We start from the raw sequence: 70,327 nt of genomic DNA, 5'->3' as shown, positions 1-70,327 counted from the left end.
CGTCAAGTTTTCGACGGAAGCAAACACCTCATCGGTTTCTAAATCTCCAGCTTTGCAGTCAAATTCACCGTCTGCATCAGGTGTCTCAAACACATTATCCGGCACGTCAATACGTACGTTTTCTGGGTCTACCCAAATATCCTCGAAACTATCCATCTGTATCAATTCATGTAAACAAGTAAACATCTAGTTCTGTAACTATTGATGGTATCCATACTATATACATAATTTACACATAGGTATAATATGTATATGTAAGAAATATACATGTGCGAAAGATTATTGTCCGCAGGTTTGAAAATAAAAGTGCGAAAGATATCAATATTGGTCTACATCTTTGAAAACGAAATTGCGAAAGGAATAACTTCTATGCCTTTGAAAACGAAAGAGAGAATATATATATATAGAGAAAGCCCAATTATATGATCGGGCGCAAAGGTTCAGAATTTGTCCATGTTGGATTATTAGCGGCAACGTCGCCGTTAATACTCCATACCCCGACAGGATAATGTCCCTACCTTTACGTCCGATCAAATGATTGCCATAAACAGAGCCGGCCCTGGCTATGGGCAAGCTGGGCTACAACCCTGAGCAGCAGATAATAAGGGGCAGAAATTTTCGAGTTCCAGTGTTCCACCAAAATTAGATCTGAGCATATTTCGAGATCTATAATAGTTTTTTTTGAAGGATTTAGCATAACCAAACATAGTTTAATGATGAATGAAGTGTGTTTTCCATAGGTATACACTGTGAAATTTAAAATGATAATAAAACTTCACTTTTCATTTTAATGGAGTTTGGGTTTTCATGAAGAAGAAGGAGAAGGTCAGAATGCTGGTGCTTTTTTTTAGCTTTTATTTTATTTTTATAAAACCCCGTATAATAATATAAAGTTTTATATTAGTCCCTAAATTTGTGGGTTACGATGCAACTACTTATTTTACTTTTCTTTTCTTTTGACTAGCCTAGGTAGCCCCTATTAAATCAACAAGGTTTATGTATTTTTTGATTTAAATAATTGTTTATTAAATACAACAACAACAACAAGGTACCCAATCCCGACATAAGCCGGGCTATGGGGGAGGTATGATGTAAACAGACCTTACCCCTACTCAAAAGTAGAGAGGTTGCTTCCAAATCCACCGGAGTGAAAGGGACCTCCGGCCCAAAAGTGAAAAATAGGGTTAGATCCACCAGAGTGGAAGCCTTAATCGGATAGAGATAATCTTGATCTCAAACTCTCAATCTTAATCTCAATCTCAATCCCACTCTTTGGATCACAAATTCAGATCTTAGATCTAGAAATTTGTTACCGTTAGAGAGAGGGAGAGGTTAGAGAGAGAAGAGAGAAAACCCTAAATTAAATAATTGTCTATTAAATAAATAACGATTTTGAAATCCTAAAGTGCTTGAGATTTTTGTCAAACAACTTATTAAATAAATTTTGATTATTAAATTCACATTCTTAATAATCAAAAAAGTTACACTTTTTTAAACATATATTCTCATAACAATCGTAATGAACTATTGGCTTCAAAACTTATTTATTATATTGTGGCTCAACATTAATTTATAAAGATAAGCAATGTTCTTACTTCAAAATATGCACACATATATCATTTTAGGTGATTTGTAATGTAAAATCGAGTATTTATTTAGAAGCATTGGCGTATGAATGATCCCTAACTTAACTATGATATAAGCCTTTAGGTTGTTTGTCTACAAACACTTTGATACGAGCATATTTTTGAGACTCTGCCCTGAGCAACATATAACTCTGGACCAACCCTGGCCATAAACGATCCCCGAGGTGCCACGTGGAAGTATTAGCGGTCGCCAATACTTCTGACGTGGCGACTCGAAAACGTGCTTTGTCAGTTACCGGTGCAGGCTTGTCCGGGGTCCCACTATTAGCGGTGACGTCGCCGCTAATACCCTGGTGGGGTTGACCTTTTTCCTGGTGGTGTCACCCTGTACCTTTTTTTTCATAGCCAAAAAAGTGAAAGCATAGAAATAATAATATACAGTAATTACTTTGACTTTTTATATGACTCTCACCAAGACCAATAAAAAGTTGATTTTTACCATTAAATTAAAATTACTTTAACAATGATATGTGGTAAATTTTCTAATTAAAGATGTTTACCAAAAAAAAATTTATAATCTTATCAGTGATGTTTTGTATTAGCTTGATTGTATAACATATCAAATTATTAATATTTAGGTTAAAAGTAGAAAAACGAACATATATGTTTCGACTTTCTTAAAAATGTTTAAATAATATATTTGTCGTTACTAGTCGAGCCCCTGCCAATCAAAGTTTCTGGCTCCGCCTTTGCGTTTTCAAATAGTCGAGTTCGATTAATGTAATTTGTCGAATCAAGTTTAAGCTTTAGCATATATTTTAATATGTTGTATCAGCTATCTAATACTATATTATAAAGTATTTTGCTTTTTTTTTTTAAAAAAAAAAGATAAATTGAACTATCCAAAATACTTCTATTCTTTATTTACTAATTTAAGTATCTCTACCTAAAATACCTATAATAATCTTAAATATCAACCACTTATTTTTTCCTCTCTCCTCAAAACTTATCTTCTCTCTCATCCATAAATCATTTTATTCCTCTAATTCATTCAAAATCTTTTATCTCAAAAACCGTATATCGATAAATTATAAAAATTGTATGGGTGTTCTTAAAATTCCACGCTCTTTCATTAGAGATGTCATTCGATATACTTTCGATGAATTTTTAAATATGAGGACGGAGTCCGTACGGCTAAGACATTTGGCTATCATACTCTATGACTTGACCTATCACCTCCACCATCTCAGCGCCACAACGCACGTGCACTATCTCTCGTATTTCAATATATGTATCAGCTATGTTTCAATATATGTTGTCTGCTCCGAGCTTTAGCATATATTTTTAAATGTATTATTTTTGGGGCGGGGGATATTGTATCATAGCGTTTATCGTAACAGAAATAGGAAAGAATGATTGCAGATAGGTTTTTCTTTTCTTTTTTTTTTGAAACTTCACAACATTTGATAGGTATGCCTGTATTTTTGTAGAATAATGCATAAAGTTTTGTTTAAAAGTGATAATACAAATACCACGTGTCATGATGTCATACGACTTGGCCACATAAACGATGAAAGTGTTTTTTCACCACTCGAAACAAACATAGACTTCTTTTTTAACTATACATATGCATAAACATGGTCTAATTGTGATCGAATAATTTTTTGCCATAACGCTAATTCATTTGGTCAACTATGATTAGCTTTTGCCTTATTTAATTGCGTTTTTGATTTATCACAAGTTTACTCTACTCTTATTATAAAATACGGAGTAATAAACAATTTATTTTTCAAAAGAAGTACTGTAGTTCTAATACTAGTTATTATTGCCGGCTCACATAATAAACAAATATCACTTAAGTTTGTACCTTTTCAAGTTTTGGACATTCCAAATGTCGCTAATGAAAAAAAAGACCAAGTATAAAAGAATAAAATGGAGGGATAATAAAAGTAACTTGAAAATATATATGTTTGTTTGTTTGTCAAAAAATTCTTTTTCATATGTTGGAAAGATGTCATTTTCAAACGTCTTTATGAAAACAACATTTTTATTTGTCTACAAACTTACTTCTCTTTCAATATTTTCAAAGATGGAAAAAAAATACAATCGACTAAAATAATGCATAAAAAAAACGGGAACTTTGATAGCTAAAATGTTAACCGTGTACCGATTGATTGTAATCAGTGAGTTGGAATCACGAAATTAACACCAAGAAATCACTCTACGGTGGTCGTGGAGTACCGATTGATTGGACATAACCACGTAAAATTCGTGGAGTACCGTTTGATGCAAGAGTTGTTTTTCTTATGTGTTGTTTTTCGAGAGTTAAGTTCTATTCGAGTCATGCTTGGTTCGAACTTCATATACTGGTAATTAGATGTCAGTGTAGTGTTTAAAATGTTTAATTATTAACTGATAACTCGCAGTTAAAGATTATATATATTAATGTATATATATACTATACCCAAGTTTCGTGGATTTATAAAATAAACAATGTATCAATTCATCATACAACATTGACATTGATATGATAATGGCCAAACTAATTTATGAACCACAAATCTTCTAGTTCTTGTATTGTGCATTGAACATGCGATTATATATTTATGTATTATTTTGTTATATCACGTAACATATTAAAATTTCTATTTTTTTTAACTAACAAAGTTACAATTATTTGAGGGTCAATGTCAATAACGATATGTCCCTGTTCGGTCTACTGGACAAAAATGGTAGGTCCAAATTTTGTCAATTTGGCCTTTGGGAGAATGTATTCAAAACAATATTTGTATCTTTCAATTATGAAGTCAAAATGTTTCTTGCATACCTCTTCTAACTATTTTGTCACATATATATGGATTCTTTTGTTTAAGGTTGTCACAGAAAATGACTTCAACAATTAGATTATAATTAATGCAAATACTAAATATAGCCCTAAGTAGTTAACATGAATAAATAAAATTTAACCTTTCATATCAAAAGTTCACCTAATGCTCTTAGGACTGTATTTGACAAGGACCCGGTTATAACCTAGTGTCGAAGACATCAAACCTAAGACATAAGTCTCAGGATTAGACCTGGGGCCGCCTACATCCTTTATCTTTAGTTTATACTACTACATCATCTAAGTTCGTTAGACTAGCAAATGGAAACCCGGAGCATAGGTTGTCAAGATGGTAGATTATTATGTTAGAAAATTGTGGATATGAGCCAAAATTCTACTTTTAACATTGTCATCGGCATGAGTTCTGAGGCCCTTACAGGTTCCTCAAGTCATCAGAACACACCCCCTACCTGGCTTAGTATTGACTAACTCAATGATTTATCTTTGGGTTAGCTATAATCGATAAAACTCTCTAAATCTTTCGGATCATCTTCCCAGCTAATATTATGTCTTTGTTTTATCACAGAGAAGTACACGAACTCAATCAGATATATACGTTAAAAAAATATCTTTTAGTTCCAAATCTTAAAGCAGCATGAATGTAAGTGTCGAGAGTTATTTCGGTTATAGAATAGTGTATATAGGGGGAAAAAAAACAAACAAATGGGCTAATGGAGCATAAGAAAGGAAAAGGCCAAAAGAAATGAGTCAAGAAACTAAAGTTGATGTCAAATGTAACTTTTTATAAAATAAAGCATATTCCAAACATAAAGTATTTGCTAATTTGTTAATACCAACTTGTGTTAATATGCTTGATAGTATTTGTTCTAGTGACAACAACTTACATTATCAGATGAATGGAAAATGATGTGTGTGTTAAGTCTTAGTCACACTACATCAAGGAAAAAGACTAGAGCCTTTTACTTAAGTTCTAGTGAGATTTTAATTTACATGTTGCTAACTTATGTTTTTGTGAACGAATAAATAGACTAAACTGATACGGAGGTATTCGACTAATCGTACCATCATTTCTATAGACCAGTGGTCAATTTTGGGAGGTATTCGCCTAATCGTACCATCATTTCTATAGACCAATCCTTAGTTTCAGAGAAGAAGTATGTAATAGACATCCATACATCAAAGCACAAAAAGGACAAGGAATTGGATTTGGATGAAGGTTGGTTGTGGACTGTGGTGAGTTGGAAAAGCATTACCATTATGATGTGATGAATACAACATGTTCCACACCTGAAAAAGATTGAAAACACACAAATGATATCAAATCTTGAAAGATGCCCTTAATGATTAAGCAAAAGTAGTATAGGCAAACAATGGCAAATGAATGTTCACTCTTAGTGCTCCACCATATTGATGTTCATCACTACTACTACTTTCTTCTCTCTAGCTACTTAGAATTTGTTTATTTGAACAATATATGGAATATTGTCATTATATTGGCATTCTTTCAACTTTTTCTTTTGTGACCAAGATGCCTCTCTAATTGGCACCTCCATAGACTAATGCTTTCTTCTTTTTCTTTCTTTATTCCATCATCTGATTCCAGTATTTTGATGTAGTATGAGTTCTTTTATTCTTCCTTTATTTAATTACTATAAGCTCAAGCTTACAAAAGCTCTTAAAATCTCTACGCCAAACATACCCATAGTGTCACCATTCACTTTCTTCATCTTATATGGAGGATGATTATGACTAGTCTCCACTTAATTAGCTTGTTTGTGCTCACTGTATCATTTGTTTGAGAAATTGTTCCGCAATAAAATAAAGATCAAGAACGTGTCACTAGAATGTTTGATCCCTTCTGACGTTTGTATGCCTGCATTTGGGCACGAGGGATGACTGCAATAAATCTTATCTGCTCGAATAGATTTATTGCACAAATGAAAACCAGTGATTGTTTACATTTCATAGCTCAATACCTCATGATCAGTACTCTTGTAAACTAAGATAATACTCAATCAAATGGCATAGCAAATCTACTAACCAGTTTTCACATGATGTTTGGCTAAAATAGTTTAGTATTACCTGATTGACCAAATCTGATGTGACTTGACCTCCTAATACAAGATAATTTGGTCCATGATGAGTCACTACGATATTTGTCATTGTGGGAGAAAGTGCCTAACCAATTTCCGACCAAATTTTGGTCATAGAAAGGGAAACTTGCATTGAGCATGGTGGTTACATATCAAAATAACTGCAATTCTTGAGAGGAACATACTACTGAGTACTCTTATATTATATACTTCTTCAAGCCCTGTAAAGTTGCATTGAGCAATATTGGTGCTACATATCAAGATCACAAGATGACTGCAATTCTTGAGAGGAATATACTGCAATTCTTATATTTGTTGCAGTGTTTGACTCTAACTTTAAAGAAAGTGTGCAACTACTTACCAGGAACATCTTGTGAACCAGATCAATAAAATGGGTAACTAGTGTAATTTGTCTCACATACACAAATATGCTTTACAAGGAACTACACTTCTGTGCCAGCCATGTTACAATACACACTCACATTGACCAGGACAGAAGTTATTTGAGATGTCTAGAAAAGTAGTAAACTATTCAATGTGCTGGTTACAGTGGTAACAACTAACAAGGTTAGAGAACAGCTCTGGACCAGTCAACTGATCCAAGGGGCAGCACACGAGTTCAAAGATTATAAACAAATAAATTGTTGGTTTATACACGAGTTATTTTCCTCGCTTGACATATCGAGGTTAGTGATAGTCCATACAACACTATAGGTAACTTTATGTCGTGTTAGTGGTTCCCCTATTCTTGTCATAATTTTGCACCTCCAGTCTACCAGAGACAATCGATAGCATGCATCAGCTTTCTCCTGGGCCCTACTGCATTTGCACCCATATCTTTCAGCTCTTTCATGGTCAGGTTCACCAACTGCACCTTGCCAACACGTTTGGCCCTAAATATCTTCACAAATTGGCCAAGTCCCAGAGACAGCAGCCAATTGTTCAGCCCACCTGCTTTCTTAAGCTTCCTCTCAAGATTCAAAGCCCTCATATTTGGATTCACCAGCATGTGTCCACTGAGCAAACTTCCACAATGTTTTCTTGCTTCTTGTGCCCCGCAAATCCCAACTCTTTTACAACTTTTGAATTTGTAAGTACTGTGGTTTCCTGCGGTAACCCGAGGTTTCGACCCTGGAGGGTTGGAAAATGTTCTGACAGGTTTCTTAGTGGCTAACGACATAGTTTTCTCTACAGGAAGGGGTGGGTCGGGCAGTGGAGCTGCAATAATATGATCAACTTCTTTGGTAGTTACAGGCTGTGATGGAATTCTTTTCGGGCTACGTATCGTGCATTGTTCAGTCAAAGGTAAAGGCGGGATCAAGATTGTAACTTTTTGTTTCTTGACAACAACCCAACCATCTTGTACAAACTCCTCCATATCAGGGTCACTTGTAGTACAACTGTTTGGAGGTTGCTTCAGCTTATGTTTCACCATTTTCTGCAACACCTGCTTCATAAACATACAAATAATTAAAGGAAAAAACTAGTGACCAAAAACTGATTTGGTATAAGAGTAGCAGTGGAGCAATGGGAAGAAAAAAAAAAGGAAACTGCTGACCAACCCAAATGATATATTACTTGGGGTCCGATTTGGATCCTCTCTAAATGTAAACAGGTGACGCTGAGATGTATGCAATAGGATCATCATCCAGATATTAAACAAAACTGACAGATCTTGAAGGTTTAGGAAATAAAAATAAAACCTAATATATAGAAAACAAACCTACATATGCGAGTGGATACCTAATCTACTATTACCCATTTATATTTTTGTAGGATGTGGCAGACCTCAATGTATGCGTTTCCTACATCTTGCAATTCTTCATTGTTAGGGGTTCCAACGTTTCAGTATTATATCACTAACCAAATTCAAGTATTTAACAGTATAAACCACACCTGTAGGCAATCCAACAAAAGTCACTATAGACAACACCTTAAACATGGGCGATGCCAGATTAACAGCTTTATTGCATTACACATCTGTCAGACTTTATGATGGTTTTCAGAAGTTTTATTATGGGGTTAAAAAGTAGATGGTTTCTGTAACAAATAATGATCTTATAGTGTAATGAATATATTAGAAACGATGTGAAAGCATACTGCTAGTAATTGCAACTTGCCCTAGAAAATATGTATTTCATCAGTCAAATCCTCGGGTTAACTTTGGAGATGACCAAATTTACCCTTGGAAAAGATTATCCATCACTATAAAAAAAGACCCTAACAGCCGACAAGGAAACTCGTTGTTGTCTGCTAATCAAAAACGAAAACAAGAACAACAAAGGCATGACTTGTTTATAACACATCAAATTCCTAAGATCACAAGGCCTCGAAACTGATCTGGAAAACAACGGATAAATCTACATTATTCTAAAGCATTATAACGAGACGGTGTGTCATACGACCGTGTTCTTATAACAACCAAAACCTAAGACGGCAAAGTAAAGAAACTGTAAATAGTCAAACACACATTACTGGAATCATCAAAAGGGAATAAATGAGACATGACTCACCTATCATTTACTTTTACAAGAAAAACAGAATCAAGATCATTCAAATAATCATTTACTTTAATTCAGTAAAATTATTTACATTTAAAAAAAAAACACAAAAGAAATCGAATGGGTGAAGGGGATTTGAAATTTGTATACCTTAGGCTGAAGATAAATGATAATGATTGTATACCAATCGATTTGCAGGATCTTTGTATAATGCCGCCCTAAAAAATCTTTATTATAAACCCCCCACCCTAAATTGAGTTCAGTAGTCCGCAGTTAAATACGAAATTATTTTGTTTTGCCATTTTTAGGCTTATACAAAAAGTTATTTCTATCAATGTAATACTCGTATATATACCGTATGAATATGAATGGTGACCGTAGTGATTTTTTGTGTAGTTATTAATATAAAAATATTATTGTAAAAGATATTGTTTAATTTTATTAAAGGTTTGAAAAACATATGTTGCAAAGTATATGTATATTAGGCAGAAATATTTAATTTAGTAAAAAAATAAAAACTAAGGATATTTTTGGCCCAAAAGTTTGGAGCTAGAGCTGTGGTTAGGGCTTGGAGCGGGAGCTTAGAAATGAAGCCAAAAGCTGGGGTTTTATTTCAATCTTTCTTACACAAGCTTTTATAAGACCATTTCACTTATATCAATCTCATTGGCATCTAGTGTAATTTTTATGGTAAAGTCAAGTTTTACATAGTCTCCATCTAGTGTAATTTTCGTGTTCTTTTTCTTTCTTCCAATCGCCCTTCTCCGGCCATTAGGGGTGAGTAAAACCAAACCATAAACCAGGAAAACCATAAAAACCGAATAAACCAAACCACAAAACCGGCCCGTAATAAAAAATCAATTTTATGGTTCTTGTATCTAGAAAAATTCATTTTAATGGTTTGGATCTTGTATAGAAAAATTCATTTTAATGCATATAAAAGCCCAAACAAAAAAAATTTGATCGTGTATAGATACCCACGACAATAAAAACAAGTGGATAATAGCAAGCAAAATAATATCTCGAACCATAAGAGGGTACCCTCTCAAAAGCTCGAGTTATAAAGGATGTCTTGAGATATGTAATGGCACCTGAACCTTGCTTAATCTGCCAAAATAACCTCGAGTAGTAGATATATGCTCGAGTAATAGATGATGCCTGAGTAATGACCTTATGCTTGCTCCAATAATCAATGATTCTCATCCTCATGCTTGGAGCTTAATTGAGAGACCGACTTTTTTAAAGTTAAACTTGATAATTCTTTTTATTATTATAATTTAAGCATTTGAATTTGTTATGGATCATTGAAATAGACTTTGAGTATTTTGATATTAATATTTGCATAGGTCCATATAGTTGAATATCTTGTTTTTTAGATTGGTTTGTTAAATAAATGATTGTTTTAGAAACCATGTAGTTTAAGATCTTGTTTTTTAGTTCTTGGTTGATCAAGTGTGTAACAAAAACTAAACTCCACTTATTTGAAACCAGAACCAATCAAAAAAATCAAAAACCAAACCGTTATAAACCAATCACAAATGGTTAAATTTTTGAAAACCTAACATGATGGTTTGATGTTTGTTTTAACTAAAAACCGCACCATACTAACCAGTAACCCTACCGGCCATGATGGTGTGGTTGTCTCCGGCGACGGTGTCCGCAACGTTATTTTTGTGTGTTTTAGAGCTTTTTTACAAAAACAAATGAGGCCTACACTTACGGACTTACCAACTCATAGGATATGTTTTGAAGGTTACTTTTTTAATGTCTATCAACTATTTTGCATTTTCCTTATATGAGTAATAAATTTAAAATAAAGTTATATTTGGCCGGTATCGTGATTAGATACAAAGTAGGAGACCTGTTGTGCGCTATACATATACGTATATACTTTCAATAAAAATTGCTACAAACCCTTACGAAAATTTTGAGTAACGGAGAACTCGTATTATAAAGTGGCGTGCCCGGTTTTCGGTTTCATATTCTGGTAACCCCATCTCTGTTTCTCTCGACTGTGTCTTTTTTTTATCTTCCTTTGACGAATCATCATGACTTAACACGATAGATCACTACAAATTATATTGCATTTGTTTACACTTTTAGGTGAGTGTGAACAAATTAAAAATTTTGTCACGCTTTTTAGTATGTAAAATATATTAAATTAAAAAGGTGTGGAAATTTCTCCGCACTAAAAAGTGTTTGAAATAAAAGATCACACTTTTTAGTGTGAATTTTCATAATAATTTTGTCACTAAATAATTATAAAAGTTCACACTAAAAAGTGTGAACTTTTATTCTACACACTTTTTAGTGTGTAGAAATTTTCATACACTTTTAATTCAATATATTTTTACACACTAAAAAGCGTGACAAAATTTTTAATTTGTTCACATTCACTTAAAAGTGTAAACAAATACAATATTGTTGGTAGTGGATAGAGACATGCGATTAACACAAGTATCATGGACTTGGCCGGGTTAAATATGGTTTTATTTTATTTTTTCTTAAGTTGACGATTATTTTTTTGAAACAAAAACCAAATTACCCCTATTTGATGGCTTTTGTTTGAGATTAAGTCGTGATTTAATCAAAAATATTTCACTAAAATTTTTTTTTTTCTTACTTAATAAATAAAAAACAACTTATGACCCGTCTTCCCTTTTTTATATAGATGCATGGCCTTTTATGATACTTGTATATTTTTGGGGGTACATGCAGGTGATCGACATTACATATAATTAAGTGTACGCACAGGAAATTAAACAGTAGTTGTGATGAGGAACAATATTGGTGTTTGCAATGATGATGATTCTAATTATTTTAGCCATCTACCGGATGAAATTGTTGTCATGATATTCAATAAGATAATTGACTTGAAAACCTTATGCCTTTGTAAACTCGTTTCTACACACTTCAATTCGATGGTTGATCAAGTCGACACCGTTTCTTTCGTTGCAGAGGAGCCCAGTTATGATTCAAACGACCCATCCTCTGATGATATAAAGCTTTTGCATTTTCTTCCTGATCTCTATGATCGCCTTCTTGGACATCCTGTTATGTATCGTGTTGCTGCATCATCTTTTAAATTGGAGGCTTTCGAGTCTGCAATGCAGTCTATGAGTAAGTTTACAAGGCTCAAGTCTCTATGTGTCGAGTTCCCATCTACCCGAAAACATGCTGATGGCCATGGTTCTGTTTTGTACACGTGGAAGGTTAAGGTTGGTAGGGCAATCAAATCGTTAGAATATCTGTCGCCCAATTCAGTTTGTGATATGAAAGGATTAATATCAAATTATTATGATAATGTAAATGGCCAGGAAGATGATAAAAGGAAATATCGCTTGGCTGTTGGTTGTTTCAAGGATGTGGCTGTGAGGTTTTCCATGTTGTTGGGTTTCACTATGAAGTTTCCGTTACTAGAAAAGGTTTTGATCAAGCAATTGGGTAAAAGGGGGTCAGTTTCTATTAGTGGTGAAAACATTGTTGAGACGAGGAACTGGCTGCATTCACCCTCCGAGAGTTTGGAACAGAAGCTATATGACAGCATGTATATTCCTGGTAGGACACGTCAGTTGTACGTACCCTTGTTGAAACTGCCCGTTTCAGGATACCTGATGAAAGGAGTAACACTAATTATGTTTCAGAGGAATGAGGATGAAGATGATGATGATGATGATACTACTTATATGAACTTTAATTTGAATGATTTTGAAGATAAAGCAGAGGCTGCATATGGTGAAGCCGTGATGGAGATGTTGAATATCTTTCATAGGGGCCAGGTAAAGTGGGAGTGATATATCTATACTCTAGCTTTAAATATATACCTAGTTTGCTGTTTACAACAGTTGAAAACATGTAGCTTTCTCTCTCCTCAAATCTCAACCAATCATTTTTTTCACACTCATGCATAAATCATTTATTCCTCCAATTTATTTAAAATCTTTTATCTCAAAAACCTCTAGAATTTAGAAAATGAAGATGTAAACCAATAAACAATGTTTTTTAATTTTCCATATAAAAATGAAAAACAATATTTTATTTTTTGAATTTTTTTTTAAAAAAATGATTTGATCGCATTTATAGTTTTCCATATTTTTTGGAAAAAAAAAAAATTGAAATACAAGGGTTTTTCACAGCTAGATACACCCTAACATTCCCTTCTCCCTGATGATTGAAAAAGACCTCATAATCCAAAATAATAAATCACACGAAACGGGTTATTATGAATAAGTCAAGTACAAACAAATCAATATTTTTTCGTGACTAAAACAAACCACAATGGTGATGGTGGTCGTTTTCAAGTTCAAGTATTTTCGCAGTTTGCTCAGTGTCACAATTCAAATTTGTATTTGGTTAGTTTGGACTTTGGAGGTCGGAGTGACACCTTAGTTTAATTGGATGTTCTTGTTATTGTGATCCGTTCACGGTGGATGGTCGTTATTGTACAATTAATAACCTCAATGCATGCACACACCCTAATATCCGGCCCTGGCAACAGGTCATGTATTTCGTAATTTTATATTGTATTTTTGAGACTTTGAGCAGCTTGCAACAGGATACTTGTTTATGTTTTGTATTTCGTAATTTAGCTCACATTATGTGAAGTCGTAAACTTAAATTATGTAGCAGCAGCTCAACTCGTGTATTGTGAGTCCAGCAGCAGCCCAGATCGATCAAACATAAGCCCATCAGTATAGTCTACAGGCCCATTAGTTCTGCAAATCGGGTCCAAAGTGTATAACCTGAGACCGGACCGATTTAAGCCAAGACCGACCGAACCGGACCGAGTGTGCATCGGGTTTGTTTTTTGGTCATTTCCGGTCTTCAGTCTTTACCGGTTTGGTCCGGGTTCAGGCTGATAGAATGTGTATTGTTTGATGGAATAACCAATAGCCATGAAAATGTTGAATCTTTAAACGGTAATTCAACACGGTCAATATAATTTGGTCATCAAGATTGCTACTTTTTGTACTTTGCAATAACATTGATGATTATATGCTCTAGTTTCTGTCTCTTAATTGTTTAAACAGAAGAATTATGTAAGATCTTTGTTTTGACTAATATGTAGGTGATCACAAAAGAGTCTATTGGCTGTACAGGTGTGGCATGTTCTCTATATTCTAGGACATCAACAAAGTTTTTTAGCGAATTATTTGTGTAGGCAGAAGACCTGCATAAAGTAATGGACTAAACATCAATAACATTCTGCAAGATGCTTAAGATGAAACTAGAACAACCACACACAAATTCAAATAGTTCAAAATTCTATATATGGTTTCAGACTGCAAAAAGCACCAGGTTGACATATGGTACCAAGACAAACATGACATATACGGTGTGTTCATTCTAACCACCACGGGGAAAAAGGAGACTCACGGTAGACTCTTTCCCTATTTTATAGCTGGCAAGAGTTCCCTCATTACCAAGTACTTGTCCACTGAAATACAATGTTTGTATGGTGGGGGAAATCTTTTCCTTGGCCTCAATCTTGGCTTTGACACTGTAGATCTTGTCTGAACTCTTGACTTCCAAAGTGATAGTTTTACCGGTTAAAGTTTGAATGAAGATCAGATAAGGACCTTGAGTTGGTATGTAATCCTTCTGAGTGAGGAAAGGCTTAATGTAATCCTTAAATGTCAGACTTGGGAATTGTAACATGTGCTTCAGACGGCTAATGCAAACATGGAAATTGAGGGTCGAATCCTCCTCAATTTTGTAGTATGCCAAGGTGCGGCCATCTTCAAGCTGCTTTCCTGCTAATGTGAGACTTTGCTGGTCCGCGGGGGTCCCTAACTTGTCCCGGATCTTGTTTTTGACATCGTATATCCTATCTGAACTTTCCACATCCAAAGTGATGGTCTCACCTCTAACAGTCTTGATGAAGATTTCATAACTATCACGAGATGGTGTGCCCCCCTGCGTCATGCGGATCGTTATGTCATTTAATATAAACAAGAAAAATAATGAAAACTCTACAAGTGTTTCAACGATGGCATTTGGCAGTAACTTTGAGAATTTTGAATACCAATCTAGCCTGAATACTAGAATATTTGACGGACAAGGTGGTTGACACAAGTAAGAGGATAACCAAACACCATATTTTATCTCCACAAAAAAAAAAAAAATCTTGAAATTTAATACTTACTGGACTTTTGAAGAACAACAATAGAACACATACATTATAAAAAAAAATGCAACATTACTTACCTCCCATGCCTGTGATGGCAAACTTGTAATCCCTGATTGACTTAAATCAGCACATGCATTCTTGAAATTGTCTGAAATCAGAACCATATGTGGCTTTTTGGCACATTTAATAGTATGATCAGCTGCCAAAGGGTCCTTTTTTCCCTGTCATTAATGAATTTGATCAAAAATAAAGCCTTGTTAAAGACACTAATAAGAAAAAACAAAACAAAAAAAAAGGTTATTGGGGCAAGTGACCATTACCAAATTGTAGATAGATTTGATTCCAGAAAGATAAGTGGGACATATGACTGACAGAGAAACACAAGACTGCAAAAACAGACCAAGGATCAACAGCCTGATGTCTAGCAAATTATGATTATAATACAATCAAACGACCATTCCATCACCACTACCTGAGAAAATGATTTAGCCACTGTCCTAGAATAAATAAATGGCCCTCTGTTGCAACAACAAGGATACAATGATTTAGGAGCTTATCATTTTGGCCTCCATTTGGGGAAGGAAAGGTCTGGTCATGATAAAGTTAGGCATTGTTATGTGCAAAATGAGCAAAGACTAAAACAAAGTAAAAATATGTACGACCAACAAATAAGGGTATTGTCCAACAACAAACTCAAACCGAGCTGCATACCTTCAAAGCTTAATTTACGAAGTCCTTCAGCAATTGCAACATCAGGAAATTCAACATCAGTAAACTCCAGATTATGAAGCCAAGCGAGAAAATGTTCCACGTTACATATCCAACCATGTGGAAATTTTTTGATCATGGGACGATTGAGTTCCATCAGAGTCAATTGAATATCGGGACCAGCTGCGTTCTGCATATGAAGAGGAAAAGAAGGACAATTACTAGCAAAACTTCTTTGCACTAACTAAAGAATTTACTCACAGGAGCTAAAATACGCATGCAGAGTATTACGGCACATAAATAACCAAGAATAAGCATTATCTAGTAAATCCAATACCCGACATGGACACTCTGGGTGTATTTCTTCTAGCAATAAAAAAAGGGTTCATGAGCATTTTTAATAACAAATATATCTACAATGTCAAGTCTACATCGTTACTTATGACTTTATCAAATCCACTTTTATGGCACGTAGAACCCCATATGGCCATATCAATTAGGGAACTAATCTTTGATGACTACAAATGAATCAGAAAAATCTTAGGTCAAGACTGAAGGTTAGTAGTCACAATACATAACTTCAACTATGAGGTCCAAAGCATCAAAAACGGAATTACATATCAATAGAATTGGGTCCGAAATGGGGATTAAAGTATTCAAAAGAAGATTTTACATGAGCAGTAAATGCTTACCGTAGCTTCATTACCACAGAATGACCTGCGTTATCAAATCCAAATTAAAGAGAAATATCAGTAGTCAACCGAATATGTAACACATATTTGCTTACGGTTAGTTAAAGAGAAATATCAGATTGTATTTAAGAGGAATATCAGTACTCTCTAAAAAAAGCGAATATGTAACACATCATTGAACCAAATGTGTTCAATGATGCAATTACACCAGTATAATATTTGTCGATATTTCTATACGTGCTATGTACATGAATCTTTCCCAATCCCCAAATATTATAATATATCACTACCACTCAACACAAACAGTATATAACGTTAATTTATAGTCTCTATTCGTTGTTGTTGCAAAAAATGGAAAACTCGGCTGATTAATCACTGGTTAATTGAAAATCGGTGACCAATGTGATTCATGATCGGTCTTTTGACTGAGTCAATGGCAGTCAAAACTACAAACTTCATGATTAGTCGATTAGATACAGGAAGAATATAGGGTTATATCAAAATTCAAGAAGTATATAGCAAATTCTTTAATTAGTTGAAAACCCTACATAGGCCAGAACTAAAAAAAACGGTGATATCGATTTCGTTTCTTGTGAATTTCTACGAATGTAAAATCATATACAGTTCAAATAACACCAGTTCATACGAATATACGATATTTATATATGATAGTATGAGAATAACGGAGTACCGGACGATATAATCGCTCAGAATGTTGTGCCAAGAACTGACGAGCGCCTTCGAACATTCGACCACCACCACAAGAGTCTTCAAATCTTCCATTTTTATTTTAAATTGACACACAATGATATATTAAAAATCAGAAATTAGAATGCTTTCCCTTTTTTTGTAATGAAGTTTTGATTTCTTGATTTTAAGAAAAATGGTGATTTAAAGAAGTGTTAGTTTGTTGATCATACATATATTGTAAGCGGGAAATATAAACTGTAAGTTTGTTTGAGCTGACAGCTCCCCATTCTTAAATTTACCAATTACCCCCTTATACTATCACCACTCAACTAAATTAATCCAACAATTTAAATAAATTAATTTAACAAAATAGGAGGAAAAGGGAAACGACGTCGTCGTAGAAACCGTAATACCTGGGAGTGAAAAGAATTTACTTTTTATCATGAGTAACATCCTTCGGTAACACATTCTGTATTTTGTAGCAATACTGAAACGACATCGTTTCGGATTTGCCGCAGGCACTTTTTTCATGATGGCTTGGAATAAGATATTAGACAATGAGCAATATAACTCTTAGCCGGGCGGGGGTATCCATGTTGATCGCCGCCACGTACCATTGCTGAAAGTGAAGCTTCGATGTGTGAGGGAGGTGGAAATATGTCTAAACCCTAGTGGGTGAAGAAAGAAATTTTGACTGTGGTGGGATTCAATTTGTACTCTGTTTTCCTCTTCTTGTTTAATTGTGTTGTGATTTTGTTAAAAATTTTAACTGTGAATCGCCGCAAGGAAGAAAGAAAATGACGGGTTTTTTATTCTTTTTGTTGTTCCATGGAGAAATGTGCAAAAGTGGGTGAAGGAAACAATTTAACCTTTATCTGCAAATTCTTTACTATCAATATATTAGGCTGTGTTCTCGAGTTTATATTAGGTTGTATTCTCGAGTTTATATGTAAAAGAAGGGAAAAGAAGACAAGGGGGATGAATGGATGAGAAGGAGTGGAGTTTCCTTCCTTTCAAATCATCCAAAAAGTGAGAGGAAAATATCTCTAATAAATTCTATAAAATTCTCCTTCCAAATCTTTTCCCTTCTTTTCACTTCTTCCCTTAAATAAAACTCAAGAACCCAAAAATTTTTAAAATTCTTTACAATCTTTTCCTTTCCTTTTAAAACAAAACTCAAGAACATACCCTTAGTGCTTGTTATTTGTTTTATTAAAACTTGTTTAAGAAATAATTTATATAAATATAAAACTAAATAAAACATTAAAAAGTGAATCCCAAGAATCCAAAAGCAATGAAATGATGAAAACTGATGTGTCATTGAGGTGACATTCTGAATGGTTCTGTATCTCTTAACCATATCTGATGCTCTAATTTTATTTATTTAGGGATTATATAAAGGGGAGACTATAATAATAATAATTTAGTAAAAGTTTGATTTAAGGTCCATCCATCAGTCAAAGGAAAATCGTATTACTTTATATACAATTAAATAAATTAGTTTTCCTTTTTATAAAATGTTAAAATCTTAATCTATATGTATTTGTTTTTTTTTTTAAATAAAATCTAGAAGGGTACTCGCGTGATACATCGGTGTAATCGTGGCGGTAAAGGGTCGTGGTGGCGATGCAATGGCGACGACGGAGGTGGCGGCGCTGACGGAGACGGTGGCGGTCGACAATGATGGACGGTGGTGGTGGTGTTGTGTGTGTATGTCTGAGAATGAGAGACGTGATTATTGCTTTTTTTATATTAAGGGTGATTAGAGGTATCTTGTAAATATTTAAAACGTGCTTAATTTTCTTAAAATGTTGGGTGAGTTTGTTTTGATAAAGAATATATAAATGTAAAAATGCAAAACAAAAAAAAAAGGCTAAAAACGTACTCCTCTATCTAGTTTATTTGTATCTCTATAACAACGATTATACTCAATTCCCGCATAAATGGAACATGTAAGATTTAGACAATTTTATTTATATTCAAAAATAGAGTGGTTGCTTCTATAATGCCACCCGCCAAAAGATGAAAGAAGCAATAAATATGTATGATAAATAACCAAATTTGTTAGCCGAATATCACTTTAATACGATTAGCTTATTTGTTTCTCTCTATTTTTCCCAACGGTGATAGTTGGCTTTAGTGGTTACTCATGTTAGACGGTTCATGTATGTGTCTACATTATTAATATTTTTCAATTGGTTATTATAAATTATAGTAGAAAACCAAAAAATGGAAGAACTAAGCAAAAGACTTTAACAAAACTACCACCAAATGAAAGAAACAAATGCTTAAACATATGAAGTATCTAAATCAATATAATTTTAAAAATTTGCCAATGAAATGATCAAATCTAGATTTATCTAAATTTAAAATATTGGAAAAAATAAAATCTTTAGATATTATTTAGACAAATGAAAAAAAAAAAAACAATGATACGTGATATATAAAGAGATAAGTACAATACAACAACGATATAACCCAATCCTTGCCTTAAAATTAAGATGCTTAAAAGTCACATAAAACATTGAATTGAGAACAAGTCAATAGAAAATCAATTTCAAACATATTTATATTTTAGGTTGCAAACTTATGATGAACTGTTGGAAACCCATAACCTAACTCAACTTGAGCACTCTGAAAGATATGAAGTAAAGCAAGCACTTTACTCAATCATCCTCTCTAAAACCAAAGATGTGAATTAAAGATCCAAATTCAAATGGGCACTTCAAGATGATGAAAACTCAGCATTTTCCGTAGGTTTGTCAATAGTTTAGTAGCCAAATGCGTCTCAATGTCCTAAACATAAAGGGTGAATGGTGCAGTGATCCTAATAGGATAAAAACTGAAGTATTCAATTTTTTTAGTTATTAGTTAAATTTTCATAGCTCTAGCAACAAAGACCGACCTTCATCTGCAATTGATGCAAATCTCCCCGTGAATCTATTTTCTTTAGAAGAAATCAAAAGATCTAAACGAATGGATACATCTTCACATTTTTAAACAAATTTTCGGAAAATTTAAAATTTGATATTCTCAACATGTTAGACTTCTTTGACATGTGCGTTATTAGTGAACGATGTGGTTTTTTACATAATTAATTTTTTTCGTGTGTATTACTTTATATACGATTAAATAAATTAGTTTTCGTTTTTATAGAATGTTAAAATGTTAATCTATATGTATTTGTTTTTTTTTAAATAAAATCTAGAAAAGTACCCGCGTGATACATCGGTGTAATCGTGGCGGTAACGGGTCGTGGTGGCGATGCAATGGCGACGGCGGAGGTGACGGCCCTGACAGAGACAGTGGCGGTCGACGATGATGGACGGTGGTGGTGGTGGTGGTGGTATTGTGTGTGTATGTCTAAGAATGAGAGACGTGATTATGTGGTTTTTTTTAAGTTAAGGGTGATTAGAGGTATCTTGTATATATTTAAAACGTGTTAAATTTTCTTAAAATGTTAGAGTGAGTTTGTTTTGATAAAGAGTATAGAAATATAAAAATGCAAAACCAAAAAAAAGAGGCTAAAACCATACTCCTTTATCTAGTTTATTTGTATCTTTATAACAACGGTTATACTCAACTTCCGCATAAATAGAACATGTAAGATTTAGACACTTTTGTTTATATTCAAAAGTAGAATGGTTGCTTCTATAATGTCACCCGCCAAAATATGAAAGAAGCAATAAATATGTATCATAAATAACCAAATTTGTTAGCCGAATATCACTTTAATACGATTAGCTTATTTGTTTCTCTCTATTTTTCCCAACGGTGATAGTTGGCTTTAGTGGTTACTCATGTTAGACGGTTCATGTATGTGTCTACATTATTAATATTTTTCAATTGGTTATTATAAATTATAGTAGAAAACCAAAAAATGGAAGAACTAAGCCAAAAACTTTAACAAAACTACCACCAGATCAAAAAAAACAAATGCTTAAACATATGAACTATGAAGTATCTAAATCAATATAATTTAAAATTTTGCCAATGATAATATATGATCAAATCTAGAATTATCTAAATTTAAAATATTGAAAAAAATAAAATATTTAGATATTATTTAGACAAATGAAAAAGAAACATGGTACATGATATATAAAGAGATTAAGTACAATACAGCAACGATATAACCCAGTTCTTGACTTAAAATTAGGGATTTGCTAACTAGTGTCTCTAGTGTACTAGTTAAGAAACATTTAATGAACCTGTTATTTCCTTATTAATCAAAAATTGTATTTAATGTGTATTAATTCAACTTAGTAATTTCTATTTTTAAATCAATAACTGATACATATTTTCATATTTTAAGAAATTTTGACTTCATTAAATGCTTTATAACTAGTGTACACTAGGGGTACTATTTAGCAAATAACTTTATGTTGGGATAGGTTACAAACTTATGATGAACTGTTGGAAACCCGGAACCTAGCACTCGGAAAGATATGAACTAAAGCAAGCACTTTACTCAATCATCCTCTTTATAACCAAATACGTGAATTAAAGATCCAAATTCAAATGGACACTTCAAAAACTCAACATTTTCCATAGGTTTGGCAATAGCTTAGTAGCCAAAATGCGTCTCAATGTCCTAAACATAAAGGGTGAATGGTGTAGTAATCCCAATAGGATCAAAACTGAAGTTTCCCATTTTTTAGTCATGAATTAAATTTTCAGAACTCATGCAACAAAGACCGACTTTCATCCGCAATTGATGCAAATCTCCTTGCGAATCCATTTTCTCTAGAAGAAATCAAAAAATGTGGTATTGGGAATTTGGTAATGATAAGGCGCTTGGCCCGCATGGATACGTCTTCACATTTTAAAGTAATTTTTGAATTGTTTAAAATTTGATAAATTCTCAACATCATGTTAGACTTATTTAACATATGCGTTATTAGTGAAGGTTGTGGATCATGTTTTATCACCATCATACCAAAGTCAACCAATCCAAAAGGTCTAAACGATATTACATTAATCGGATGCATCCGTAAACTGTAAATTCATATCCAAAGGTACTAGCAAACATGCTAAAACGAATCCCATCAACTCAATCAACTCTCCTTTCCAACCGATACATCGTTGACTGCCCGCTCATGATCGTTTAAGGTTGATTTTGAAAAAGCCTTGTGACTTCATCTCATGGTCATTCACATTTTTGGTCTGGGTTTCCTCAAAAGTGGATTTTGTGGATACATGTAAAAAACATCACCTTTTTGGGATCTAATTATTTCAAAAGAATGAATAGTCTCGTAAGAACGTATTTGTGTCTCCATATTCTTTTTAAACACTTTTGATCGAGTAGAGTTTACTTATATCCAAAAACCTATGACCTTAATAGTATACGGAGTATTATTTTGAAAACTAGTATAAGATCGTAGCTGAAATTAGTTTTGCATAGTGTGTTGTGCACGATTTTGGAACTTTGCATCAAATATCTATAACCCATTATAAAACAAATGACCCCTCTCATCTTTTCAACTTTTTTCTTTTGAAATATCTAAAATACTTTTAATTTTCAACCATTGTCAACTCACACAATAAATCTATCAACAATATCCCTAAAATATTTCCAACCTTATTCATCCCAACTATCTCTACTTTAAATTAAATGTTTTTACATAATATTTCTATAATACTCTTATTAAATTATTTATAAAAGATACATCTTCTTAACCGTAAAATTACTTTTAAAATAATAACCATATCGTTACCGTATCAATTACCATTACCGTCGCTGTATTGTGGAGGTACTCATCTCATTATAATTTATACAAATACTTAGGCTATCTCCAATGTTAAGGACGCCCTTAGACGTCCTTGAGCTGCCACATCATATCTTTATAAATTCTTATACATCTTAATAAATTCTTCAAATTCTATAATTTTATCTCCAAACCATACAAACATCCTTACATATCCTTTATCTCAAATAAAAATATATTAACTAAGGACATGCCTTTAGACAAGAGCATCCTTTAAAAAATCCTTAATTATAAACAAGTTTCAACTGTAAAGGATATCTAAGGGAGTTTAAAAGCGCTAAAGGACCCATCGAAGATACCGTTAGATGGCCTGGAATCCAATCTTTGACTCAGATAATCACAACACCCACGTGTCAAAATAAAGTCAAAGAATTTAAGACGCAATCAAATATTTAATACAGAAACAATTTCATTCCATTATCCAGAAAAAGAAAAAGATCAATGGCATTCTCAAGCTGGGTTTCTCGTTTCCGGCCATCTACAAAACCCGTAAAAGTGATCCAAAAATCATTGCTTTATTCGAAATACTCAACACCCGTATCACAATCTCAATCAAGAATCCTTGAAAACACCATTTTAGTCAACAATAATAACCAATCATCATCATTTAAGCCTTCATCTTACTTGCTTCCCATTATTCTTGCCATTTCTGGTGGCTCTTTTGCATTTCAGTCACTAAAAAACCCATCTTTATGTGATGCCCCTAATCTTCAAGAAAGGTACTTTCTTGTTTATTTGTTGATTTTATGATTTGGGTTTTGCTTGTTTTTTTTTGGTTATCTGAATTTGGTTTGTTGAAATCTTAATTTTTTTCATTTTTTTTCAGAGGTGTGAAAATTGGGGGGGAAGATAGTACTGAACATGTTGTAAAGGGGACTTATAAGCCTGTTCCACCTGAGCTCATCACTGAACTCAAGGCCATATGTCAAGTAATATTCTTATGTTATACATATATATTGTACTATGTATATGTGTTACAAGTTTGAATTTTTGCAAAGAGTTAAGTACTTGAAAATGTATTTAGCCCGAAATCTATAGTATGATCTACTTTGTTACACAACATTCAACTATTGCTATTGTTTGTATTCATCCAAATATGCATCGCATTCATATAAACTGACACATCTCATACATGTCATCAGTTTATAAGTTTTTAATAGGCCATATACTTACAATTTCAATATTAAAAAGTTAGATACTTACTATAGACTCATTTAAAGTTTGATACATACATAGTTGGATACATTGTCATGCACTCACCTTATTTCAAGCCCTTGTTACCGTTTATGGAATTTTTATTTATATAATGTTCATACAAGATTTTCATTTAGTTGGTGGTGTTTATGGGACTGGTTGACATTTTGTTGTTGCAAACTAACAATTTATCCTGTACAAACGCCAAAAAATTTGCACACAAACGATGATGGAACTTGAAAAAATTGGCGAAATATACAATGCAACAACCCAGAGGCTTTGACTCTGTTTTTGGGGACAAGGTCAATCACTAGTTTTTATATAAATTGGCAATAAAAAGTTCATAAACTTTGTGAAAAATCTGAGCAGGTCATATTGTGTTTGAAGTTTAAAAGGGAAGTTTGGCCTTTCGTATCAAACATTGGTGCCTCTGTTATGTTGTTAATCAAGTTACGTGTTTTTATTTTGTGTGCGTGGATATTTTTCCGTGAGTTTCTTGACAGATATTAAGTTAAGTTCCTATGACTTGTAAAAATTAGGATTTCTGACAATCTGAAATGGGGTGTTTATGCTCATATTACAGAATAATATGACACTTGATTATGATGAGAGATATTTCCATGGGAAACCACAGTACAGCTTTCACAAGGCAGTCAATATACCTGATGTTGTGGTGTTTCCAAGGTATTACTTAAAAGATGTAAAATTTTAATATCAAGATGAGTGTGATGTTCTTGAATTACCTCTCTTTATGTAGAGATTGTTAAATAGTCAAATTTTCATTCTGTCACATACGAAACTTCTCTATGAGTGCAGGTCTGAAGATGACGTGTCAAAGATTGTCCGATCTTGCAACAAGCATAAGGTTCGCCCCCCTTCTGTTGATTTATGAATGGACACTTATGAAGTTTAAGCTACATGTATTAATTTGCACTAATGACATAATTAAAAGATATTTTTGAATTGTACCCTGCTAAGACCTATTTCATCTTCCATGTTCAGGTCCCTATAGTACCATACGGTGGAGCTACATCAATTGAGGGTCACACTTTATCTCCTAATGGAGGAGTTTGCATTGACATGACCCTAATGAAAGTATGAAACACCCTTTCCTGTTCAAAGCTTATGGTACTTGACCAACCTTGTTTCATTGTTGGTTAATTTTGTACGTATGGTCGTATACATAATATCAAATTGTGTCACATGCATATAATAGCCTTGTTCTTGGTCCCTGTGTGTAGTCTTTATCGAGTTCCATGGCTAATTTATTTCCCAGTTTTTTAATCATGTATTAAAGGCCTTTTTGGTCCATATTCTTACCGGATTAACTTTACACTTATAGAATGTTAAAGCATTGCATGTTAAGGACATGGATGTGGTCGTTGAGCCTGGGATTGGATGGATGGAACTTAATGAATACTTAGCACCTTATGGTCTATTCTTTCCTCTTGACCCTGGTTAGTTTCGGTCTACATGCAATCCGGTCTTTGGGTGGTTGTTTAATGAATTTAGTTGCATGATTGCATATATGTTTTTCCTCATGTTGATCTATGTATCTTTATCGCAATTTATTTATGTATACTCCATTACTCCATCATTCGTGTTTGCTTCTTTTCTTTAGTACTTGGTGATTGAGGTGTATACGTTTGTATTGGCTAGGGCCTGGAGCAACCATCGGTGGGATGTGCGGGACACGTTGTTCTGGTTCTCTAGCTGTTAGGTATACACTTTGTCTTGTTAACATTTCTTCTGTTTCAGTGTTGCATTTATCCTAAAACATTTAAACAACAAAGGTCATTGCATCTAGTTAAACAGTCTTAGTGGTTGAAAACTTGAAATGACAAACCTAGACCAATGATATATGGTTGCTTTTAAGTAATTGAGTGTGTACTTATGCTTTTAGTATGTAGGTACGGAACTATGCGTGACAACGTTATCAGTCTCAAGGTCCGTTTTTTTAATACAGTTTCTTTTAGTGAATTAATTTTCACATCATGTCTTGAGTTTCTTCCTTTTCAGGCTGTCTTAGCAGATGGAGAGGTTGTCAAGACAGCATCTCGTGCTCGAAAAAGCGCTGCTGGGTAAGTTCTAATTTCCATTAATGGTGCTTTTTTGTAACAAAAAGATGTATGCATTTTGATTTGTAACCGAAAGGATACAGTTGGTTCTTTATTCATTTGTGAAGGTTACATGTTGCAGGTATGATCTTACTCGGCTGATGATTGGCAGTGAAGGCACCTTGGGTGTTATAACAGAAGTAACACTGCGCCTTCAAAAAATTCCGGAACATTCCATTGTAAGTTCATTTTCGTGAAACTTCTTATCGGTTAAGTTACACTATTGACCCATGATTTTTCTGCAGGTTGCAATGTGCAATTTTCCTACCATCAAAGATGCAGCTGATGTTGCGATAGCGACCATGTTGTCTGGCATACAAGTAGGCCTTTTCTGCTATATTAGAACTTCTAACGTCTTAGTTTGCTACAAATTATTGTTCGGATTTTATAAAGTCAATGCAGTAGAATACTTTGAAACCAAATGAATCAGTGTAGGTGTCAAGGGTGGAGCTTTTAGACGAGGTTCAAGTGAAGGCTATTAATCTTGCCAACGGAAAACACTTGCCTGAAGTTCCAACGTTGATGTTTGAGTTAATCGGTACAGGTAATTGATTCTTGTTCTTGTTCTTTGTATTTGCAGATATCTTAGATAGAACTGCCTATGGTGTAATTCTGGTTCAACCTAAATTCTAAGTGCTATAGTGCACAGTTGATGAATTATGTGGCTTCAATGTTCACCATTTTTATAAAAAATTGCGCTGATGTAATAAAAGCTCAGTAATATTGCCAGAAGTGTTAACTAGCTCATCGAAAAAGAGGGCTTTACTTCAGACTCAGACATGCACATTTATTGCATGTTACAACATTTAGATCATCATATTGAAAAGTATGCAATGAAGAATACAATTTTATTTTTGAGGTTGATACCCCCAACTTTTTTGTGATATCAGACGATGATGATAGATCATATGACAACAACACTCTATATTACAGCAATTTAAGGGGAGGACTAGTTATGCTTGTTCTTAAAACATCTTACATTGATATAGAAATGAGGGTGGTTGGTACCTCATTTTCATATAATATATTTGTCTCAGAATGTATTATATCTTACAGAAGCATATACACGTGAGCAGACGCTTATTGTTCAGCAGATTGCATCAGAGCATAGTGGCTCGGATTTTGTTTTTGCAGAAGACCCGGAAGCTAAAAAGGAACTTTGGAAGGTCTTTGATATAAATTCGTTAAATTGTATCTGTATTATACTGTTTTATAATCTTATTGGGATTTATTTTCAGCATCTTTGTTTATCTTCTTGTGCTTTCTTGCCTTTCTAGATTAGGAAAGAAGCTCTTTATGCCTGTTTAGCATTGGCACCTGGGCATGAAGCAATGACAACAGTTAGTCTATAACTTCATTCTTTTTTATTTCTTGTGACAAAAGTTTCTTGATCTTTTTGTTCCTTTTGGGGTCAGTAGTCTAATTGCAGATATTTATGCATACATTTCCAGGATGTATGTGTTCCTTTGTCACATCTGGCTGACCTAATATCTAAATCTAAAGCAGAAATAGACGCTTCACCACTATTGTGGTAGGTGGTATCCAGTATTGGCATATCCTAAATATTACTCATATTTTAAGTTGGAAAAGCATCTCATTGGTACGCAAAGTCAAAGTCTGACCTATTTGTGTTAAACAGCACGGTGATTGCTCATGCTGGTGATGGTAACTTTCACACAGTGATTTTGTTTGATCCAACAGAAGAGGAACAACGTAAGGAAGCTGAAAGATTAAACAATTTTATGGTCAATTCTGCCTTATCAATGGAAGGTACATGTACTGGTGAACATGGCGTGGGTACTGGGAAACTGAAGGTAATCATTTACTTGAAAAGATTTGCATTAAGTTAATCGAACTCCCTGAGTTTCACATGTCATAAAGTCATGTTTATTTGTAGATGGATCCCTGGTGCACCCAGGCTCCATGACTTGTACGGTGATTTGATTAGACTGTGATTACATTTGCAGTACCTTGAAAAAGAACTTGGAGCTGAGAATTTGAGGACGATGAAAAAGATAAAGGCTGCTCTGGATCCCAACGGTATCATGAATCCTGGAAAGCTTATTCCACCTCATATTTGCCTGTAAAAACTCTCTAAATGTTACCAAGTACCTGTTGATTTTCAAAGGAGTTTTTTAGGGATAGAAGAAAGAGCCAAGGGCAGTATTGTCATTCACCTGATCACTTTCTTTTTACAAAGTCATCCCTGTTAATAGATCGTTATGGACATAATTTACGCGTCGTTATATTATATATGGCTTTCAAGTGTTGCGGTGGGCATACCAGCCCTCTATCTTCACATGCTATGTTGTAACAAAGAAACTAGAGGTGCCCTTTGGCCCATGTACTTTATATATCATCAGTGGAATAAATGTTGCTTTACAATTTGATATGTCTCAAATAGAAATCATTGTTGTCACTTTTTTTATGGAAAGAGTGCTGATTAAACTATTATACTTGCATTTTATATCACCTTTTATATCATTTGTCAAAATATAAATTACTTGGACCAGATGCTCTAATCTTGAAAAGAGAAAGGTTTGACCTGCTAAACTTCAATGTTTCCATATAGTCAAGTCAGAAAGCTAAACAGAATTAAAGTGGCCGTTCTTATTTGGATCCTGTTGACATTATTCAGTCTCGGTGCAAAAGTCTTTCAGGCTCTTCACCTTCTTATGGTGATCGGTAGGCTTCCTCATCGCTCGAACATCTCTCTACTAGTCTACTCAAAACCTGGGATGCCGCTTCTGACCCATCTTGGTTTAGTTTTATCTACAGATCAAATTGAAGGAAAATGGCTCATTTAAAATCTTTACAATGTGAATGAGAATGGGATGGATTTGGAATGGGTCATATTCAGCATGTCAAATGAGACAATAAACAAACTACCATTTTTCAATATTTATTGCATACAACAATATTGACCAACAGAATATACATCCACAATTACACATCATATTATAAAAGTATACAGAAAAAATAAATTTTGTATCTATATAAGAAGTAGCTATTAAGTAGCCTTGAAAAGATCATTATTATTGACTGGGCTATTGGATGAAACTAATAGTTAATTTTTTATTGATTCAACACGTTTTTATTAACTTAACTATAATAAATCATCATTTCATTGTATGTAATATTTCTATATGTTTTTTTGACTTTTTTTCATTAGATTTGGTATGACTCACATTATCTGACTTGAGCTAACAATTATCAAGTTCATGAATTAACTAGATATTTTTACAAAACTTTGAATTCTATTACTAGAACTGAAAAGTTCAAAGTAAAATTCACATTAATGCAATACACAACTAATGCTTTATATTGTAGATCAATAAAATTTATGTATTTTGTTCACACAGATCTCTATTATTTTTCAATAATTTATATAATGTATTATTTTATTGTTTATGTTTACTCGTCCATAACAAACCATATTCAAGCTTTACTTGTAGTTTCATAATTACCTCAATGCATTATGCATGCTAAGTTTTGTATTCTCATCGCAATTATCGTGTTCAATTACGTATAATTTAGATAGCGAAAAAGGGTAATCAATAATGCGGAATAAGTGAATTTAATCATTCACAACCTTTACTAATCATTATTTAATTATTATTACATAGTGTAATTTTTAACCAATCATCTTTATCTATTATTACCAACCATTCTTATTACAGTGATAGTATAACCATTTTTTTTTTTAATGAAAGGTAAATTTCGCTGAAAATTTCGTGTCAGAATTCGACAGTGAGAGGTCTAGTATACGTTGTCTTAACTGGATCCGCACTAAAGAGCTCTATCAAAATAGACATGTCAAAAACTCAAAGAAAAATTAAAAAAGCAACAAGAAAAAGTTAGTTGTAGACTCCGACTGTCCTTCCTAACACCCAACCCACGAACCCCACAAACTACCTTTTTCCTTCAGATTTTTTCTAATATTTCCAATTTACATCTTTCTTTTCTAAAATAAAATATAATTTTATCTTAAATTAAAATTAAATAAAATACTCCGAATATCCAGATTAAAATCAAAATTTTAAATTTCTAGGGTTTCACACATCACAAAATAAAAATCCAAAAATCCTTTCAACTTTTGTTTCTGTAACTCCCTCCCCACCATTTTCTCACCCTATCATTTAATTCTTTATTACATATCCAATTTCCCCCTTCTTTTTTTTTTCGTTTTCATTTTTTCTGTGAATTATATTTTCTCCAATTTATTCGCCCTCAATTTCCACTATTAATTCGTTAATTGCAGGTAACCTATACATATACATACATATCTGTATCTATAATTGTAGCTAAATTTCTGTTACATGTATAAATTGTGATCATGTTGACCTTATTGTTGTAGTTTAGATTCTTAATTTCTGATTTTAATTCTTTTTTCATTGATTTGTGTGATTGCTAGGGTTTGTGTATCTATCTATATATATAGAATTGTGAGGTGGTAAGGGTTCGTAGAGTATTGGTGGATCGAAAATTTTCGAGCTTTTTTTAATGAATAGGTGATGGAATCTGATCAGAGTGAGCAGCAGCCGGCGGTTGCTGTAGTAAAATGGTGTGATTGTGGATGTGATTGTTGTGATTCTGCTAAAATGAGTGGTGATTATAAGGCATGGATTCGAACGGTGAAACGGAAGCTAGACGAGAGAGATGAAGAAGATGTGTTGTTTATACCTGGTCTATCGGATCGTGATGTGGCTCGTGTTGATATTGGGAATGAGTGTGCTGCGTTACGAGAGATGGTTAATAGTCAACAGGAAACGATTCAGGATTTGTCGATTGAGTTGGATGAAGAGAGAAATGCTGCTTCGTCTGCAGCTAATGAAGCTATGTCGATGATTTTGAGGTTGCAGAGTGAGAAAGCGGAGGTGCAGATGGAAGCTAGGCAGTTTAAGAGGTTTTCGGAGGAGAAGATGGCTCATGATCAGCAAGAGATCATGATGTTGGAGGATTTTTTGTATAAAAGAGAACAGACGATTGAAGCTTTGACTTGTGAAGTTCACGCATATAAACACAGGATGTTGAGTTATGGTCTCACGGAGTCTGAAGCTGATGGGGAGAATGATGGATTGACTTGGGATAATAGTGATAGCCGAGTTGATTTCCCTGCATACGATTATCCTCCTTTAAAATGCAATTTGATTGAAAACCATGTTGATCCCGAACTTGATAATGAAACAGTTGATATAGAGCAGTATGCATATGGTGAATCCCCGCGTACTTTAAAAGATATAGAAGAAAGAATCAATGAGTTGGAGAATAGTCCTAAACATAGTCCAGTGCATGAGAAAGTCATCATTGGTCATTCTGATAGTAGTGACTCTTTCATTGAAACTAAAGAAGATGTGGCGTCTGATTACCCTAATCTGAAAAAGGTGGACAGTGCATTCGAATTTGGAGATAGTATGAGTGACAGGATATATACCGTTGATTCTATTCATAGTATGAAATCTATTGATAATGATCCCAAGGTTAGTCCTGGTTTATATAACGATCTTAATGGTAACGGACATGATATCGGGGGTGCAGAGGTAAAGAAGCTATATGCAAGGCTTCATGCATTAGAGGCCGACAGGGAATCCATGAAGCAGGCCCTTATCTCCATGAGGACTGATAAAGCACAATTGGTATTGTTGAAGGAAATAGCGCAGCATTTGTACAAGGATATGTCGCCACCAAGCAGGACGCCTGTTAAGAAGTCACCTGCATTTTGGAGCTTCCCTTTTTTCGTACTTTTTAAGGTAAATAGCAAATTACTCGTATGTTATTGGTTTTTAGTTGATAATACATGCCTGTTAAAGCCATCCTGGTGTTATATGCTTTTGGTTTCCTGCAAGTATGTTGATTTGTATATGCTTCTGTTAGATCTTTTGGCTCATCTTTAGAACTGTAGTTTCACCACTCATATATCTATCAGGGTCATCTTGTTTGATTGGTTGATATAGAGTGCTTTGTTTAGTATCTCTAGCAATACTTTGTCCCTCCTGATGCCAGTTTCTCTGTATAGCTTTCCAGCACCGATTATGTGCAGTCTTTTTTGGAAGGTTATGTATATTCTTAAAAGATGATTGGATGATCTTACCCATAGGCCAGTAAATCTAATTTGATGACTGATATAGTTTTTCATCTACATAAATTGCTGTTGTTTTGAGTTTACTTTTGATAGATGCTATTTCAAACTTATCTAAACTAGTTTGGGTAAATTGTGTGTTGTTGTCTTAATCTTGCAAGGGGGATCATCTCTTGCTATCATCACTTGAGTATCTTCAAATTTTGTTAATATTAACTCAAATTGTTGTTCTTTCATGCTTATTTGAATATGTGAATTTGCTGTTGGATTTCTTCAAACTTTTATTTATATTGTGTCATGATCTACTTGGTCAGTGGATTGCTTCATTTCTTTTTTGGAGAAGGAGAGCACGTCAGCCCAAGTAAGTTGATTCTCTTTGTCATAGAGTTTTCTCGGTATCATTTCATGGTGGCAAGCCAGCAAGTGTTTCCTTCGCTTTAGGCTGTAACCTTTTCTGTTTCCTTTTCACAGATATGCATTTGGAATGTCACCTAGTAATGTGGGATTGCGGATGCTGTTAAACAAAGGACCTCAGATAGGTCAATGGAGGTGTCTTTCAAGAACAAGATCCTTTAAATGTTGATCTCGGACAGTTCAAATCAATGAGTTGGTTTGAACTTCTACGTGACACTTATGCTTTTCTGGATTGTTCTAAATAATTTTTCTGGGATTTCTTGTCAATAGTCAGGGGTGTCTACAGTGTTGTAGTTTTTGAACTGGTTGATTAGCGTTGAAGAAAATGTGGATATACATATAGTCGTAGGTGATTGCCGGCTTGTAAGGCTCTCTTGAATATAGTTCATTACATGAACATGATGTGGAATTCGGCTTGTGCATTTCTTATTGTTTGTAAAATACAAATACAATATGTTTGATATTACTCGTAATTTTGTACCTCTCTTCAGTCTTCACTGGCTTGCAAAAACAAAGGTGAACTCCAGGTGTATGTTTTTTCAGTGCAAGAAGTTAAAAGTTAACAAAAATATGTACATATTTCTCTTAATTTTTCTTAAGAGTTGATTCTTAACAAACCTGATGGTTGAAATTTGAATAGGTTTTATTGTAGAAAGCACATAAGTTGCGTGTTTATTATATTTTTGCCCAAAATTAATTTCCTTAGGAAATTTCTCATGTAGAGCTTGCCAAATGGATTTATGGGACTTCTGGTTACTTCAGTCTTACACACTTGAAGTTTTTTCATCTAGCTTTCATAAGACACATTTAGCAACGAGGAAGATCACAACTATGTGCAAACACATTATCATTTTTCATTACTAAAGAAGCATGCCATTCTGGCTTTAGTTTCAAAAGAATATGTAATGAAGTAGGCTTAACGAGTGATCAAAATTTGCAAAAGAGCTCCACGAGAGTTAGCGTACTACAAGATATACAAAAGTGATCCCAGATTTCATGATCATACTGGTGAAAGAAATGCCGTGTAAGAATGATCAGAGTATTTCAAACTTTTCAAGAAAGCATGACTCATTTGAGGAGAAATAATAGTGTTTGTGATGCCAAATGACGAATGCTTTTCAGGCAAACTTTCATCTGATGCGACTTTGTCATCAACCTTCTGGCAAACCATGTCAATAGCAATGTTCAAACCAACTGACATAGCTTCTATCACAAAACTGTAAAAAGAAAAAAAAACCCAAATCATCTTATGGATAACTTGGCAACTTGTCGTGAAATTGCAAAAGATATAAATCATAGAAAGATAAAAGACATGAAATTAAAGTTAGCTGAAAGTTTGTAGGTAACAAAAGTAAAGTAACTACGATTGGTGGGTGGCAAAAACAAAGTTTCATCATACCTTGCCTCAAAATCACTGCCATTAGACGTTAGTGCCTCACATACGCCTTTTATCATCCATGGGGGAAGATACGGATCCCTGATCTCAATACTGTTATAGGAAGTGGACTCTGACCCCTGATTAGGCTCAGTTGTGGTAGAAGACTCTTTTAGTAAAAGAGTCGAGTCATCAATTCTCCTGACCTCCTGGCATTTGACCTGAAGATGACATTTAAGAATCTATAAGCTGAAACTGTTTCCTTCCTATTGAGTACATGCTAGTGACCCCACAGCTTCATACTTAATAGGGTCAACATATCACCTTCAACCTGCTCTTTTTATTTTTGCAAAAGCATACTAAAGTTAGACCTGCTCTGTTTATTTGTACAGCTACAAACTAAAGTTAGACCTGCTCTTTTTATTTGTCCAACCACATACCAAGTTAGACCTGCTCTTTTTATTTGTCCAACCACATACCAAATTAGACCTGCTCTTTTTGTGTGTGCAACCGCATACTGAAAATGAGTTTTATGTTTTCCTTTTATAAGCTAAATGTTATCATAGAACATCTACATCCATTTAACCCTCAATCAAGTTACATAATATGTTCAGTTAAAAGGATTTCTGCAACCTTCCATCCAAAGATATACTGTATAAACATTTTCCTATTTTTCAACATTTACTTAATTACGAGATTTAAAGCAACTAAAGAAAATAAATTAACCAACCTCTGGTTCAAAAAGTGCAGCATTGTCAAATGGTACCGGTGAATACAAGACTGGAACATCAGAACTAGTCAGAGATGTTAGCAAAAACCTGGACAAAGAACCAGAGATTAGAGATATATGAACCACAGAGAAAATGATTTTAAATTGTCATATGTTTACAACAATAAAACTAAACTTTAATCCTTTTCATTATGTTGATCAAATGACACATTCTCACCTATAGTTAAGCAGAAAATCATACAGTCCATGCACATTGTTATTGCCACTAAATGCCAGCAAAGATTCTGGGGTATTGTCCACATCAGACAGAGAGCTTATGTGCTTACTCTGCAAAGGTCATTTAAATAATAAAATCTATAAGAGAACAATGAATGACAAAATGCAAGTTTAGAGACAACAACTTGGACATCGACAAGTAAAATGCAGACGGTAGACTTCATACCATTCCCATGCCATCTTTTTCAATATCGGAGTACTTGATTAACTCTTCTGCAGAATGTTGCTCCAATTTAGAGTGACATAGAGGCATAGTGAAACTGATGTCCTTGAATACAAAAATAATAAGAACAGAGTCAACAGAGGTCCTAAACTTCCACAAGTCCCAACATGTACGGTATCAGGGCTACTAACCTAAGATAAAGAGATGGTTATGAATCAAAAAGCATAGAACAGAATTAAATTACGTACCTGTTCTTTTAACAGTGATCTTAAGGTTCTTGTTGACTGGGATATGTAAGCATTGCATGCACTTTTGCTTTCAATTGAGCCATTGCCATTAATGAACATTGCGACAAACTGTTCAGTGCATACTGTGACATACAAAGAAATTGCCATGGTAAACCTTTATTATTATGAGAAATAAATTCAGACAAATATGCAAAGGTAAAATCGAAAGAAAAGATACCATAAAAGATGCTAGAAACATTCTTCCTTAACATGACATAAAGGCTACGGAATGATGTCTCCCATGCCAATTGACGTTTGCTCAAAAAATCCATTTGTCCTACATGCATATGTACCAGATTTTGTAAAACAATTACAGATACAATCATTCAATATAACTTGGGAATAGTGAAAAGAAGAAGAGATGACGGAAGCAAGACTAGAGCCAACTTGTATCTAGTACCTTCCCCTTCCAAGTTAGAAGTTAATGCTTTTATGACTGAGGTGGGAAAAGAACACTGTGGATGCACCCAAGAGCATAATGTTGTTGTATTGGCATTTGACTGCCCAAAACCATTAAACGTTCCTCTACTTCTCCACCTATGAAACCTAAATGGTTATAGATAAATACAACACTAAGTCAATATAGACTATGACATTCCAGGAGTTAAGCGAAAGAAAAAGCATCTAGTACAAAAGAGCCATATATAGGGTCTTTAGGTCATGACCACCAACTCAAAGAGAGCATTTCAGAAAAGTTTGCAAATAACTTATAACACTGATACATACATAGTTCAAACAAAAAAAAAAAAAAAACACTGATACATACGAAACACAAATTTTTTACCCCAAAAATAGAGCTGGAGTATCTTTAGACATGAATAAATTTGATGATACTAATTATCGTATTCAGAACTACAATAAATACTTATATTTTCATAAAATATATGATAAAGCTGAATAAAATCTACTAGTGATCTCACCAATTGACGGAAGAGGAAGATACCACTCGCATGCTAGTTTTCAGAGTCAAATCTAGTGGAATGCTTAGCCCAGGAACATGAAACTCGGAGCAATACTTTGTTGATGCTGAATTTGTATATCCTTTGGAAGAGTCAGCAGGTGCTGAGATGCTTGGAGGCACACCAGCTGCGAGCGCTATGAAGGCTTTATCCTGTACATAATATACTTTTAACGGAGCAATAAGAAAATAAATGCATCGTCTACATGAAAAAGGTAAAACAAAAAATACCATATCAACTGAAATGCCTGATGATTTTTCACCCCCTGATGACACCTCTGAACTTCCGTTACATTTTTCAAATGTGCTGTTAGATTGCGTATTCCTAACGTCATCAGTACTGCAAGAACAAAGATATGAGATAATTAAACATGCTGGCCACCACAAATAAATAAAATATCGCAACCGCCAAAATATGTACCATGAACCCTGTAGTTGCCTCTCAGCAGTAAACTTCTTAGAAGCAGACCTCTTGAATCCTTCAGTATGATCAGAAGTAACGTTTACCTGAAATGAGTATTAGCAAATTACCCACAGGGCCACAACATGTTTTCTAGATATCATATAAACTAATAAAAAGAATAGAACATAACAGAACATGGAAGCTTTGTCCTACATCCATTAGTGATTGTACAATATCATTTCTCTTTTCAGGCAGCATCTTAACCCGTTTGCTGTTTTTTGTAGCAGGAAACAGGTCATCCAAACGAGTATCAATGTATCTTGGATTCTTAGATGGATTGGATTTCTTATGATCACCTTTTACTCCTCTAGATCCCCTGTCAAAGAATCACCAATAAGTTTGGTATTAAATGAGTAAATTCTCCAATAAATTCTAATCCCAGAAACATTCCTTCTTTGGCCTATTGGGCAAGGAAAGATACATACCGCACAGAATCGGCATTATGAACTAAAGATTCATTCGCACAATCCATAGTCTGCTTTCGCTTTGATTTCTCACTCTGTCACATCAATTTTATATCATAATTAGTATACAGTCCATTACAATAATCTTTGTTCTCCAAAAACTCAAAAAGACAAATAAGCACACACACATCAAAAACACAACAGCACTAGAAACCACAACTTCTTATGGCTAATGGATCACCTCAAATACTGAAATAATCAATCTTTTATGGAAAAAACAAATATGTTGCTAGAAGTATGTATCTTTCTCCATTCCCCCTCACAATCTTCCCCCCCTGAAAATCACATGTGTAAATACAAAATCATCCCCCCTCACAATCTGCTGGAATATGCTGCTTCTAGCAGCATACTCGTTAACCCCATCTTTTATATCTTAGACTTGACGGCTACCCATTAATCAAGGTGTGCCAATGTACTGCCATCAACATTACATGACATATATAGATAGATATAATAACTATATATATTATATATATATGGGTTAACAAGTATGCAGCTTTGAGAGGGGGAGATTTTATATTTATACACGTGATTAGCAGAGGGGGGAGATTGTGAGGGGGAATGCTAGAAGCAGGCTGCTTCTAGCAGCATATTTGTTTTTCTCATATATATATAGAGAGAGTATATATATATATATATATATTAATATAAATATGTAATGTGGTTGGGGGACTCACTGTTAGCTGAGAAGGGGCTTTTGTTTTGATGGGTTCTTGGAGAGGAACTTCCTCCATTCTCAACTACTATTACTCTGGCAGATTACATTTAACAAACCCTAATCATGTCTGTGATCAATTTTCTTGATTTTTGATTAATGAAGTACAAGATGATTTTATTACTATTAATTAATACGAGTGTTATAGAATATTAAGGAATGACGACCTGACAAAAAGAGATTGGGCCCAGAGATTATTATTGGTGGGAGTGAATTATTTTATTATTATAAAAAGATGAGGGATGGATTTGTAAACGTTGGGTTGGGGGTGGGGGGTTTCCAGTTTGAACACAATTTTGATTTCCCTCCTCTCCTCCCCTTTGTAAGAGAGAGAGAGAGTAGTGCTAGGTTCTTGACTAACTTGCATAAACACCCCTTCTTTTTATGAGAATGTTATAATTACAATCAACTATTGATTTTTTCTACCATACAATCTATACTACCTAATAACACAATGACCTTTTTTAAATTAGGTAATTCTGTCTTTAAAATACCAATTTTACCTTTGAACATTTTTGATTTTTTCTTTACACAACACACAATTAGGGTTTCATAAATTCTGAAAAAATTAATCTACTTTGTATACTTATCGTGATCATTAATTCTTCATCAAACTAGGTAATTTTTTTTTTCAAGAGCTAAAACATGATATGCTGACTATTATTATTATTATTTTCATATTAGAATAAATCATCAATTTGTTATCTTCATCAAATGTATTGATAATATGCATATGCCATAGTTCATATTTCATTTCATTCATCTTTTTATGCTTTATATTCTCTAATCCATGAGAAGGTGGCTATGGAAGCATTTTTTATGAAAGGAGTTATATTTTTATTTGGTAAATATAATTTAAAGAATTCAACATTGCAGCTTATGGACCAAATCAAGCTGTATAGAGTATGTATACCATCATTGCAAAACATGATATGTGTTTACTCAAATATATCATGATATGTGTTTGTTTTAGTGTTGTGACATTTATTGGTGTTTAGTAATGAGATGCAAACGATTGCTTACATGTGAGTATGAGGAGGAAAACGGGATGGATCGGGACCCTCTAATAGAAGATAATATGAAAATGGATCATCAAGGTGATTGGTGAATGGTGACTAAGATTCAGTAGCACCGTTTATAGTTTTATCGAGTTCTTTTGATTATTTGTGGTAATTCACTAATTGTTCCTTTTCTTAAGGTGGTATGAATATGATTAGTATTGAGGCAAAGCTGGAAAACTTGATTGTTGTACAAGCACTACAAATTTGATGTTTGGTTATAATGTTTGGTTATCTCACATAGTATACTGATAGTATATGGTCCAAGTTTGATCACTATAATGATGCAACAAACTTTCACTTGCATTTTCTTTTTAACACTTTCCATTGTGTTTGCTTATAATTATATGATGCAAATTATCAAGTATACGCATGCTATGGGTAATAGCAATGGGAACATTCATGAATATTGGGAAGCAATAGATAGAACATTTGGTCTCCAAGCAGGATTCATTTGGGATTGGGTTAATTAGGGGCTACTCAAAGAAAGTATCGATGCTAGCAACTAGCAAGTATTGGTCATATGGAGGTGACTTCAGAGATAACCCATATGATTTAAATTTATGCTTGAGTTGTCTCTTTTGGCCAAATGGGACTCCATATCCTCTGCTACATAGTGATTCTATAGTTCTTTTGCTTAGTATTATGTAGTATTATGTGATGGTGGTGAAATGGATAGGTTGGATTTGGACAGGGTCAGTAACCAGTTAAAAACAAGTAATATGAGTCAGGGTGAAAATGGTCGGATGATTGACCCACAAACCTTTTACTATTATGTTTTTCAAACCTTATGGACATAATGAGTCCAGAGTAAAAAACATTGTAGTTTCAAGAAGATTATTTTGAAGAAGTTGGCGTGAAAGTGAGGAGACTTGGATGAGCTGATTTCCGAACAAACCGAAGGTGGTGGTGATTAAAGAGAGTTTGCTAGTATGTTTTTAGCTTATAGTAACCTCATTATGTTACAGACTTTGAGATGATAAACTATTGCTTTGCAATGGTTATATAACTTCATTTTACAATCAAATTATTGCAAATGTTGTGTTTGTGGCTCTATTTTGTTGTATCCATTATTGTGGTTACGGTATTTTGTGCGCTTCAAATGATTGCCGCCACAACGTGCGGGTACCCATCTAGTACAATATTTATCTAATGGTATAGCTTGGAGGAAACACCCCGGTCCCGGAACCACATTGGTTACACAAGCAGGTTGTACCACCAAATACCACCAAAATGAAATAAATCTTGATGCTTGTAGGTTGAGATTCGAACCACGTCTTATGTATCCAATATGGATTAACATGATGGGCCCACTTAGTTGGGGATGGCTTACTAATGGGATGTTAACTAGAGTGGTTTACAATACAACATTTGTAACTCATTGTAGATAGATGTATAAATCAATAAAGCATATATATGGTAAATATATTAAGGGAAAAGTGAGTATGAGGCTGTTATACATCTAATTTTGGTAAAAAACCCTTCACATACTAATATTTTGTGAGGGTTTTTCACCCAACTTAAGTGCCTAACAGCCTCATATTCCCTTCCCCCATATATTAATTGTTGTGATATCAGTGACGTTTTTTTTGTTTTATAGATGGATAAAGTTAAATATTAACTAGATAGATTAAGTACAATGAAATTAATATAATAGTTAGTATAGTTATTTTAAAAGTTAAAGGACTGATGATGTAATTTATTTTATTAAAGATATTTTAAGTATATTATTCGAGTTAGTTTAATTAGTGAATAAAAAAATGACTAGCTTATATGTAGGTATAGATATAGATTAGCTAATAAAAAATTTACATTACAACTTGTGGTTTGTACCGCCATATCTGTCTCACCTTTAAAAGCTCAATAAAAACAGAAAAAGGCTTTTTTATGCATTATTAATCATTGGCTTTCGTCATTCCATCAACCGTTAAATTCGGTACTTAGAAATTTTATAAAAAAAAAAACAAAAAATGCTTAAACTGATCATCACCTTAATAAAATTTGTTAAAGAACAGCCAATGCATATATGCACATTCATGTTTACTCGTAATTAGCTATTCAAATTGTATATATCTGTAAAATGGGAAACAAGCCATCAGGTCATTCCAAAACTGGTTTCTTCAGTTCCCTAATCGGAGGGGGTCGAAAAACCAGGCCACGAAGCTCGAAAAGAAACAAAAAGAACCGAAATGCAAAAGGAACCGGCGTGCCATCAGAAGCCACGACAGGCTTCGAAACAATACTTCAAACAAAAACAGGAAACATGAAGGAACTTTACACATTAGGCAGACTATTAGGCCAAGGACAATTTGGGACAACATATTTATGTGTCGAAAATAGTACTGGTAAAGAATATGCTTGTAAATCGATTGCTAAAAGGAAACTAACAATGCAAGAAGATATAGATGATGTTAGAAGGGAGATACAAATAATGCATCATATGGCAGGACACCCACATATTATATCTATTGTTGCTGCTTATGAAGATGCTGTTTCGGTTTATGTTATAATGGAGCTTTGTGCTGGTGGAGAGCTGTTCGATAGGATTGTTGAACGCGGACATTATACAGAAAAGAAGGCTGCACATCTTTCTCGGGTTATTGTTAGTGTCGTTGAAGCTTGTCATAGCTTGGGGGTTATTCATAGAGATTTGAAACCGGAGAATTTTCTGTTTGTAAACAAGGATGAAGACTCGCCTCTTAAATCAATTGATTTTGGGCTTTCGGTGTATTTCAAACCAGGTTTAATTTTCATTTTTCGACTTGATTGACATTATGATTCTTAGGAGGAAACAAGGGATATATTATGATGAATATATGTATTGATTCAGGTGAAATGTTCTATGATACATGTGGGAGTGCTTACTATATGGCACCAGAAGTGCTACGACGACAATATGATAAAGGATGTGATGTTTGGAGTGCCGGGGTTATCATACATATCTTACTATGCGGCATTCCTCCTTTCTGGGATGGTGAGTTTCCTTTAATATAGGGTTATAACTAAAGAAGTACATGAATCGATTATGGTACAAACTAAGAAACCGTTTTTGTGTAAATTAGAAACGGAAGATGGGATATATGAACAAACATTACATGGTGAACTAGACCTGGAATCAGAACCTTGGCCAAGTATATCTGAAAGTGCCAAAGATCTTATCAGAGGAATGCTTGTACGAGACGTCACAATGAGGATTTCAGCCCATGAAGCCTTAAGTGAGTATGAACCGAACTATAGATTAGTCCCTTCTGTTTTCTTGATATATGGTCACAACTTATCTTCATTGTATGTCTTGATATAACTCTGGCAATTTTATTCTGCTCTAGACCACCCATGGATTCAGGCAGACGGCGTGGCTCCAGATAAGCCTCTTGATACTGCCATCTTATCTCGTATGAAGCAATTTTCTGCAATGAACAAAATCAAGAAAATAGCTATCAGAGTAAGTTTTTAGTACTACTACATTATAAGTATATTATGTCATATCATAATAGTTTTTCTTATTATATTATCTAATTGCAGATTATTGCTGAGAGTCTTTCAGAAGAGGAGATTGCTGGACTCAAAGAGATGTTCAAGATGATGGACAGCGACGGCAGTGGGAAAATCACGTTAGAGGAGTTGAAGGACGGGTTAGAAAAAGTTGGTGCCAATTTAAAAGATTCAGAAGTGATACGTCTAATGGAAGCGGTATTTACTCTTTGAAATACAGTTATTTAGAAGCACATAATAAGCATTTTGTTATGATACATCTGTTCCAAATTGCAGGCAGATATCGACAATAATGGAACAATAGACTATGGCGAGTTTATAGCAGCAATGCTGCACTTGAACAAAGTTCACAAGGAAGATCACATGTTTGCTGCATTCGCATATTTTGATAAAGATGGCAGCGGATACATCACAATGGAAGAACTTCGTCAAGTGTGTGAGAAATTTGGTTTGGGCGATATACATATCGATGAAGTCATGGATGAAGTCGATAAGGATAATGTAAGTAGTCTTTCTTCCCTTCAACGACTTCATTTCATAGTGACCCGTTTGTATGTTATCCAAGTGGGTTGACCCGTCTATTGTGTTCCAGGACGGAAGGATCGATTACAGTGAGTTTGTGGATATGATGGAAGAAAGCGATTACGGGAAGAACATCAAACCTAAAGGAGATCATTCTTGATATATAGCTAATTATAAACCATAAAACATAGCTTTCAATGTTACAACATATAAGATATTCACATCCCACATCTTATTTTCAAGAACATGTAAACACCTACTAAAAATAAAACCAACCAAAGTCCTGTAGACCGTAGTGCAGTAAATAAGTAAAGACATGTAAAGCGTAACCAGATCAGATGCTATATGCCCCAAAGCTAACATATGGTCCGATGTTCTTTCCGCTACACGTAGCAACCAAAGCTTCTTCAAGTCTCTCCTTCTCAACCAAGTTATTGCAAATGTTTGCAAAGGCCCGCATGTGTTTCATGCCATATTGAGTTAGCACCCCACAATGCTTTTCAAATAACCGTGCCTTCAACAGAATTATTCTCATTTAGCAAAACATATATTATTAGATTAGAAGATGTAAAATACGCTTTTTAACCTACATGTAAGACGCACCGTGGATTTAAAACACTCCCAGTCATCCACTAGAGGTTGCCCGTTACCTCTAGCAGAGTTCACGACAGAACGACCATTTTGTGGTCCAAAAAGAAGCACTCCGATCATCTCAATGCTACTATCCAAATGCCCCCTATGTTTCAACGTTTGTGTTATCTCGTTCAAAACTTCTGCTCTTCTCGATTTTGATGACTTGTACTGCACCATATAAAAGCGAAAAAGAGTGCCACAGATCCTAATTAGATGACAGAAAGACGTTCCCTATATATCAAACAGCAACTAATTAAATGGTCACAATTACTTACTTTTTGCCATAAATATACGATATCAGCATCTCTTTGATTTACGACACCCATCTTCCTGTCAAAGACAATTCGGTTACCTGGCAGGTTAGCTGTCTTCGGATCAAATCCTTGATACAGGTAGACCTTCTCGGGTTTTATGTCTTTGGTACCATATTCCATCACATGTGAACCCGAATTAAAAGTATCAGCTTTAGATGTTCGTTCCTTCACCTGTACACGGAAAGCTACCAAATTAACATCAAGAACATATTCAAAAATCAACTAAAGTACAATATATACTACATTTTATTATCCAAACCTTGTTGAATTGTTGCTCCAAGGTTTCTTTCTTTAGATTATGTGTCTCGCTGATAAAAATTAGCCACAGAAAGTAAAACTGGAATTAAACGACAATTGATGCACCTTAAAAAATGAACAAAAATGCACATAATTAAATGTAAACACCACTACAAGAGCTAAACAAGTCTTATATTAATAGGATGTGTTAGGAACCTCAAATATAGTCATGAACCAACATATATACCTAGGGGTGTAAGAAATGAACCGGAAAACCGAAAAACCGGTCCGAGCCGCGCGATCCGAAACCGAAAAAACCGAAAACAAAAAAACCAATGTGTAACGGTTCGGTTACGGTTTTCAATATTCATTACCCGCGGTTAACCGAACCAGACCGAATTTAGATATATGTCTACATATAACCATATATATGTATATTTACACATATATGTATTGTATGAATACTTCATTTACATATCTATTTAATTAATTTTTTGTATTTGTTGCCTAAAATATTAACAATTTTATTAAGTTTCTTTCACAAACTATGATTAGTTTTGGATATTCTAAGCAACTTTGTTATATGTGTATATATATATATATATATATACTCTTGTTAATAAAAAGTTGTTAACTTTGTTTAAAATATTTATCAAAAATATTGGTAATATCGTATAGAAGACATTTTAAGTAGTAAATTATAATACTCTTCAATATAAACTTGCATTGCATGAATATAATGTTAGAAAAAAGTAATTTAAAATTAGATATTTATTTGTAAAAGTTAAATAACTATTTTACATTAAAAAATTAATTAATACAATGTAAATTGACTATTATAATCGAAAACTTATTTATATTAGCATAACTTTAATGAATGGTTAACCGAAAATAAAACCGCAATTAACCGACTTTTTCGGGTAACCGATTTGCGGGTAACCGAAATTAATGGTTTGAAATTTCTAACTAACCGAACCGAACTGAAACCCAAAAAACAGTTCGAAAGTTTTAGCTAACCGAACCGAACCGTTTACAGCCCTAATTACCTGTCTTCCATCCAAGCGACACTGTACAGATCTCCCAAGCAAGTTAAATACTCGGGTGGGGGAGCTGGCTCCTGTCCGGGGCAGTAAGTTCCATAACTATTTTCTGTAGCACCCGATGCAGTTGTAGCATACACATTAATATCTTCAGGCAATATACCTTCAAATATGCTTCCACTTTCACATGCTTCTAAGTATATAACCTACATTCCGCGAGAGCATAGTCATATAAGCTTTTGTTTCTATAACGTGTTATACATATTAGAATTAAAGAACTATCGTTACAAAAATGACCCGATTTACCATTTCTTTGTATGTACCCATGGCATGTTTCTTTTTCAACACATCTACCAAATCTTTGGCTACAAGGTGAGGCGTGTTAGGCATCCCTACATACGTACAACCAAATTTAGACCAATGAAGATTAGTTAGCTGTATATATCCTTAATAGGAAAGAGAAGTTGTAAAAATTTTTACCAAGCACTCCTGGGCCTCCATGATCAGAGTAAAAAAGAAAGATTCGATCATCCGGTTTACTATCCACAACCTTTCGACTTCCTCCTTTAACTGCATTTTTGTCGCCAAGAAGAACAGCAAATAAGTTATCCACCGTGACATCCGTTCCTGTGTAGTCCTAATTGATTGATCAAATAATTAATGGTGATTGTGCATCCCATATTTTCATTTTTTTGTTAAAGGTGGGAATGGATGAATGAATGTACCTTTGGGACACCAGCATAGACATCTTTGCCGGCAGGGCTATTGATAATGGTGCCTGGCCGCGGATTCTCATCACTTTTAGCAATGTCATCATACATGAAGACGACTATGTTTTCATCTTTTAAACCTCCTTTTTTAAGTATTTGATAAGCATGACAAACATCCGACTGAAGTGATACCAACACGTGTTACATATATCTAGAGTCATAACTTACTATAAATAAATATACACTTTTTTTGAAAATTAAATAAACCGTCAAATACATTTTAGTTCTGATGTAAATCAAATAAAAAAATAAAATTTATGGTGGCTGGCAAGTGGCAATAGACTTTGAGTTATCTAACAAACTGGCATAATTAAATTGTGTTTTTTAATCTCTTGATACAATTTATCCAAATATGAAAGTAATTGATCAAAATAAATTCGTATTCGAGACTATTTTTAACCGTTCACTTTTTTCACCTATATTTTTAGCTTCACTTACTCATCACCATCACCGTCACCTTCTTTTATTTTTCCTTTCAAAATTAATACTTTAACATACCTCACAGTACACCACAAAATCCAACCAAAATAAAACAAACAATATAAAACAAAGAGATGACCCCACGTACTAAGATAAGTGAACACATTCACCTTTCTCTCATCATTTACTCTTTTTACCCACTTCACCTTCTAGATTCGTCTTCCTTCTTCACCCGCCTTTAACAATGGTTAGGAAAGGAAATATTCTGAACTTGGAAGTACTTAAGAAATTCAAACGTCTAAAAGGCTAAATTTAAGCATGTCTAATTAAGATTCAAACCTCCGACTCAGGTAAAAACACTAGTGACTCAATCAGCTCATATTTTGTCAAATCAAACTAACTAAACTTAGCTCAACTAAATGCTTGGTTGGCTGGGCCGGGTTTAATAAACTGTTCCTTTTAATTAATAAATACAAAGATATAGAAAAATATAGATATAAACATGAATATAAATCATGCATGGGTGAGTGAGTGACCTGATGTCGATAGTTGCCATAGCCTTTAGAACCGGCAACAAGCACAGCCCATCGGGTGCCATTGCCCAACGTCATTCTTTCATCATCACGATCCACGGGTGACCGGATCAAAGGGTCCCAACCCCCCCACCGCCACCTGTTACTTTCGGATGCCGCTACCACCACCGACGTCAGCCCAAACATGATGCATATGCATATAATACTGATATTAATAAAACGAGGAGTGGTCTCCATTGATCGACTAGTAGCAGTAGTACTATTATACTTTCTTCTTTTTATGTATGATTAAATGATGATGATGATGAATTAATTCATACAATTTTAGTTCAGATTATTATTATCAAATCAAAAGTGTATATGTAAGGAGGGGGCGTACGGCATGCAATTCAAGAAGATTTTACATCTGTCAAACAGGTGGGCCCCCAACTCATTTTTGAATGCCAGGTGCCTCTGCCTGCTCTGCCCTGGAATTATATAAAAACTTATCAACCCCCATAAGCAATAGAAAACTGTGAGTATTTTGTTACACCACATATTAATCATATATATTTAATTTCAATTTTAAAAAATTTATTCATACTGAAAAATTAAAATTCATGTACGTACTCATCCAAAAATTTGATTCCAATAACGTTAATCTCGAATCCCCAAGTACAATTCATAATGATTTTAAATAAATATTCTATTACCAAAACAAAATAGAACTGAAGACAAAACTTATTGAAATGTGTGTTTAGTGATAGACCTTTTTAAACAAGGTGAAAGCATGATACAGCTCAGCTACCGGCTAGTAATTTTAATCAAATTCGCCGTTCTGAAAAAAACAAATGCACTGGACTTAAAATCAGTTTTCCGTGTTCATTAAACATTGTTTTAGAAAAATCACAATTGAACATGTTTTTTGTTTTCTTTAAAACGTTTCGGGAAAAACACTCCTAATATGTACGACTTTTAAAACAGGAGTTTTCGTAATTAAAAAACAAATAAAAATTTTAAAAATGCTAGAAAATGTTATTTTTATTTTCTATAAAACATATTGTAATATATTTGGTTAAGTGAAAGGTTGAGGATAGGGTGTGAGGGCAGGGTGATGGGGGAGAGCACCAGAAATGATTGAGATTAGAGGCGTAAGGGAATAACTTAAGGTTTTTAAAATTTAGAAAATGAGACAGAAAAATACAAAAAAATGTTTTATGGTTTTCTATGAAAAAATATAAAACAATGTTTTTTTGTTTCTTAAAATACTTTTTGAAAAACTATGATTTGATCGCATTTTATGAACCTTCATGTTTTTAATTATACCAAGCTAATCCTAATAAATATGAACAACAGTACATGCTCAAATTTTGAGTCACGAAAATCTTCGAGAAACGAAGACCCAATACATGCTTTTTAAGTTCACCAAAAAAATAGATATGAAGTGAAGAAGTTCATATATAATAAGTACGCACTATCAGCCATATACTTGATGTGTTTATGTTGTGCAACCTCAATCACCGCACGACCAAACACAAAGTCAACTATACCCGTATGTCAAAGGCGATGATCCGGTTAAATTGACACATACAACAAGCCCTTTAACTTACGAGTAAAGCAATATATTAGCTGGATATAAAAAGTTGTCTTTTTCCCCAATAGTTCCGATGTGAACTTTTTTTACGAGTTAAAACCTTGAGAGCACATGTCAACTATTATTCCAATTGTTATATTAAAAAGATACATAGAAATAGGTTTTGGTGTCAGAAAGGATTCCTTAAAGTTATATTCAAATAGGTTTTGATTTTCATTTAAAGATCAAGATATTCCCAACTTAACTTACAAAATCATATCCTTTGGTGTCTTAAAAAACGTTGACCCGAGAAAAAACTCTTTAGTGAAGTTAGAATGGGCCTTAACAAAAAACCCAATATTGATAAATTAGAGCCTACGTAAAGCAAGACAATGGCCCAAATTTGTATGATGCCATTTCAATATTTCATTTTATATTTTTGCTACTACTCGTCTAGTCTTACTTTAATAACAAAAAACTAAAATACATATATAAAAAGAAAAAAAAATGATAAATCTTCAAAAAAGTAGTATAATAATCTTTCTAATGACACATGTTATATTTATGTTTTCTCTTGATGTATACATGCCATGATCAAAATATCAAAAAGACAATTAGGCTATTTTTAAGAGATTCCCCATGAAAAAAATATATCGGTTTCAAATAGGATATTCCGGTAGCATTTTATAATGTGGGTTTACAGGTAACCACATAAAAAAGGGAAAAAAAAAGCGCCAAACAAATAACTGATGACTGGGATCCGATCCCTTTTTTGATTTTGATATAGATAATAATATAATAACAATAAGAAAACATATCTGAAACAAAACGCCATCATTCATTCGCTATTACATATCACCCCTAAATCACACTCTTAATTCTGTATCACCCCAATTCCTTCTTCTTCTGGTACGTATAATAATATTATTATAAATCCCTTTTATTTAATTGTTACTATTCTAATTTGACTTAATTGCTGGAATGATTCAAATCAAAATATAAATCCAATAAATTTCTTCCATATATTTTAGTTTATTTCTATTATAATATCTCTGTTTTCTTTTTCAATACATACATAAATTAATCGGCTTATTTTTAGACAACAAGTGCCCCAATTTTATAACCGTATTTGCTTTTGCTTCTTTTTTGTTTTTCTAATCTGAATGGCAGAAAGGGTAAATTATTTGAGAGTGTATTAAAAGTTACATTGCTATTGTATGACTGCTATTTACCGAACAAACAAAATGTATCTGACTTCTTAGAAGAGGTCATGGAGTAGAACACATTAGCAAGTTTTAATGTGTACAAATGAAGCTATTTTTAGGTTCAATATACACAGTAGATATAGGTTGTATAAGGTTCAATACATTCCCAAATCATTTGTCCTTTTTGAATATGATGGTTCTTTTGAAATTTAGGAGTGCGTTTAGTTATGGAAAACTTTTATTGATTTTCCATTATTCAAGAAAATCAAATGAGAAGAGTTTTTTATCCCTAGAATCTTGAAATTTTTGAAAACGCTTTTAGTTGCAAGTAGTTTGGAAAACCATTTTTTGAAGGGAAAATAACTATTAAAATAAGTTTTTTCAATGGGTAGTTATTAGTTGGAAAACATAGTTTTTTGTTTCCGTTGAAAATTATGTTGTAAAAATCACATTTGAACCCATTTTCCGTTTTCCATGTTTCCCGTGAAATATACTCTAAAATACACTCTAGGATTCCCTTTTTCTCATTGTTGTTGAAAATGGTGCTTCGTTTGCAACTTAAAACCAAGTAATATAGCTCGAAAATTCGATTACTCTTTTTTCTGTTTGACTAAAATGCTAAATTCTAATCTAAAATGTCATAATTTAATCATCACAACAAATCAACAATGTTTATCTATTTGTGGTTCCATTAGTCTTGCTTATTTTCTCCTTATGGACGGCATTATAGATGATCGACTAGTAATCAAACATTATTACTAAAGAAGAGGAGTTTCTAAAGCCTTCAAAGTTCAAAAGTAAGGATTCAATGTTTTTTGCAGGGTTAACTGAGAACTAAAATCATGGAACGACTCAAAAGTTCTGCACGTCTCATGATCGTCTCAGATCTTGACCATACTATGGTTGGTGCTACTATCGTAACTAGACTTAATTCTTTATATTCATTTAAGCATTTTCATCAGTGGGTCGTACTCACTATATAGTAATAAATGGTGCAAATAGCATATACTAGGGGTTTATTGAATGATATGCATTGCAGGTTGATCATCATGATCCTGAGAACCTTTCCATACTAAGGTTTAATGCCTTGTGGGAAGCAAAATACCGTCATGATTCCTTACTAGTGTTTTCAACTGGAAGATCACCTACTCTGTACAAAGAGTTGAGGAAAGAAAAGCCCATGCTGACACCCGATATCACTATTATGTCTGTTGGAACCGAGATAACATATGGTAATGAAATGGTGCCAGATGAAGGTTGGGTCGATGTTTTGAATCATAAGTGGGACAAAAAGATAGTCACTGAGGAAACAAGCAAGTTCCCTGAACTTACTCTTCAGGTATAATTTCACATTTTAGTAGAGATTAACCAACTTAGAAGGGTATTACAGGGATTGTTTGCATTCATACAGAATTAGATATGTGTTTTGACTTCATACTCTCTAAAAGTTGGCTACTTTCTTTGTGTGACTATGCAGTCTGAATCTGAGCAACGCCCTCACAAAGTTAGCTTCCATGTTAAAAAAGAAAAGGCTCAGGAAGTAATGAAAATTCTTTCTGAGAATCTGGTCAAACGAGGGGTAAGCTTGAAATTCTTCTTTCATTCTTGGAGTTTATCAATACGTATTTAGGTCACTCGTGAACATATGGAATAAATATCTTCTGTTATTAAATCATTAATTTGTTGGTCATCAGCTAGACGCCAAAATAATTTACAGTGGTGGGATGGATTTGGATATATTGCCTCAAGGTGCTGGAAAAGGTCAAGCTCTTGCGTATCTGCATAAAAAGTTGAAGGCCGAGGGGAAGTTACCACAAAATACTCTGGCATGTGGAGATTCTGGCAATGATGCTGAACTATTCACCATTCCAGACGTACACGGTGTCATGGTTGTTGACTCATCTCTTTCCTTGGCATCCCCTTTGTAAGAAAGGTAGAGGTGGCAAAATGACTGGGTTGGGTAACATGTTGTGCTGTGTTGACCCGAAAACATTTTTTATCCAAATTTGTTCAGTCCTCCTACATAGTTCTAGGTCCAACTATGATTGTGAAAGTTACATCATTTCAGGGATAAATCCAATGTACTTTAGGTAGTCTGAATTGAAACATAAGGGATAATAAAAATCTGAATTGACCCATTTCATAAGTGAAGGGGTCGAATTGCCACCTAAGGTTGACACGTGTGGTGGTATTTACAAATCTTCTTTATGCAGGTCAAGAATGCACAGGAAGAACTGTTGCAGTGGCATGCTGAAAATGCTAAAAGTAACCCGAAGATTATACATGCAGATGAAAGGTGTGCAGCTGGTATCATACAAGCAATTGGTCATTTTAAACTTGGCCCAAATACATCACCAAGAGATCTTCCCGATCTTTTAGATGTTAAGTTGGAACAATTTGACCCTGCATACGAAGTAGTGAAGATTTACTTGTTTCTGGAGAGGTGGCAACGCGCAGAAGTTGACGACCCGGAACGCTATCTGGACAATTTGAAAGCAGTTTGTGTATGTTCATAATTTTTTGGTTTTTTAAGTCCATCTTCATTATGTTTGTTTATTGATTTCTAACCACGTTTTTCCTGTTATTTTTTCGTTTTTGCAGTCTCCGTCTGGTGCATATGTCAATGCATTTGGTGTCGAGCAATCTCTATATGATTTCATTGGTAAGCTAAAAGAATGCTATGGAGACCAAAAAGGGAAACAACATCGAGTGTGGGTTGATCAAGTTTTTCCTGCCCAGATTGATTCAAACACATGGCTTGTGAAGTTCAAGAAGTGGGAGCAAACTGGTAAGGAAATGTGATAGTCATGATCAAAGTTAAAAGTAGTCAATGAAAGTTGTAGAAACTAACAATTAGGCAAACAATGTAGGTGAAGAGCAAAAGGGTTGCTTTACAACTGCTATACTGAGTTCAAAGGTAATGTGTATTTGATCTTTCCATGAGAATCACTGTGGTGAACTTATGTAGTGTTTCTTGATATTCTTATTTTTTTGTTGTAGGATGTGAAGCCATCACAAGGGCTCACTTGGGTCCATGTGCACCAGACATGGATGAACGGATCAATGAAAGGACAAAATTTGGTTTCTCTAATGTAAGACGCCTAGCCTGCGTTTGAGGTATCTAAGATGATGTTACATTATCTTGTATGGAAGATAAATGTAAGTAAGTCGAAACCTTTATAGCAATTTCTTTTTCCAAAAGCATTCAAACTTTGTCCTAACAAAAGCTGATTGGTCTACTGAACCTTTTGCCTTTTGGGGTTTAATATATTTGTATACATGGATTGATATATTCAGATCAATATACAGCATAGTATCTTGGGTGAGCTTAGTTATGTATAACCTTGCAAGATTTACTTTCCTGTAGTAATGACATCGTTCCCATTAAAAGCTTTGTTCATTGTGTTTTGAGTTGATTTATTGAGAATTATTATGGAAGGTTTAGTAGGAATATCAGGGATTTAGATTGGGTGCATAATGTGCATTGCATTCTGAAATGATTTGGCTTATCTTGTTTCTAGACGTAACATGAACATTTGTGACTTACTTATCACATACAGTTGAAAAGAGTCGAGGTATCTTGATTTCTCGAATGATTAGAGTTGCTTAAGACTGGTATCCAAACCAACTTTATTTCCAGTGCTTTGTATAAATGTTGTATATGATGTTTGTTTGATGTTTTTTAGTTCATATACTTGTATTTTCAACTTTTATTTTTCTCTCTGAGAGTTTTTCCACAGGAGAATCTCCATGAATCCCCGTACATACCACTAGGGCGGAGTTTGGAAAATATTATTGTGAGGACAAATTTAGAAAAATAGGGTCAAATTTGAGAAAAATACCTCAAAGTACTTGTAAGTTGTAACTTTGTAAGTCTATATATCTATTTAATACGAGATTGAAAAAAGTAGGGAAGATTACTTTTGACCCCATAATGGCCAATAGCCATGAGAGTTAAATAAAACATATCAATGTTCAATGTGACTGATAAAATTTTTGATCCACTAATAATTAAACTACTAGAACTAAATAGTTAAACCAACAATGGGAAAGGTGTTTTGAGATTGCATTTTAAGATAAAGTACCTAGCTATAGTAAATCGAAGCCACAATGTTAGATTTTACTACACTAGTGATTGTTATGCAGCGGTCATGAACGAAAGCAACAATGGTTTAATTTAACACTACAAAGATTTATGTTTGGCAAAAAAAAAAAAAAAAAAAAAAAAAGAAGGTTTCGAGGTGAGGGCGTGGCTTTTCTTCAACTATCTGTAGATCATGAGTCATCAACTCAGCTGCAATTGGAAAAAGGCCTCAAAACGTTTTGATATCTAACCATTGACAACACTAAATATTTTACACACTTGTATATAGTGTAGCACAACAAGTATATTTGTTTTTGGCGTTTTGATATCTTCACAACACTACTCTTTAAAGTTTAACCATCGACAACACTCAATGTTTTATACAGTTTTATACAGTGTAACATAATACGAATTTTTGTTATTGGATTCAAAAATAACTTTTTATTATTTTATACGAGATTGATGATGATATATTCATATTTTCGATCATTAATATTTCAAAAATCTAATACTAATCAAATAGATTGCATCGCAACTACTAAATTTTATTGCAATCCTACCTACGAAGTTGGCATGACACTTCTCAAAAAGAACCATAGAAAAATATAACTAATATGTTAAGTTTACAAATATATATAAGGAATATTTTATTATACTAAAACACAATTGCCCTAATAACTTATTGACCAATTATTTTTTAATGTTAACTTTTGTTTTCAATTTTGACTTTAATTTACACTTTTTTGTTTTCCATCGCAAATTTACACTTTTTTCGTTTTCCATCACAAATTTACACTTTTTACTCAATAATTTTAATATAATAAATAAATAATAATAGCTAATATATATCCGATACAATAATAGCAAATATTTATCCAATAAAATAATAACAAATTTACACTTTTTTGTTTCCATCACAAATTTTACACTTTTTACCTAATAGTTTCAATATAATAAATAAATAATAATAGCTAGTATATATCCGATAGAATAATAGTTAATAGCTATGCAATAAAATAATAACTAATAAATATCTAATAATATGTTCTATCATCTATATCTAAATCTATATATAATTAATTAATTAAAAATAAATTAAATTTAACGTAAATATATTAAGATTTTAATAGTACCTATTGTCTTATATTAATTTTAATATATACTATAAAACACAGTTGCACTAATAACTTATTAGCCAATCATATTGCTCGATTTCATTAAATTGACTCTCGCTGATGTCATTATTTAGTTTTTTACATAAATTTATTTTATTAAAAAAAATAAATAACTAAAATAATGATTTTTACAATGTTATTAAAATTAGTTTTTATCGACCAAGCCCGGTTTTTACACATGAATAATTGTACATTGGTGTAGTTAAGTCTAGAGGGGCTTTAAGGTGTTAATATATGACAAAGATGAAAAGACAAAAAACACTACAACAAATTTTGTCTATAAAGAAGTCTTTCAAATGATGAAGCAAGGTATATGCTTCCAATGTTCTTTTATTACATTTATTTTCCTTCTATTAGCTTAATATTTTTGGCATTTGAATTGAACACTTAGTATCTACTTATATCTTTAACTATGAACTTATAAGCTTTTATAAGTTACATGCATGTAATAATGTCTAATATTAATAATATCGTAAGTCTCGTGTTCGGTGTTAAACACGAGTCTAAAATCTAGTTTAATATTAATACTATACGTCTACGATTATTTATATAATATACAATTAAACAATATGCGAAGTTCTAATCATACATGGTGTAAACTACTGGTAAATTTCCTCAAAATCAAATGGGGCATGGGGCACCTGACAAATTCTCTATCTTAACTAGCATATACAGTAGAGGAGATTCCTTCAAGTTGATCCTAACATGACTAGTCATGTTAGGGTGATCTTAGCCTTTGGATGAAACTCAAAGGCCAAGATTCAAAGATGATATTTGAATCTTGACCATTGATTTTCATTCAAAGGTTAAGATCTCTCCAACTTGACTCAAGTTGGAGACTCAACTTGAGGGATTCCTTACCCATATCAAAGTCACAATCTAGAATTATTATCTAATACTATTTTATAATGCATTTTGTCTTTATTTTTTTAAGAAAAGATGATTTGAACTACCTAAAATACCTATATTCTTTATTAACTAATTTAAAAAATCTTCACTTAATATACCTATAATAACCTTAAATTTCAACCACTCATTTTTTTTCTCTTCTCAAATCTCAACCACTCATTTTTTTTTCTCTCATCTATAAATCATTTTATTCCTCTAATTCATTCAAAATATTTTATCTCAAAAACCGTATATCGATAAATTATAGAAATTGTATGGGTGTTCTTAAAATTTCATGCTCTTTCATTAGAGATGTCATTTAAATTTGAGAACAGAGCCCGTATGACTAAAACATTTGGCTTAATTGGTTATCATACTTTATAACTTGACTCATCACTTACGCTAGGAAAGAAGCGGATAAAAAGGAAGGAGTGGTGGGTAACGTAAGAATAGGAATAAAATAGTGGAGAAGGTGTAAACGTGTATGGCTATTAACTAAACTACTCAATAACCGACTCAAAATAATACTAACCAACCAAGTGACCAACCACTCTCACACCCCCCTCACTTTCTCCTCAACATTCAAATTCAAAATAAATATCCATCTACAACCCTGCATTGAGTGTGTAATGTGTATTGAGGAAGGAGATCTGATCTGATCTAATCTAATCTGAGATATAATAACAACAACAATCATAAATAAATAAATAAATAATAATGGCACTAAGAGTGGTGTACGCGGTGGCCTTCCTATCGGTATCATGCGCTTTCTTCATGCTCCTTCACCTTGCCCTCCAGCCTGTCTTCAATTTCACCGATACCTGATCCACTCCGCCCCATTTACAATCATTAACACTTAATTTATCGATCTTAACCACCCACTCACATATGTTTATATCTATCTATATAGAGCCGCCGCCTTAATTCTTCGCCGGCGTTAATTTGAGTTTGTTATGTTTAATTTTTAAATTGCCTTTGACGTACGGTTTGTTTAGACTTATGGATGATACTCTTTGTTACGGGCCCTTTACGAATAGTAGTATTTTACTTTTTATTTATTATATATTTGTAACTTATTAATGTAATTTTCTTAATTTGCCTTTATTTAGTATTTGGATTTGGATTTGGATTTGGATTGGATTTGGATTCATGTTATGTATATGATCATGCACCTAAAATGATTATTATTATTGCTAATAAACAATGATTTCATGTCATTCCATGCCCTGTCACATTATTATCGAATATATATGACCATATTTGAATTGTGGAATGGGCAACCAGATAAAAAAAAAATAAAAAAAAAGTTGAAATTTCGTGCGCTAAATATATACTCGTATATGATTGAAACCAGTAAATTAATTACTTGCGAAATCCGAACTTGTAAACCACCTCGTTAATAACCTTTAATTTCTAGCAAGTAATTGCATGTAGGAGAATGATGGTATAATATGTGGCAATTCTAAAGTTCGATCAACCATTACGTTGCTTGAGTTTTTTTTTTTTTTTTTACCAAACTTTGCTAGATATTTACTAAAAATGTATGGAAGACACGCCCTTAAGCCAATTAATCAATACTTATCCAGTGTGTTTGGTTCAACTCGACCAACCCAAAATTCTTGACTAGATACAAATGAATCGAGTTAGATCATGAAGTCTGAACTTATAAATATCTAACCTATATATGTGATCCTTTAAGAATTCTAAACATGCATTGGCCCGGTTTAGATAACACTACTGCGTAATATTCATTTCAAAGTTTCTTTTAATAAAGTCCAAAGCTAATAAGATATAAAGAGGGAATGGAAACAAACATATGTTGTTACATTTGCCACTAAGTTATATATTATAAAATAGTTTTTATACAAGTAAACAATCCACATGAAAAATAAATAAATAAAAGTAATGGTTTATGGATCCTCCTCCCCTCATTTTATCATCGATCACCATTTACGTACAAACCTCTAGTTTAACCTCCATTTCCCATTTAAATACAAGTTCTTCAAATCCTTAACATGGTTTTCCCTAATGTTTAATTCCTTAAACCCCAACAATTTCCATGGTTGTAGGTTAGGACCCGAAAATAGATAAGATTATTTGACACGTACGTTATTTGAGAGCAAAGATGGATCACGAAGCTATACGAACCGGATTCATGACAGTTTTTGTTGTATCCGGGAGCGTTGTGGTTCTTGCTCACCAATTCCATAAACGCCTTCTTTTTGATTTCATGAGAAAGATGGAATTTGAATTGGGTATGTTCATTCATGTTTTAATTTAAAACCCTTTCAATTCCTTTTCTTCTAGTAATAATTAGATGATGAATGAGTTATGGTGTATTGTCTTAATTAAGATTTACATTGTCAATATAATTACATTGATTCTAAAGGTGTGCGTGATTGCATTATATATAGGTTCACGTAAGGGTCAAACAAAGAAAAAAGTGAGGTTTTCCGATGAAGCATTGAAGATTTTATCTCATGATCAAAAACAGAACAAGGACAAGGTGATCACGCCAAATGTGGCGAAGACCACCGATAACAAGAAATGCAGGAAGACAATGCCTCTCAACTGGCAAGTTATGTATAAAGGGATCATAAACTACAGGAATTCGATCTATATTCAGTAATTAAAAACTTTTTCTTTGTTTCAATTGGTGATGGTGATTGTGGTGGCATGGGATACCAATTATATATAGCTAGGGAAAATTAATATGGTTATTGTTTTATACGTAAAATGTATATATCTTTATTTTTCTAAAGTGAACAAAATGCAAAGAAGAAATGGAGAAATTCTTTTAAGAATTGACTAGGTGCAACACTAGTTAATTTGATAAATGTTGGTTAACTCGATTTTATGTGCACCTAGGTGCATGCCAAAGGTTGTGATTTGTTATATGATTGATGTTAATTAATATGTGTTATTAGTATTCATTCTTAAGCCAAAAACATAGATTTGATTATAGATAACCCGAAAGGAAACAAACACGTTAGTTTATCACTTTCGAATGATGGCTGGATCATGATATGATATAGGTTTAACGAACTTAATTTGAGGTTACTAACAGGTTCTCGATCCCTTGCGTCATATTAGAGTGTACGTATCATGACATGTATTTTTAGGATGGTTGTATGTGTTTTATGACCACCTAGTCAATTGTGTGAATCAGTAAATGTTTGATAACACCTACACATTTATACGGTGTCAATAGCTAAGAACTATAAATACAAGTTATGAACTATAGGTGACAATCACACAAAATTACAAACAGATTTGTTTCCCCCGATATAAAACTGATTATCTGGCTCATAAAATGAAAACATACTCGATATTCGAATAACTTTATCCGGAAAAAAAAATTTTTAATTAAAAATAAAAATATTTCCAGGCTTCCAGCAACGTACTAGAACCAAAATAGAGTATATGATAATGGGCCATCGCAAGCAATGTAGGCCCAAGTTTGCTGGCAATTTTGAGCCCAAGCCGATACAATGTGGTGCCTTTGAGTTTCGATTTACTAAGGCCGGTTCTTATAGCAATTGGAGTCCTGGGGAGTCTGACTGCCACGTCAGCAACACTCCCCTCAGGACTCTCCCTGTCTATAAGCAAGCTTTTTCAGGACTTCTTTGGCATATCATCAATTAATTTATCATTTTCTTTTAAATACATTTAACCAAACTATATCTTTAACATTAAAACACACACATTTATATATAAAAACACAATAAATTAAAAAAATACACAACATTTATTTTAAAAAAATATATATTACAACACAAATTATTGAAAACACACAAATGAAAACTAAAACAAACTACTCGTCGCCCTCATCATCTTCATCGTCACTGCCTTCACCCATCGCTAGAAAGTCTTCCCCAAACTGATCCATCAGAGATTTACGATAATTCAGAAGTGCTTTCAGTTGCCTTCCAGTCAAATCAGTGGGAACCGGGTTCTGAAGAAACGTAAACGCGTCCATAACTTCCCTCCTGTGACGAAAAGCTTTCCTTGCCTTCCGATCCTCTTCAAACTTCAGCCGCTCTTCATCTGTTTTCTGTATGGATTCCTTCTGCAACTTGAGCATTTCGTCGAGCTTAAGGATCGCCTCTGACCTGATGGATGATCTACTCGAACCTGCATCAGAACCTTGGGATAACTTTAGGCTAACATTACGCCCCGGTGGTCTCCTAATCGGGTCATCTCAAAACAACCGGTCAACACCCGGGTTTTGCTGTTAACCAAGCGGCTGTGATGGCTCACCGTCGTCATCCAAATCCACCATATCCACCCACGGCTGTTTATTTGTGCCGTGGTCATTCCAAAAGGTTGAAAAACCTTTAAGGATTTCCCAACACCTTTTGAATGCAAAGCGAGACGGCCCATACAGCTCCTTGTATTGCGTATGGACGGCATCAAAAATATGCTTCTCGTCGGCGCCGCTTTGTCGTCCTTCATCGTTAAACCCTTTAAACACACAGCCGCAAAATTCTTACACCCAGCTTTGATTTTGTTCCATTTTCCATGAAGTTGACTCACATTACGAAGACCATCTTTTGATGCCTTGTTAAACAACGTCTCAATCTTTGTCCAAAACACGTTTTCAGTTTAACCATTCCCCTTGATCGCGTCCTCGGTAGCATGCACCCAACACCTAGTCAAAACCACACATTCCTCTTCGGTCCATTTCCTCTTTATTGCCATCTCCTTTCTTTTTTTCGTCATTCTCTTTGGTGGTTGAACTGCCTCTACTTCATCGTCCACAGGAGTGGCAGAAGCAACACTAGTTCCCGCGCGTGGATTTTCCACTTCATCTACCACATTAATCGGCTGTGGTGGTGGTGTCGTTGCTGCTGTTGCTTGTTGATACATCTGAGCCGCCTGCAATTGTTGCAATAAGAGAAGGTTGTTTGCGTTGTTTATGCCTTCAATCGGGTTATAACCCATACTATTATAAAACGAAGTCGAATACAGGTTCACATTATATGGAGTCATCGATGGCGACGAAATATAGTTGAGTGGGAATTGAGAGTTGGTAGATTGAACTTGTGGGTTCGACGATGACAGTGCCGGTGATGGTGGTGGAGGAAAGTCGAGAAGGTTTTGAAGCATGTCGTCTCCAACATTTTGGTTGGTTTTCTTGTTTTGGTTTTAGTTATTTTTCTTAGGCATGATGTGTGTTTGAGTGTAAGAATGAATGCTTTGATTGTATGTGAAATGGTGTTTATGTATGTGAAAATGGAGGAGGTCTGCTGTTTTAAAGAAGAAGAAAGGAAGAATAAACAATTTTTTTTGTAAACTAGCCGTTACATTCAAATTAGGGAGGAAAATGGTTTATTTTTATTAAAAAAAACGGTCGAATTCAATTGTCTAGGGACTCACAAGGAGCGTCCGTCAGAGTCCTGGTGAATAATGGATCGAAAGACGCAGCGAGTTGGACGCTTGGTGGTTATAGCGTCGGGAGTCCTGGGCTTCGAGGACGCAGACCAGCCTGATAATTTGGGATAGTAATATAAGGTTGTTAGGTATCTAAGTTTAGACGTAAAATACTCACATATTATTATTTTTTTAATCCATAAAATTCATTTGGGGGGGGGGGGCAAACATATATCCATTTATCAAAAAATATTAAAAATTTTATATGTGAGGTTCTACACTAACTTAGGTATCGGACAACCTTATATTCACTTTTCATAATATATTATCAATAACCAATCATATCCAAATGATATTTATGTAAGGATATTATTTGTAACTATCCTAATTAAGTTGAAAACATCTTGATTTTTGAATCTTGATCCTTTCTTTTTAATTCAATGATTAAAATCTCAAAGTTAGAGATAACTTTAGAGAATCTCATTCCGATATATTATACATATTATATAAAAATGTTAAGCATACATATATTGTGAATAGCTAAGTTATGGTGTAAATATCACTAACTTATTCAATTTCATTTGTGTATTTTATGATTTTATTTGATGTGTGAACGTATAATATATCTTATTTTTGTTGTGTTATTAGTCCGATAAAAATTAAAAGCGTGTTAAAAATCAAATAACAAATTTCAATTATAGATTTTACATTTCTTTTTGATTTTATTTTTCACTGTGTTGCCATCGTCTTTGAAACCACCACCACCGTTATATTGCCTCCACCATTACCACCGATATTGTTCTTCCCTACCACCAACCCTTTTCTCCATTGCAGTCTTCGGAACTGTGATTTGAAGTGTGTTATGTCCCTAAGAAGGTACCCAATGGTGATCACTCATCCCCCAAGGACTAGTCTATGTCAGTGCTCCATCAGCAAAAAACACTCAAAGGAACAATCCCCCCAAAAATGCACCCAATGGACTCATCCCTCAAGGACTAGTCTTGGACCCACCATTTATTTAATTTTACACATTCAAAATTAATAATAATAATAATAATAATAATGATAATAATAATAATAATAATAATAATAATAATAAATTATTATTTATTATTTATTATTATTATTATTATTATTATTTATTATTATTATTTAAAGAAAAGTGTGTGTTTCTATCCTTTAAGGTTGTTTTTAAACTAACATTGAAATACAGGGTAAAAACTGAAAATTTGAAATAATGACAAAAGACAAATTGAAGTGCAGGGTACAAACATTTCCCCTAAAACTTCCATCTTCTTCTTCGTGAGCATTAACCGGCTGTCGGAAAATACAGGTTTTTTTTCTTTACAGTAAAAACACACATACACACACCCACACACACATATCTATCAATTTAACATATATATGTGAGAAAGAAAAAAAAACAGCCACACCCTCTCGTCCCTACAGGAACGAAGCTAGCGGACGAGACCATCGGACGAGTGAAGGACGAGTTCCACCCAATGGTGTGTGATGACGTACCCACCCAGGTGCAAGTACCCAGGGTACGATCGAAGGGTACGTTATACTTTCGATAAACAAGGAAAGGATTTGTATCTATCAAGAATCCTATATATTAGGAAAGAAGATCAGAACAAATATCTTATTCCCGGAAGAGATATACACGACCCATGAAAACCCTACTTGTGGAATAAGTCACGAACCCCCTATAAATAGGGGGAAGGATGGCTAGAATTATTCATAATCACATACACACATTCTTGACGTACAAAAGGCATAGCCTTACCGAAAGGGAACCGCCAACGAAAAACCACAAACACCCCCATTCCTCCTTTCTAGACAACCGGATTGGCTGTACAAACAATTGGCACCATCCGCGAGACATTCTCCGAACAGCAAAAACCTGCAAAATTTTTGTTTTCCCAAACCCTAAAACCTAGAAGAATGAGCGAGGAAAATAGGTCGCCACCTGGTTTCGGGGGAGAAAGCATGGATCTGAACCGAATTCAAGGCGACACCAATAACACCTTCATCAGTAGGGGCGACACACGCCTCTACATCAGCTCAGCCCCAGATCGACGATGCATATGTACGACAAAACTATGCCAGCATCCTGAGCACTCTAAGGCGTCTCCAAGACGCGGGAGAATTATCAGGAAGGGCAATCAATTTCAATGAAGAATATGACGAGTATGATGGTGATACACCGCCAGGCGGAAGGCGTAGGCAACCAATGGATCCTCGATCAAGAATGCAAAGGACCAACAACCAGCCAAGCAATGCAGCGGGATCACAAGACAATACTCAGAACCCAAACAAACCTAGGTCAAACACCCAGGGACAAGTGTACCTAGGGCCAAACACCCAGGGACAAGTCAACCCAGGGCCAAACACCTAGGGACAAGTCAACCTCAGGTCAAACACCCAGGGACAAGTCAACCTCAGGTCAAACACCCAGGGACAAGTCAACCTCAGGTCAAACACCCAGGGACAAGTCAACCTAGGGTCAAACACCCAGGGACAAAGGAACCTAGGGTTAAACACCCAGGGACAAAGCAACCTAGGGACAAACACCCAGGGACAAAACAACATAGGGTCAAATACCCAGGGACAAGCCAACCAAGGTTCAAACAACCAAGGTGGCCAAAACATCCCACAAGGAATACCAAATCCAGGACTGCAACATAATGCGCAGGATATGTGCATTACACGCAGCACACCAATTTTCCACAGTACTTGGCAAGTTCACTCCCGCAGTACCAGATACAAGGAACAGGCACCTCAGGGTACTATAATCAGGAAACATTCACTCAAAACCTTCAGAATGAAGGCCAGGGAATGAACATGGCAGGATACCAACAGAACCCCCAAGGCCAATTTAATCAAGGTTTCTCTACCAACATACAAAGACCCAATATACCAGGGACACGAAATTTTACCCAGGGTCCACAAACGCAGGGTAGTGGTCAAGACTACGGGCCCCAAGCAAACCAAGCTACACCGCAAGTGCAAGCAGGACCTCCTCAAAACCAACCCCAACAATGATTCCAGATGCCAGGACAGGTCCTAGGAGCACATTATCATAATACAGGACCTCAATTAGGCCAGGGTTACAACCATCACTACCTAAATAGCCCAGGAACCAATAACCAGGGGTATGAGCAATACTATCAGGCTGGTGGTCCAAACTTTAACACCTACGGAACAAACATCTGGGGACCAGACACATACTAAACTCTTCAATCATACCAACAAAGCATACCTAGACCATTTAGCCTCAGCAGGATGCCAACAAAGTCACCATTCGCAGAATGGATAAGGAACCATCCATTGCCAGCAAATATGAAATACCCAGCACATCTAGGAATTTATAATGAAATTAGGCATTTACAAAAAAAAAAAAAAAAACCTGAATTTAATCTCATCATCAAAAGATTGGTGATAGACTTGTAGGAATGTTCAAAAGAATAAGGAAGTAATAAAGAAGGAAGGAAATACGGTTTAGTAAAAAAAATTGAGTACTTTTTGGAAAGCATTTGTTACAATATTATGATAGGGGTTATGAGAAGCACAGGGACCAACTGCCATGTGGCAGACTTTTTAAAAGAAGTGTTTGTTTGGGATCCTCTTTTAAAAGGAAGAAAGATTCTAAAGTTCGATCAACCCTTACGTTGCTTGAGTTTTTTTTTTTTTTTTTTTTACGAAAATTTGCTCGATATTTACTAAAAATGTATGGAAGACACGCCCTTAAGCCAATTAATCAAAGGATAATTTCCTGGAAGACACGCCTTAATAATCTGGGATGATAATATAAGGTTGTTAGGTATCCAAGTTTAGTCATAAAATACTCACATATTATTATTTTTTTAATCCATAAAATTCATGGGGGGCCCAAATATATATTCATTAATCAAAAAATATTAAAAATTTTATATGTGAGGGTTCCACACTATGTTAGGTGTCAGACAACCTTATATTCACTTTTCATAATATATTATCAATAACCAATCATATCCAAATACCTAGTGATATTTATGTAAGGATATTATTTGTAACTATACTAATAAAGTTGAAAATATCTTGATTTTTGAATCTTGATCCTTTACTTTAATTCAATGATCAAAATCTCAAAGTTAGAGATAACTTTAGAGGATCTCATTCTGATATATATTACATATTATATAAAAATGTTAAGCATACATATATTGTGAATAGCTAAGTTATGGTGTAAATATCACTAACTTGTTCAATTTCATTTGTGCATTTTATGATTTTATTTGATGTGTGAATGTATAATATATCTTATTTTTGTTGTGTTATTAGTCCAATAAAAATTAAAAGCGTGTTAAAAATCAAGTAACAAATTTCAATTACAGATTTTACATTTCTTTTTGATTTTATTTTTCACTGTGTTGTCACCGTCTTTGAAACCACCACCATCGTTCTATTGCCTCTGCCATTACCACCGATATTATTCTTCCCTACCACCAACCCTTTTCTCCATTGCAGTCTTCGGGAACTGTGATTTGAAGTGTGTTCTGTCCCTAAGAAGGTACCCAATGGTGACCACTCATCCCTCAAGGACTAGTCTCTGTCAGCGCCACATCAGCAAAAAATACTTGAAGGACTAATCCCCCCCAAAAATGCACCCAATGGACTAATCCCTCAAGGACTAGTTTTGAACCCACAATTTATTTAATTTTACACATTCAAAATTAATAATAATAATAATAATAATAATAATAATAATAATAATAATAATATTATTATTATTATTATTATTATTATTGTTGTTGTTGTTGTTGTTGTTGTTGTTGTTGTTATTATTTAAAGAAAAGTGTGTGTTTCTATCCTTTAACGTTGTTTTTAAAATAACATTGAAATACATGGTAAAAACGGAAAATTTGAAATAATGACAAAAGACAAATTAAAGTGGAGGGTACAAACATTTCCCATAAAACTTCCATCTTCTTCTTCGTGAGCATTAACCGGCCAGCCGCTGGAAAATACATGTTTTTTTTTCTTGACGGTAAAAACACACACACATCTATCTATCAATTTAACATATATATATGTGAGAAAGAAAGAAAAGAGAAACAACCACACCCCTCGTCCCTGCAGGAATGAAGCTAGCGGACGAGACCATCGGACGAGTTCCACCCAACGGTGTGGACTCGTCCCTGGATGTCGAACGAGCAGAGGAATGAGCCCATTGGGTAGCCTCTTAGAAGTATTGGTGAAGGTAGTAGGTCAATAGGTCATAGGGATAATGAGGTGATCCACCTAGGCTCCGTCATGAACTAATCGAGGGGTGGTAGTGGTAGTGGTAGTGTCTAATATGGATAGTGGTGGTGGTTCGATGGTGGAAAGAAGAGAAAATGCCGCGACTAACATTTTTCGCTTGCTTTCGAGCTTAATTATATTTTTTAAATGAACATTGATTTTTTTATCCTGTCACTCTTATAGATTTTTCATACCAAATATGTTGTTTCCGAGCCGCCGGCTTGTGTGGTTCATTAGTCACAACACACTAGACTATTCTGATTTATTCTACATATTATCTTGGTGATTTTTATGCAAGTCCGACTTTTTCACAAATAAAAACATAATCAGCCTTTACAATTTATAGAAATAAATAGTTTTAAGATTTGCATAACAAAGCAGTATTACAATATCTAATCTTATGACACATTTGACCGACCACCACCACATTGAAGACGCTTTTGACTCCTTAAAGTTTTTTGACTAGTTACCTTTTTGTCTCTTGCTGCTTCATTAAATTACTTCTGCAACTTATCACTAAAACTGAAAACAATAAATTTTCTTAAGAATACCAGGCATTATATTGCATGCCCTTTTTGACAAATCTTTCAATATACATTATTGTTTTCTAGAGCAAAAAGTACAAGAAAACTCCACGGAGGCAACTATTGATTTTGTTTTTTATGTAATGTAGTTTGTGATTAAAAGAAGATTGTTTTAATTAAGTTAAAAGTCGTTGTTTTTCTTCCTATATCAAAGATTTTAGGCTGAGAGAAATGGGGCTATTCCAATTGTAATGTGGCGTAATGTCATATATGGGTAGCCCTTTAAAAATGTGGCAGTAGAGCTATCTAGTTGGGTAAAAGGATTTTTTATAAATGGCTCTAAGTGATTGGTTGGGAAGTGAACAAATGAGAGAGAGAAAGATAATCAAAGAGATATATTGATGTGTATTATGCAATATGTAGAAGTCGACAAAACAAATTTTTTTACCCAATCGCCTAATGGAGATGGTGTTTTAGGCGAACCAAAGGGCGGCCAAGGAATAATTTCGCTCCACGTACTCCTTTCAACCTTAGTTTAGTGGTATGTATTAGATTTTAGATTTGTGTCAAACACTGGACACGGGGTTACGATATTATCAATATTAGATATTCATACATTTAAGTCATAAAAGCTTATAATGTTGAAGAAATACGGTTTTAAGTGTTATATTTTGCAAGTTGTAGTACAATAATCATATGTTTGTCACTGTCATTATTAGCCTCGACATATTGATGAAATTGTTTGCCGTAGTCATTCCACAAGCCACATGATATATAATAATTTCTCCATTATAGAATATTTTGAAACCAGTTGTACTCATAATGTGATATTATTATGAAAGATAATTAAGAATAAAAGATATAAACATATTTGTGATTTTGTGCTTGACATTCAAGTATATGTATTTAATCATGTTGTGCGTCCATAACACGCATAAGTTTACTTTCAATCACTAATTCTATGATAATATGATAACAATTAAAATTGTTTTTATATTATTTGATAACAATTAGGACTCTTAATTTGAGTGATAACTGTAACTTTAAATATTAATATGCAAAACTAATATATAAAAAAAGGAGAAACGTATGCACCTTTTTGATTGAGTGATAGAATGAATCTTGAATGAAGTTTATATTGATTTGGATTTAGGATTCAAGTAGCCCGCTGTTATAAATCGTGTTTGGGATATGTATCTAGATGTCACACTGTATTTATATCAAATATTAAACTAAATATTAATATTTATAATTATAAAAATCTAATCTAATATTTGTTAATAAGTCATTAGGTTTTGAAATAATTTTTTGTAGAACTTATTTCATATGTTGGAAAAAAATTTATTTAATCAAATGATTGTAAATTTTAAAAAATTCTTTCAAGTTAGATGGCTAAAAATAAATATAAATTAAGTATTCAGGGCTAAAAATATAAATTATTGATGGAAAACAAAAAAGTGTAAATTAATGAGACTTTTTCTATAAATCAATATAAATACTAATATAATAATATATTTAGATAATGATTATTAGGATTTTTTATTTGTAGTTTATCTAAATGATGACATCATCAAAAGTCAAATTGATGAAATCGAACAATGTGATTGGTTAATAAGTCATTAGTTCAACTGTCTTATAGTATATATTAAGATATCAATCATCAACTAAAGATTGTAATTTCAAATTCTGTTATTAACAAACATTTAAAACTATTGCATGAGACTAACGTGTTATTTTTTTATTTTTTTTATTTACCATTGTTATAATTATTCTTTTGTTTTTTGTTTTTTTCTATTGTTATAATTAAGTTGATTGAAACAAATTAGAAATCATTAAAATTAACCGAAATGTTGAGTAATATTAATGGATCTTTCGTTTTAAAATAGCCTCTCTATTATACAGCTTGGTTTGAATCATTTTAAACTCACCATATAATTATAAACCCATGACCTGTAGTTTAATTAAATTTCAAATATACCTACCAGTCGATCGGATTCATACTTTCATTCGCTTTTAAAATATAACCTAACAAAAAAATATACACCAAGTTTGTTTTCGACTTTTCGTTAAAAAGAATCATAGACATTAAATTAAGAACAAATTGCATTTTTGGTCCTTGTGTTATCACATCATTTGCAATACTGGTCCAAACATTTGCAAAGTGGCAATCCTGGTGCCACAAATGGAAAAGTTTCGCAATTTTGGTCCATTTTTAACTTTCCGTCCATATGTCTCCGTTATTCGACCCACGTGCGTGTCACGTGCGGGGTAGATTCGTCCATTTATTGTTTTGGACCAGATTTGCAACGAAAAACAAAACCCCACCCCTTTATAAACCTTTTCCCCCAAATTAATTTAACCTATTTCTTTTTCAATCGCATTCGCCATCCCTAATGTATACACAAACACATACATGAGCAGTTAAATTAAAAGATCATATGATGCAGACAAATCCAAAACAACTTTTGATTCAAAATCCAAAAAAAATCACAAACAACTTTTGATTCAAGTACGTGTTATCTTCGAGGAGATGTAGCTAGACATTCATTCCTTGATGATGTTTACGGTGAGTTTTATTTCTTGATTCAATCTTTTATTTTTTATTTTTTCCATTTATGAGTATATATATATATATAGTTGGTGATCATTTTCATGTATATATAAGTGTGTTTGTTTTTAACTTAAAAAGCCCTAATTTTTTTTTTTATTTAACAGGAAAAAGCCCTAATTTATTTACATTGTAAATCCATCACGGGGGGTCGTCTACTAAGAAGCATCCAGGCAGAAGATATTTTGGTGGTAAGGTAAATTATGTCGATTGTGTAGATGGTGACCAGTTTTCTGTACTTGAAGTGAATGTCATGCTTCAAGAGCTAGGGTATACTGAGAAGGTTCCATTGTGGTATCACTTTAAAGCTCCAGATAGTGATTTGGATTATGGTCTTCATGCTTTAGGTAATGATGATGATATTAGGT

The 70,327-nt window shown here is 33.8% G+C and overlaps 9 protein-coding genes across 12 annotated transcripts; 5 read left to right on the top strand and 4 right to left on the bottom strand.

The window, feature by feature from the left end:
* Positions 1-6,916: 6,916 nt before the first annotated feature.
* Positions 6,917-9,305, bottom strand: LOC122604079. Of its 2 annotated transcripts, none has more exons than XM_043776978.1 (2): positions 9,176-9,305; positions 6,917-7,974 (listed from the first exon to the last, which is right to left on the bottom strand). In XM_043776978.1, exon 2 carries the CDS (start codon positions 7,957-7,959, stop codon positions 7,297-7,299), a length of 663 nt encoding a protein of 220 aa, XP_043632913.1. In that variant the 5' UTR covers positions 7,960-7,974; positions 9,176-9,305; the 3' UTR covers positions 6,917-7,296. The 2 variants fall into 2 exon arrangements, with proteins under 2 accessions (XP_043632913.1, XP_043632912.1); XM_043776977.1 differs by having other exon boundaries at positions 6,917-7,971.
* Positions 9,306-14,272: 4,967 nt separating this feature from the next.
* LOC122605713 (polyubiquitin-like) lies at positions 14,273-18,028 on the bottom strand. 3 transcript variants are annotated; one of them, XM_043778672.1, is made up of 7 exons: positions 17,659-18,028; positions 17,247-17,331; positions 16,556-16,580; positions 15,867-16,053; positions 15,628-15,743; positions 15,476-15,541; positions 15,348-15,376 (listed from the first exon to the last, which is right to left on the bottom strand). In XM_043778672.1, the coding sequence occupies exons 1-5, from the start codon at positions 17,774-17,776 to the stop codon at positions 15,712-15,714; spliced, it is 447 nt and encodes a 148-aa protein (XP_043634607.1). In that variant the 5' UTR covers positions 17,777-18,028; the 3' UTR covers positions 15,348-15,376; positions 15,476-15,541; positions 15,628-15,711. The 3 variants fall into 3 exon arrangements, with proteins under 3 accessions (XP_043634604.1, XP_043634606.1, XP_043634607.1); XM_043778669.1 differs by lacking the exons at positions 17,247-17,331; positions 17,659-18,028 and adding an exon at positions 14,273-14,941 and having other exon boundaries at positions 15,233-15,376; positions 16,556-16,694; XM_043778671.1 differs by lacking the exons at positions 16,556-16,580; positions 17,247-17,331; positions 17,659-18,028 and adding an exon at positions 14,273-14,941 and having other exon boundaries at positions 15,233-15,376; positions 15,867-16,229.
* A 5,402-nt stretch (positions 18,029-23,430) lies between these two features.
* LOC122605830 (D-lactate dehydrogenase [cytochrome], mitochondrial) lies at positions 23,431-28,709 on the top strand. The gene is made up of 17 exons (XM_043778787.1): positions 23,431-23,732; positions 23,840-23,942; positions 24,791-24,891; positions 25,024-25,072; positions 25,210-25,302; positions 25,550-25,664; positions 25,867-25,927; positions 26,118-26,154; positions 26,227-26,288; positions 26,407-26,503; positions 26,570-26,644; positions 26,760-26,868; positions 27,381-27,490; positions 27,602-27,664; positions 27,776-27,855; positions 27,964-28,138; positions 28,292-28,709. Exons 1-17 carry the CDS (start codon positions 23,455-23,457, stop codon positions 28,409-28,411), a joined length of 1,728 nt encoding a protein of 575 aa, XP_043634722.1. The 5' UTR covers positions 23,431-23,454; the 3' UTR covers positions 28,412-28,709.
* Positions 28,710-30,407: 1,698 nt separating this feature from the next.
* On the top strand, positions 30,408-33,283 carry LOC122603316 (myosin-binding protein 7-like). Its single transcript, XM_043775989.1, has 4 exons — positions 30,408-30,585; positions 30,739-32,074; positions 32,718-32,764; positions 32,875-33,283. The coding sequence occupies exons 2-4, from the start codon at positions 30,839-30,841 to the stop codon at positions 32,984-32,986; spliced, it is 1,395 nt and encodes a 464-aa protein (XP_043631924.1). The 5' UTR covers positions 30,408-30,585; positions 30,739-30,838; the 3' UTR covers positions 32,987-33,283.
* A 366-nt stretch (positions 33,284-33,649) lies between these two features.
* LOC122602997 (protein downstream neighbor of Son-like) lies at positions 33,650-38,390 on the bottom strand. Its single transcript, XM_043775610.1, has 14 exons — positions 38,211-38,390; positions 37,495-37,568; positions 37,223-37,385; positions 37,028-37,113; positions 36,838-36,946; positions 36,569-36,759; positions 36,049-36,194; positions 35,827-35,925; positions 35,610-35,731; positions 35,365-35,466; positions 35,140-35,249; positions 34,923-35,010; positions 34,217-34,413; positions 33,650-34,034 (listed from the first exon to the last, which is right to left on the bottom strand). The coding sequence occupies exons 1-14, from the start codon at positions 38,265-38,267 to the stop codon at positions 33,818-33,820; spliced, it is 1,761 nt and encodes a 586-aa protein (XP_043631545.1). The 5' UTR covers positions 38,268-38,390; the 3' UTR covers positions 33,650-33,817.
* Positions 38,391-41,329: 2,939 nt separating this feature from the next.
* LOC122603001 (calcium-dependent protein kinase 20-like) lies at positions 41,330-43,483 on the top strand. Its single transcript, XM_043775614.1, has 7 exons — positions 41,330-42,047; positions 42,137-42,280; positions 42,369-42,521; positions 42,633-42,748; positions 42,829-42,996; positions 43,075-43,299; positions 43,391-43,483. The coding sequence occupies exons 1-7, from the start codon at positions 41,387-41,389 to the stop codon at positions 43,478-43,480; spliced, it is 1,557 nt and encodes a 518-aa protein (XP_043631549.1). The 5' UTR covers positions 41,330-41,386; the 3' UTR covers positions 43,481-43,483.
* Positions 43,484-43,652: 169 nt separating this feature from the next.
* On the bottom strand, positions 43,653-47,360 carry LOC122602999 (vacuolar-processing enzyme beta-isozyme-like). Its single transcript, XM_043775612.1, has 9 exons — positions 47,271-47,360; positions 46,270-46,434; positions 46,025-46,181; positions 45,851-45,936; positions 45,551-45,750; positions 44,527-44,575; positions 44,229-44,438; positions 43,924-44,121; positions 43,653-43,834 (listed from the first exon to the last, which is right to left on the bottom strand). The coding sequence occupies exons 1-9, from the start codon at positions 47,343-47,345 to the stop codon at positions 43,655-43,657; spliced, it is 1,320 nt and encodes a 439-aa protein (XP_043631547.1). The 5' UTR covers positions 47,346-47,360; the 3' UTR covers positions 43,653-43,654.
* A 2,134-nt stretch (positions 47,361-49,494) lies between these two features.
* Positions 49,495-53,444, top strand: LOC122602998 (sucrose-phosphatase 2-like). Its single transcript, XM_043775611.1, has 9 exons — positions 49,495-49,728; positions 50,846-50,926; positions 51,064-51,363; positions 51,502-51,603; positions 51,719-51,913; positions 52,238-52,528; positions 52,626-52,812; positions 52,895-52,941; positions 53,025-53,444. The coding sequence occupies exons 2-9, from the start codon at positions 50,867-50,869 to the stop codon at positions 53,118-53,120; spliced, it is 1,278 nt and encodes a 425-aa protein (XP_043631546.1). The 5' UTR covers positions 49,495-49,728; positions 50,846-50,866; the 3' UTR covers positions 53,121-53,444.
* A 4,690-nt stretch (positions 53,445-58,134) lies between these two features.
* LOC122603000 lies at positions 58,135-58,840 on the top strand. The gene is made up of 2 exons (XM_043775613.1): positions 58,135-58,426; positions 58,586-58,840. Exons 1-2 carry the CDS (start codon positions 58,297-58,299, stop codon positions 58,798-58,800), a joined length of 345 nt encoding a protein of 114 aa, XP_043631548.1. The 5' UTR covers positions 58,135-58,296; the 3' UTR covers positions 58,801-58,840.
* Positions 58,841-70,327: the final 11,487 nt, after the last annotated feature.

Source organism: Erigeron canadensis, chromosome 6 (genome assembly GCF_010389155.1).
Source record: "Erigeron canadensis isolate Cc75 chromosome 6, C_canadensis_v1, whole genome shotgun sequence".
Classification (NCBI taxonomy): domain Eukaryota; kingdom Viridiplantae; phylum Streptophyta; class Magnoliopsida; order Asterales; family Asteraceae; genus Erigeron; species Erigeron canadensis.
Note: the sequence above shows the minus strand (reverse complement) of the source record. Positions and strands in the feature narration are given on the sequence as shown.

Excerpts from the sequence above, each read along its gene's own strand:
- LOC122604079 (XM_043776978.1), bottom strand. The coding sequence starts at position 7,959 with ATGGTGAAACATAAGCTGAAGCAACCTCCAAACAGTTGTACTACAAGT.
- LOC122605713 (XM_043778669.1), bottom strand. The coding sequence starts at position 15,319 with ATGGTTCTGATTTCAGACAATTTCAAGAATGCATGTGCTGATTTAAGT. Across the intron at positions 14,942-15,232 it reads TGCCATCACAGGCATGGGAG|GGGGGCACACCATCTCGTGA; the intron begins GTAAGTAATGTT and ends CGCATGACGCAG.
- LOC122605830 (XM_043778787.1), top strand. The coding sequence starts at position 23,455 with ATGGCATTCTCAAGCTGGGTTTCTCGTTTCCGGCCATCTACAAAACCC. Across the intron at positions 26,155-26,226 it reads ACAACGTTATCAGTCTCAAG|GCTGTCTTAGCAGATGGAGA; the intron begins GTCCGTTTTTTT and ends CTTCCTTTTCAG. Across the intron at positions 26,504-26,569 it reads AAATTCCGGAACATTCCATT|GTTGCAATGTGCAATTTTCC; the intron begins GTAAGTTCATTT and ends ATTTTTCTGCAG.
- LOC122603316 (XM_043775989.1), top strand. The coding sequence starts at position 30,839 with ATGGAATCTGATCAGAGTGAGCAGCAGCCGGCGGTTGCTGTAGTAAAA. Across the intron at positions 32,075-32,717 it reads CTTTTTTCGTACTTTTTAAG|TGGATTGCTTCATTTCTTTT; the intron begins GTAAATAGCAAA and ends CTACTTGGTCAG. Across the intron at positions 32,765-32,874 it reads AGGAGAGCACGTCAGCCCAA|ATATGCATTTGGAATGTCAC; the intron begins GTAAGTTGATTC and ends TCCTTTTCACAG.
- LOC122602997 (XM_043775610.1), bottom strand. The coding sequence starts at position 38,267 with ATGGAGGAAGTTCCTCTCCAAGAACCCATCAAAACAAAAGCCCCTTCT. Across the intron at positions 37,569-38,210 it reads AAGCCCCTTCTCAGCTAACA|AGTGAGAAATCAAAGCGAAA; the intron begins GTGAGTCCCCCA and ends TTGATGTGACAG. Across the intron at positions 35,926-36,048 it reads TTCTAACTTGGAAGGGGAAG|GACAAATGGATTTTTTGAGC; the intron begins GTACTAGATACA and ends ATATGCATGTAG.
- LOC122603001 (XM_043775614.1), top strand. The coding sequence starts at position 41,387 with ATGGGAAACAAGCCATCAGGTCATTCCAAAACTGGTTTCTTCAGTTCC. Across the intron at positions 42,281-42,368 it reads CATTCCTCCTTTCTGGGATG|AAACGGAAGATGGGATATAT; the intron begins GTGAGTTTCCTT and ends TGTGTAAATTAG. Across the intron at positions 42,749-42,828 it reads TCAAGAAAATAGCTATCAGA|ATTATTGCTGAGAGTCTTTC; the intron begins GTAAGTTTTTAG and ends ATCTAATTGCAG.
- LOC122602999 (XM_043775612.1), bottom strand. The coding sequence starts at position 47,345 with ATGACGTTGGGCAATGGCACCCGATGGGCTGTGCTTGTTGCCGGTTCT. Across the intron at positions 46,182-46,269 it reads TCTATGCTGGTGTCCCAAAG|GACTACACAGGAACGGATGT; the intron begins GTACATTCATTC and ends TCAATCAATTAG. Across the intron at positions 44,576-45,550 it reads GTCGCTTGGATGGAAGACAG|CGAGACACATAATCTAAAGA; the intron begins GTAATTAGGGCT and ends AATTTTTATCAG.
- LOC122602998 (XM_043775611.1), top strand. The coding sequence starts at position 50,867 with ATGGAACGACTCAAAAGTTCTGCACGTCTCATGATCGTCTCAGATCTT. Across the intron at positions 51,604-51,718 it reads AGAATCTGGTCAAACGAGGG|CTAGACGCCAAAATAATTTA; the intron begins GTAAGCTTGAAA and ends GTTGGTCATCAG. Across the intron at positions 51,914-52,237 it reads CAGACGTACACGGTGTCATG|GTCAAGAATGCACAGGAAGA; the intron begins GTTGTTGACTCA and ends TTCTTTATGCAG.
- LOC122603000 (XM_043775613.1), top strand. The coding sequence starts at position 58,297 with ATGGATCACGAAGCTATACGAACCGGATTCATGACAGTTTTTGTTGTA. Across the intron at positions 58,427-58,585 it reads AAAGATGGAATTTGAATTGG|GTTCACGTAAGGGTCAAACA; the intron begins GTATGTTCATTC and ends CATTATATATAG.